At 37.8% G+C, this 72,089-nt stretch overlaps 3 protein-coding genes across 3 annotated transcripts; 2 read left to right on the top strand and 1 right to left on the bottom strand.

Moving 5' to 3' along the window:
- Positions 1 to 37,561: 37,561 nt before the first annotated feature.
- Positions 37,562 to 39,534, top strand: LOC131604802 (uncharacterized). Its single transcript, XM_058877218.1, has 2 exons — positions 37,562 to 39,045; positions 39,438 to 39,534. The coding sequence occupies exons 1-2, from the start codon at positions 37,562 to 37,564 to the stop codon at positions 39,532 to 39,534; spliced, it is 1,581 nt and encodes a 526-aa protein (XP_058733201.1).
- A 2,219-nt stretch (positions 39,535 to 41,753) lies between these two features.
- Positions 41,754 to 46,779, top strand: LOC131604801 (uncharacterized; the record flags this gene model as incomplete). The annotated part of the gene is made up of 6 exons (XM_058877217.1): positions 41,754 to 42,520; positions 42,730 to 42,748; positions 43,591 to 45,067; positions 45,143 to 45,835; positions 45,923 to 46,268; positions 46,377 to 46,779. Coding segments are annotated over exons 1-6 (3,372 nt in total), but the record flags the coding sequence as incomplete, so codon positions are not given.
- Positions 46,780 to 50,610: 3,831 nt separating this feature from the next.
- LOC131604800 (uncharacterized) lies at positions 50,611 to 56,593 on the bottom strand. Its single transcript, XM_058877216.1, has 2 exons — positions 53,494 to 56,593; positions 50,611 to 50,753 (listed from the first exon to the last, which is right to left on the bottom strand). Exons 1-2 carry the CDS (start codon positions 56,591 to 56,593, stop codon positions 50,611 to 50,613), a joined length of 3,243 nt encoding a protein of 1,080 aa, XP_058733199.1.
- Between the last annotated feature and the right edge of the window lie 15,496 nt (positions 56,594 to 72,089).

The raw sequence follows: 72,089 nt of genomic DNA, 5'->3' as shown, positions 1-72,089 counted from the left end.
ATTTATCCTAGAGCTACTAAGATGTATCAAGATTTGAGGAAATTATTTTTGTGGCCAGGTATGAAGAAAAAGATTGTGCAATTTGTGTATTCCTGTTTGATTTTTCAAAAGTTGAAGATTGAACATCAGAAACCATCTGGTTTGATGTAACTATTATCTATTCCTAAGTGGAAATGGGATAGTATTTCTATGGATTTTGTGTCTGGTCTGAAGGTGGAGAAAAACACAAGAAAGGGGGGATTGAATTGTGTTCTTCATCAAATTAAAATTCCCTTTCTCTAAATTCTTTTCTTTCTCTTAGTATCTCATCTTCTGGATATGCTTTAATGTTGCGGAAGCATGCTTGGAATGGAGTTGCATAACCAATGAGATATTCATTTTAACTTCTTTATATCATCAGAACTTCTGACTTGTCTCAGTACAGTTCTGAAGACATTCTGTGTGAATGTTCTGAGTTAAATGAATCGTATAGAAAGTAAAAGACACGTTCATTTTTATCCTGGTTCACCTTCTGAATAAGGCTACCTCCAGTCTATCCTCCTCACGTGATTTGCCTCTCAACAGAGGACTTAATCCACTATAACCAAACTTGATTACACCTGTACAATCATCCGTCGTGACTAACAACCTGCACAGCCAACTACTGTGACTAACCATGCACAAGCTACCCGCGAGTGACTAACCCCTAGATGAGTGATCTGCTCAGTGATCTCAGTGAGATATAACGTTCAACAATATAGTAACCTTTCACAAGCCAACTGCCCGTGACTAACTGCAATGGACTGTTCAGTGATATGATCCACAGATATAACATCCATTGTCTTTTGGACTTTTGACCTTCACTTGGTCTCTAAGAGAATTTCCACAATGACCACCATCATTGTCTTCTCAAGCTTCTGATCTTTACTTGGTCGCTCAAGGGATCATCACCGAATTAAATTGGTTTAAATACAGTGCTTCTTAATAAACAGATATTCTAAGTACAACCTATATGATACAATGACAAGTAATCACTATTAAGTGAATAATCGTTGGATTATTCTTGTCTGCATCTTCTGACGAGATCCTTGCTTGGTATGAGTAGGCAGAGTAAGAACATTAGCTTCGGTAGTTGAGAGCATCTTCAAGCTAATATTCATCTTTAATTCTTCTTTAAAGGCATATTATAGACATAGTATCTATTCGGAGTTGCTTCTTGTTTTGATCTTCTAGTATTATCTTCAAGCAGATTAAGAACAACACTTCTTATTCAAGGTTGCTTCTTGTTTTGATCTTCTATTCTTCTCTTCAAGCAGATTAAGAACAACATTTCTTATTCAAGGTTGCTTCTTGGTTTGATCTTCTATTCTGCTCTTCAAGCAGATTAAGAACAACATTTCTTATTCAAGGTTGCTTCTTGTTTTGATCTTCTATTCTTCTCTTCAAGCAGATTAAGAACAACAGTTCTTATTCAAGGTTGCTTCTTGTTTTGATCTTATATTCCTCTCTTCAAGCAGATTAAGAACAACAGTTCTTATTCAAGGTTGCTTCTTGTTTTGATCTTATATTCCTCTCTTCAAGCAGATTAAGAGAATTGTTTGATAGTCTCTACAAAGATGGTGTTTCAGATTGCTTCTGTTTAAACTTTTAATCACTTTAGTGCTTTTTTAGTTTTGAGCACTACATATTTTTATAAAACCCACACTTTCCATGATGAATCTTTCTCCTATTTGTACCCCTTTAGATTGTATCCGTTATCTTGATCTTTGGAGAGCACATTAAATGCTTGCGTGTTGATTTTTACTTTTGTTTTCTCCAATAAGTTGCATGTGGGTTGCTTTTTCAATAAACCTCGAGAGTTGTTCCATTGAAATGTTGTAGTTGTTTGGCTAATGATTATGTTTTTAACGTCTTTTTCCCTTGACTCTAAATGCTTTTGGCTTTTCTTTGTTTTGTAGACTAAAGTTGTATCTTCTTTCAAGGTTCTCATGTAACTTTGTTGTTTGTTGCTTTTATCTGTCTTCTGCGTGCACCTTTAGAACTTATGATGATCTTCTATGGAAAACTCATGTATCTGATATTATTTTCTAATAATGTCATTGTGAATATTGTATAAGGCTTTCAACATAATATCTGCACACGCAAAGAAATCATTAGTAATAAAAATTTTACTCACAAAACATATGCTTGTTATCATCAAAACCCAATTCTGAACATAGATTCTCAATCTTGTTCTAACAATCTCCCCCTTTTTGATGATGACAGAAAACCATGTATTTTGATGGAACAATTTTATGAGGTGATAATAATTAAGCAAGTATATTTCATCCTCTTTTATATGTTCAATCAAGCAACTTATTTTTCAACAACTTATTCATCAAGATCTATTTTTCTTTCTCCCCCTTTTTGTCATAATCAAAAAGCTTTTAAGAGGGTTGAATGAGATTAATCAGACTTAGGAATAATTTTCTCCCCCTGAATTAGTTAACCCTATGAATTAATTTCTGATTTATGGCTCCCCCTGAAATAATTTCTTCAGTTTGTTTCTTCAGAAGATTGATAGATGTAGTTATGTATGTACTCTTCTTCTAGAGGTTCTGAAGATTCAGATTTTCCTGCACACTTTCAAAGCAGATACTACTTGTCTAGGAATATCATGTCAATTTTCAAGTTTCTTCTCCTTTTTGAAGTATAACTTTTAACAAGAGAACTTGCTTCACAATTTCTAATATTTCACCTATACGGTTACTTATAAGATTATTATTGCAGTAATTGATTGCAAACAATAATCAAGGAGCATAAAACGAAGCACACACATATGTTCATAAAGTAGTGATCAAAACAATCCACAAAATAAGGAAAGTATTAATATACACAAAACTAGGACTATATCAGAAATTCAGACAGAAACATGATCTAAGGTTGCTTAGGAACAAGTGATAGCAGAAGATTTTTGATTTCGTTTGTAGACTCCTCTAGCCTCATCATCCAGGATTTGAATTCCCTTTTGGTTGTGTCCTGCCTGGCTAGTCATTTTCTAACTTCGGCATTTTCCTTCTTGAGTTCATTTAGCGTTTCAAGCATCTTATCAGATTTGTCACTGGAAACACTTGCAAGCACAGAGGAAACCGTGAGAACTTTGGGAGACAACTGATTTGCATTTACTTTCCAGGTTGGTATTCTTCCTTCACAAATGTCTTCAGGCACTTCAATCGGAATTTGCTTTATCAAGGCCAAGGAATTTGTTTGATCATTATCAATATCCATATGCTCAGAAGATGTTGAATATGGAGTGTTGTTGATTACTAGAGGAGGTTTTAGCGCCCAGAGATCCATCACAAGAGTGATGACAGCATTCAGATATTCAGAAAATTTCTCATTAGCATGAGTGTGGCATACTTCTTTGACTTTAAGAGACTCAGAGTTGAATCTCCTTCTGAATGCATCCCAAAGGGCTTCTGAGGCCACTGGACTTCCTTTTGTTGCACAGTCGGCTTTTGATATTGCAATCCAACCCTACATCTCTGTTTCAAAATTCTTGAATAATATGTCAACATCTGTTAGGAAGGGTTCAGGATGATGAGGTTCATGTTGTGGTGTCGTTTTTTTTACCTCCCCGTTTCACTTGGGAGGACGGCACGCTAGACCCTTCACGCGAAATTTGGAAGGAGAATGCGCCCGGAATGGGATGAATTTTGTTTCAGTTCTTCCTACGATATCACACGAACTTTCTTATTGTCCTACGAATAGGAAAGGGAAAAAAAGATCTCAACTAAACCCTAGGAGTTTGCTAAGTGTGGGGATTTCACCTAGACTAGAAATTCTGGAGTTCGGGGGGTCGGTTATACATAGGGAAGAGTTTAAGCACCCTACATATCCGTAGTACTCTACGGGAACCTTCTATGTGTCATTGTGATTGTGTTTATTGCTAATGATTGGGAAAGTTTCTCCTTTGTGTTAGGAGAAGGAATTGAATTGATTAAAAAAAGACAGGCAGACAGACAAACTAACTATTTTTAGTATTTTATTAGCTCGCTGAGATTCCTTGTGAACCTCATGCCTACATATCCCTAGTGGAAGTCATAGCTTAATGTAGTTCGGGGAACTAACTAAGGAAATTAATTATTTTTGGTGCCTTGCTTGAAGCTCAAGGTTGAAGCTTTGAATAAAATCTCTGTTTACAGTAAAGAGACATGAAGTCATCTTTATAGAGAGGTATTTCTACTATTCCACCACAAACATTAAAAGAGTGACAGAATAACTGAATTCATTTCATTCAAGAGAGGGAGCCTACTTGGTTGATCAAGTATGACAGCCAACATGCTTCTTGAATGAAAGAAAGATGCTCGTCCAAATTAGGGAAAGTTAATCACATGTCTGGTTACACTGCCAGCTCATGCCTTTCAAAATCCTAAATGGGAGACTTGGTTAAAAAATTAAAATGAAATGTAATGTTTGTTTGTTTGAATGTGGTGAGATAGAAGAAAGATCTCTCTATAGAGATAAGCTATGTCTATCTACTGTATAAAAGATTTGACTTTTTAGCTGGCTTGAATGAGGCCCAAGCTTGAGGCTTTTGATTGATTTATTTGACTCTGGGAGATAACCTTACTGGGGAGAATTTAAACTAAGGAGTTTTTGTGTTCTGTAAAAAGCCCAGAATTGAGGCTGACTCTAGTTGGAGAGTGTTTATTTGATGGATTTTTATTTGGTGTTCTATACAAACCCCAGAATTGTGGCTGACTCTACTTAGGGAGACTCTATTTGTGTGCCTTGTATGAAGCCCAAGGTTGTGGCTAACTGCTGAGGATAACTGAGTTTTTAAGACTATGAATGACTCTGTTTTGTGTGCCTTGTACAAAGCCCAAGGTTGTGGCTGACTCTTACTGAGGATGGTTATTAATTTGTGCCTTATATGAAGCCCAAGGTTGTGGCTACTCTAGCTAGGGGGAATATTATTTTCTGCCTTGTACAAAGCCCAAGGTTGTGGCGGACTTTTAAAGAAACTGAGTATGGAAGACTCTATGGGGAAAAGATCCTAGAGATTAGGAATCTTTGACACAGGGAAATATGGTTTATCTGCCTTGTACAAAACCCAAGGTTGTGGCTAAAAAAAGAAAGACTCACTGGGGGAGTTTTATTCTGCTAGAGGTTTTAACAAACTAATTTATTATTTTTATGTTTTTGGAAGCTAACCCTTTCCAGGGATTTTGACTCAGCTGGAGAAATTGACTATTAAAAGACTGAATTTTTATCATGTTTTTTTGGAGGCTGATCCTTTCCAGGGGTTTTGACTCTTTTGGGGAATTTATCCCTTAAAGGAATAAATCTTTGGATTTGAAGGAGTGATTTTGGAGGCTGACCCTTTCCAGGGGTTTTTGTTAAAATGAAAGAATGATTTGGAGGCTAACCCTTTCCAGGGATTTTTGTTAAAATGAAAGAACGATTTGGAGGCTAACCCTTTCCAGGGATTTTTGTCAAAATGAAAGAATGATTGGAGGCTAACCCTTTCCAGGGATTTTGATTAAAATGAATGGCAGAAAGATTATCTAGTGGAGACTTCTTGTTTTAAAGCCCAAGATTAAGGCTGACTCTTGCTGGTGATAAGCAAATATGGATCCTAGACTCTGCTAAGGAAGATTGATGAAGATAAGGGTGAAAGAGACTGTCCATGTCTCTCATTCCAAAAAGTGTACTCAATATGAAATTGAGACAATCTTAGCTTATTTAAAGTCTGGTTTAAAGAATAGAAGAAACTCACCAGGATAGGCTAAAAGGTAACTAAAGACCTGTTCCTATGTTTATAAGAAACTTGATGGGTCCTTGTATACAAGCTCAAGAGGAAGCTGGAAATGCTTGTAAGAAGCCTGTGGGTCCTTGTACAAAGCCCAAGAGGAGGCTAATCGAGGGTCATCGAGGGTCCTTGTTATAGCACAAGAGAAAGCTATGTAGTTTTGAACTTATTTTGGCTCTAAGCAGATGGGTAAGAGGTTTCACCGGGAATAATTCCTCTTTGGGTGGATGTGTCCTATTTTGAGTTCTAAGGTTTTTACCAAGATGTTTTACCGGGAATAATTCATCTTGGGGGTTTGAACTACAGATCTCTAATTAGGAAAGAGCCTTCACCGGGAAGACATTCTCAATCCTAGGCCATATTCCTATAATATATATATATATATATATATATATATATATATATATATATATATATATATATAGTTTAACTGTCCTAGGGTTTACACTCAAACGTAGTTCTAAACAATATATAAACAGTTCTATATTTGACAGTAATTTAAATAAAGACTGTAAATTGAAAGCTTGTAAAGCCTAACCTGGATGGAGTGGAGGCCTTTGAAGATGTATGTACAAAGCCTCAACAACAATTTTTGTTGTTTTGTTGATAACAATTGTATATTTATTATAAACAGTTAAAGGTTTTTGAAAATAGAAGAAGTGAAGATGGACAAAGGTCACATAGGTATCTGAAGAGTTTCACCGGGAATAATGCCCTTCAAATACCAGAAGAATGTTTTGAAAACAGAAAGGAGATTTTGTAAATACAGTTTTTGAAAACAAACTATGAAAATAAAAAGGTGCTGGGACTTACACTCTATTAGAGGCCCAATGAAAATGATTTACTGTTTATGAAAACAGTTGAAAAAAGATTGAAATGATATAAGGTTTTGTTGTTTGAAAACCTTAATCATCTGTTTAATCGGAGACTGAAAACAGTTTTGAACATTGACAAAAGTCAACTTAATTAAGGCAAAGATGAAATCTATACCTAATTAAGACCTAAATAATTAGGGTTTTATCATAAAATTATTCACAAAATAATTAGGTTAAAACAAAATGAAAATATATATTTTCAAAGTATTTAAGAAAACACTTAAAACATACTATTTTAAACCTAATAAAAATATATGAAATAAATAATATTTTTTATGATTTTTTGATTATTCACAAAATAGATATATTAAATAACAAGTGTGTGAAAAATGAGGTGGAAATGGATTTATTTGATAGGTTAAATAATTGTGTGAAGTTTGTGAATAAAACAAAGAAAAATAGTGGTAAAAATTGGGTTTGTCTCCTCCAAGGTTTGAACACACGCCCTCTAAGTCACCAGCTCAAAATAACACCACTGAGCCAACGCGCGCTTGGTGATTATAACACACACCCATTTGGTTATGTTTCAAAACAAGTGACAAATCATTGAAAAATAAAAGAATCAAAAAGTCTGGGGCGAGGGGGATTCGAACCCCAGACTTGAGGCATGAGGAGACTAAGGGCGTATGTGAGGCCACTAGGGCAAACGATGAATTTGTTTATAAAACGCATACCATTGAAAATAAAATAAACCTAGCCCATGGATTTGAATTTCGCGCGCAACCATAGTCATCTTCTTCCTCGAGCTCAAAGATTTTCAAATTTTTTAACTCTCTGGTTTCTCAACTAAATGGCATGATGTAAACATCAATCTTGCTCTAAATTTCCTCACGAATCCAGATATGTAACTAACATTTATTTATATTAACTATAGCTACCTAATTTCTCAGAAAATATGAAGAATATATGAACCCTAAATTTAAAATTAAATGACAAGCAAGATGAATAAATGAATGATGATAGAGGGTTTTCAATCCTCTGATGATGCTGAACAAGATAGTGTCGAGCTTTATCACAAAGAGTACTTAAATTAAAGAGGTGGAGTTCAAAAACTTACCTCTGAAAATGGAGGTCGTGAGGATGATGAGGAGCACCTGGGCTTGTATGAGTGATCCTAAAAGCTTCCTTGGGACTCAGTGATGCTAACTGAATGCTTATTGTGACTTCAATCCTTCTGAATTGCTCTACCCGACACCTTCGATTTGAGCTTCAAGTGGACATGAAGGGTGATGAATCTTGAGTTACAGATGAGCTGCAGCCATCTGAACAACTTCACTTTGACCTAAGGAATGTGTCTGGATGCTTGGCTTCGTTGGAAACCTTCTGAATTGCTCTATGGACCTTCAACTGCAACAGCTCCAAAGTGAGAGCAACAATGGTGTTCTTCCACCTACAGAAGTGATCCAGGTGCTTTGATCACCTCAAATGAGCCCCCTTGAGATGTTAGAATGCTTACTTTCCAAAGAGAAGCTCTGGTTTGAAGAAAACGATTCTTCTTGCCAAAGAACTTTGAAAAACTATAAGCATGAGAAGAGAAAGAGAAATCAAGGAATATGGTTGCTTTGGTGTGTTTTCTGAATGAGAAAGAGCCCTCTATTTATAGGCAAATGGTTCAGTACTGATTGAGAGAGTGAGCTTGCTTAATGAGGTTGATTTGGTTTCTTGGCTATGAAGGAATTTCAAAAATATCCAAAATGCAATGATGAGAATTTTGATTCCATTTGATCAATCCCCTAGCCCTCGATTTTGCTTGATCTTAGGGGACAATTCTGAGACAGAAATGAGCTCTAATTGGTTGGTGAGAAGATTCCTTGGGTGATTCATCAATTTGCCATAAATTCCCAAATGTAATCATTACATAATCACATGTTCTTGTTTTGGGAATCTTCCTCAATTCTTATGCTATGGTGAAAATGAATGCATGGCATGTTTTCAGATGTGTTATGGGTCGTGTAGCATCCATAAGTGAGGTCATGTGCACAAAATTTCAAAGTTCAAAAAATGAGGCATGACCTATAATTTCACTTCATGAGGCCAACTTTGAACAAGCATAACTCTTAGCTCAAAATGAATTTGGAGAAGGTTGAACACAATTTGGAAAGCCCTAAACATCTACTTCAAATCATTAGTTTATGGTTTCTTCAGAATCCTTTGGCAAATTTGTGAAAAATGAGGCCAAAGTTGGAAGAAAACTAGGTTAAAACACTTAGAAAATTTTCTAAGTCTTTATGACCTAAAACTTCAAAATTTCCAAATCTCTTAAATGGTTGATCTTTTGAAAAAAGTTGCTATGTAAGATGTTGTTTTATTTTGCAAGATCTACAACTTTTATGTTGGAAGTTTTTTGAGTTGTGTAGGTGAAATTTTGAGTTCCCACAATGCCCTCAAAAACCCTAATTCCCGACTTTTTGCTCCTTGGTGATTCTCTTTGAATTTCTTTGGTGAAATGACTTTAATAACCATATATTGATGATATTGATCTTTAAAAGTAATGGTTTGACCAAAAACCTTAAAAGTCAAGGGTGATCCTATACAGTTGACTTTTTTCTAATAAAGTGAGATTTTGGACTTTTGTGTGGGATCAAGCTCTTCTCCTCAAATGGGTGATGTAAATGGATTATATTGAGGTAGTAGAAGTCCTTGAACCATGTCTTGAGTTTTGGATCCATGTCCTGATTAAAAGTCAACCATCCAGGTGAATTAGGTAAAAAACCCTAATTGTCGACCAGATCAAATTAATGACTGTGGATCTTGGATTGGAGTGTAATGCCCAATGGATGTTGTCATATGAGCTATTTGAAGATGATTGATTCCTTTGAGTGATGCCCTGGAGTTTTCTAGGGTTTCCCAAATGTGATCCCTGATTTTAGTCCTTGATGGGGGCTCAAAACCCTAGACTGGGTGTCAGATGAATAAGTGACTGCTCCGAGTATCTATTTTGTCTTTGATGAAAAAGTCTAAAAGATATGACATCTCAGGGGGTCATAAATTAGGGTATGACACATGTGAAGGTTCTGGTTCTTCTTCAGAGGTTTGTTCAGGTTCAGGTTCCATGGATTGTTCTTGTTGTTGGTTGGGGAATTGCTCTTGTTCTTGTTGTTCTGTTTCCGGTTCAGTAGTTTGTTCAGTTTGAGGTTCAGTAGCTGGAGTTGAAACTTCTAAGATTATTTTGGGTGAGTTTGATATGTGAATTGGTGAATTTTGTGGTGAAGGTGAAGCTGAGATGATTTGAACTTCTGGTGAGGATGGACAGACAAAGTCTTTTGGGGATGAGTGAGGTGAAGTAGTTTTAGTTAAGTGTGGTGGTGTTTGTGTGATGGAGTCAGCAAAGGTGTTATATGTCAGAAGATTGGGTAATACTGTTGCTAAGGGGCTAGTAATCCCAGGAATGTTCCATGATCCTTTATACCACTTATAAGATTTTGCAATTTGGTTTATAGGTTGAGGTCTGATTTCAGATGATTCTGAACAAACATTTTCAACACGGAATGGTGGATCATTTCCTGATAAAGGTGAAGCTTCTGGTTTAGAAAGAGTGATTGATACCATTTCTTTTGGTAGTGGAATTTCAGGTGGGTTTAGATTTGTTGGTATGGGAGTAATGACAGGATTTTCTTGTTGGATTTCTGGTGAATTGATTTTTGTTTGGGTTTCAACAGAAGGTATGGGTGAGGATTCCTTTTGGTTGGAAGTTTAAATATCTGTTTCTTTTGGGTTTTCTAAAGTACTGGAAATGGCTAGAGGAGTAGGGGTCTGAGTTTCTTGTTGTTGGGTGACATCAATGGTTTCTTTTGGTTTGGATGATTCAGTTGATTTTGGATCAAAATTGTCAATGTCTGACAACAACTGTACTAAGTTTTGATTTTCTGGAAGACTTGTGGGATTGAGTTCTAACATTGGGATATTAGGAGATTTGGAGGATTGGTGGACAGGGGATTCAATGGTTTGAGGCTTAGGTAAGACAGTTGTTTCAACATTATCATACTTAATAGCAGAGATGAAAGTAGAAAGATTACCTGAGTACTTTTTTTTCTTTCTCTTCTGATCTTTGGAAGTTTTGGTAGAGGTTCCTTCTTCTGCCACCTTTCTTTTCTTGGATTTCTTCTTCATCTGAACTTCTAGAATGGGGTCATTTCTGCCCTGAAGCCAGGATGGATCAATTGGTATGCCTGCCTGCTTGTTTCGTTCGATGAAATTAAGAATGATATTTGGAATATCTCCAGCATTGAACATAGGGAAATCATTGATCTGGACTCTCCTTTGACTAATGAAGTTTTCTGTATAGGAAGTGGGTGGACAGACAATCTCATTGATGATCTTCATCTTCTTAAGGTTCTTTCCACTTAGAGTTTTTCCACATATTGGTTCTAATTCTTCCACCAGGTTTGCCTCTGCTAAATGAGCTACTAGGCCATTTTCAGTCAGAATATCTGAAATCAATCTTGAAAGAGGAATCCAGTTTCTCTGAACCTTAACCTTCTGATTTTCTCTGGACTCGTTGACATGAGCCCACAAATGTTTGAAGAGAATATATGATAGATCAATCTTGATGTCTTTACCTAGACAGTAAAGTAGAAATTATTGATCGGTATTAACATAATCTGAGGAGCTTGTTGCTTTCCGATGGAAGATACAGCCCATGAAGCTTTTTGCCCAAACTTGGTAATATTCCTTCATCTTTTTGAATTTTGGGGAAGGTTTCCTATTCTTAAAGATTTCAGTATAAACTGCTTCCATATTTGGTCTTCCGTCAGCAACTCTAACTACTCCTTCTCCTTTAAAATCGAGTAACTGTCCAATTAGGTTTTCTGTAATAACAATTTGTTTACCCATAACCATTGACAGAATTGCCTTGGGTGTAGTAACTGCATGAATCCAAAATTCTATGACAAAAAGAGGGAAGAATGGTCCGATTAATCTGTCAAAGAAACTTTCCCAACCTTGAAGTCTAATTGTTGGTAGCAAATCAATCCCGTTTTCTTTGATGTTTTCCAGGTCAACCATGTATTCGCAGATAACTTCTATTTCATCCACAGGAAGAAGCATTGTCCTTTGTGGTTCAATATAACCTTTGGGTAGAGGGCGGTTTTGATGGATGATGATACATATGCCATTGATGAGCGGTTGAGATAGTTGAGGGAGAGAGAGACTAAGAAGCGTATAGGGTTTTTTTAAAGATGAGGGAGCGAAAGAAAAGATGGATGGTTTTACTGACTATTTATAGAGAACACCCAAATAGTTAAAGAAAAAGAAAATTTTAAATGGTAAATAAAAGAATTAAAAAATACAATCATGGTAAACATTTAATGGATTTGACACACATGAGAAGGGACGAGACTGTTGAATTGATTGGAACAGTTTCCTAGAGTTTCATCACCATACCTTGCACGTGTGATGTTTCAGAGACTTACCCACGTGTTAAGCATCTTGGAGTTAGTGTGACACCACACTAAAATGGATCTTCTGACCTATGATCTTCTGAACCTGGAGTTCATATGTGTTTCTTAGCAAGGATTTGTTCTTTTCTTCTGAAACCTCAGAAGTTTATTGTTTATCCTTTCAGAGTTCATAGATTTTCTAAGAATAAACAATTTACTTTCTTTTCTTTTATCTGGTTTGGCTTAAATAATAATTCAAAGTTATAGTATATGCATGGAGAATATGACAGACAATAGAGTAGGTGACAACTAATACTAGGCATGCAAGAGAGATTTATATAAATTATTAATAAACTTATTTTAAAGTCAGCAGAATTATAAAAGAGAGAGTTTTAGAAATATCTAACCGTATTGGATGATAAACTTTTCTTCTTGTCTTTCATGAGAGAGAGAGAGAGAGAGCATCTTCTCGGACAGAAGTTCTGCATGTTTGTGCTTCAGTCTTGTTATGTTGTGTCTCCACTCTATTAATCTGATCCTGATGAGTTGGCTTTGGTTTAGACCAACTGACTTGAGTCCACTATACTTGTTTGTCTTTGGATATTTCTATTAAGGACATATTCTTCTTTCTGATGTCTTGAGCTTCTTATGGAATTTTGATGTTGATCCACAAAACTCTTTTAGATATGTAGATAATGTTCTCAGAGTATTGAGGTCTTTGCCTTGACATCTTTTGATAATAATGAGTGTTGGAATATGAAGTTTTTTTTCAACTCAGTGTGGTTTTTCTCCTTCTGGATCTCTCTACACTGTTAAGTGTTTGATCTTGAGATCAATAACAGAGCCATGCTCTGATACCAGTTGAAGGTGGAGAAAAACACAAGAAAAGGGGGATTGAATTGTGTTCTTTATCAAATTAAAATTCCCTTACTCTAAATTCTTTTCTTTCTCTTAGTATCACATCTTCGAGATATTCTTTAATATCGCGGAAGCATGCTTGGAATGGAGTTGCATAACCATTGAGATATTCATTTTAACTTCTTTATATCATCAGAACTTCTGACTGGTCTCAATACAGTTCTGAAGATATTCTGCGTGAATGATCTGAGTTAAATGAATTATACAGAAAGTAAAAGACACATTCATTTTTATCCTAGTTCACCTGATGATTAAGGCTACCTCCAGTCCACCCTCCTCAAGTGATTTTCCTCTCAACAGAGGACTTAATCCACTATAACCAAACTTGATTACACCTGCACGATCATCCGTCGTGACTCACAACCTGCACAGCCAACTGTTATGACTAACCCTGCACAAGCTACCCGCGAGTGACTAACCCCTAGATGACTGATCCGTTCAGTGATCTCGGCGAGATAAAACATTCATCGATCTAGTAACCTTGTACAATCCAAATTCTCGTGACTAACTGCAATGGACTGTTCACTGATCTGATCCACAGATATAACATACATTGACTCCTGGACTTCTGACCTTCACTTGGCCTCCAAGAGAATTTCCACAATGACCACCATCATTGTCTTCTCAAGCTTCTGACCTTTACTTGGTCGCGCAAGGCATCATCACCAAATTAAATTGGTTTCAATAGAGTGCTTCTTAATGAGCAGGTATTCTTAGTAAAACCTATATGATACAATGACAACTAATTACTTTTAAGTGAATAATTGTTAGAGTCTTCTTGTCTGCATCTTCTAACGAGATCCTTGCTTGGTATGAGTAGGCAGAGTAAGAACATTAGCTTCAGTAGTTGAGAGCTTCTTCAAGTTGATCTTCATCTTTAATTTTTCTCTAAAGGCAGATGATGAACATAATATCTATTCGGAGTTGCTTCTTGTTTTGATATTCTATTCTTCTCTTTAAGCAGATTAAGAACAATAGTTCTTATTCAATGTTGCTTCTTGTTTTGATCTTCTATTCTTCTCTTCAAGCAGATTAAGAGCAACATTTCTTATTCAAGGATACTTTTTGTTTTGATCTTCTATTCTTCTCTTCAAGCAAATTAAGAACAACAGTTCTTATTCAAGGTTGCTTCTTGTTTTGATCTTCTATTCTTCTCTTCAAGCAGATTAAGAAAACTGTTTGATAGTCTCTACAAAGATGGTGTTTCAGATTGCTTCTGTATAAGCTTTTAATCATTTTAGCGATTTTTCAGTTTTGAGCACAACATCTTTTTTTAATACCCACACTTTCCATGATGAATCTTTCTCCTATTAGTACCCCTTTAGATAATATCCGTTATCTTGACCTTTGGAGAGCACATTAACTTCTTGTGTGTTGCTTTTTACTTTTGTTTTCTCCAACAAGCTGCATGTGGGTTGCTTCTTCAATCAACCTCAGGAGTTGTCCCATTGAAGTGTTGTAGTTGTTTGGCTAATGGTTATGTTTTTAACGGCTTTTTCCCTTAACTCTGAATGCTTTTGTCTTTTATTTGTTTTTTAGACTGAAGTTGTATCTTCTTTCAAGGTTCTCATGTAACTTTGTTGTTTATTGCTTTTATCTGTCTTCTACGTGCACCTTTAGAACTTCTGATGATCTTCTACCAAAAACTCATGTATCTGATATTACTTTCTGATACTGTCATTGTAATATTGTATAAGGCTTTCAACATAATATCTGCACACCCAAAGAAATCATTAGTAATAAAATTGTTACTCACAAAAGATATGCTTGTTATCATCAAAACCAGATTCTGAACATAGATTCTCAATCTTGTTCTAACATTGTCTACCCAAGACACCGAGTAACTGTGATGCTATTTGGGTTATTGTGGATATATTGACGAAATCTGCTTGCTTTATTCAGATGAGGATGGATTATCCTATGAAGAAGTTTGCAAAAATGTACATTGAAAGGATTGTCAATTTGCACGGTATTCCGTCTAGCATTGTGTTAGATAGAGATCCGAGGTTTACTTCGATATTTTGGGAAGGTTTGCAAAGTGCTTTGGGTACTAAGTTGCGTTTGAGTTTGACGTATCATCCGCAAACAAGTGATTAAACTGAGAGGACGATTCCGTCACTTGAGGATATTTTAAGGGCTTGTGTATTGATACAAGAAGGTGCTTGGAATAGTTACTTGCCTTTAATTGAGTTTACTTATAACAACAATTTCCATTCAAAAATGGAATGACACCTTTTGAGGCTTTGTATGGTAGAAGGTGTAGGATGCCTTTGTGTTTGTATGAGTCGGGAGAAAGTACTATGGTTGGAACTGAGATTGTTCAACAGACTAGGGACAAGATTAAGATAATTCAAGAAAAGATGAAGGCTTCTCAGAGTCGTCAGAAGAGTTATCATTATAAGAGGAGGAAAGAACTTAAGTTTGAGGTGGGAGATCATGTGTTTCTTAGAGTTACTCTGGTAACGTGTGTTGGTCGAGCGTTGAAGTCGCGTAAGTTGACGTCGCATTTTATTGGTCCTTATCAGATTTTGAAGAGAGTAGGTGAAGTGGCTTATCAGATTGCTTTGCCACCATCGCTTGTTAATCTCCATGATGAGTTTCATGTATCTCAGTTGAGGAGGTACATTGTGGATCCTTCTAATTTGGTCCAATTAGATGATGTGCAGGTGAGTGATAACCTAAATATGGAGACATCACCTATGCGGATAGAGGATTGGGAGTTGATGCAACTTCGTGGTAAAGAGATTGCCATCGTGAAGGTAGCTTGGGGAAGACCGGTGAAGAAAATCAAGAGGAAAGGAAAAAAGGAGAAAGAAGAGAAAAGGGAAGAGAAGAAGAGGAAACCCTAGAAGAGGATCTACATCCAAGGTAAGTGTGGGTTTTCATTGGATTATGGGAGTATGTAATGTATGTAATGGGTAGCAACATGAACTAGGATTTGGGATTTCAATTTCTAGGTTTTGATATTGTAATACGGTGAACTGACTTTTTATCGATCGAAATGTCGCGGTTAAGCAAGAGTCGCCACCGACTTTTATTTTATCCAAACAAATTCAGAAAGGCAAAAAGAAACAGAAAAAAACCTTTTAAAGAAAATCTGAGTTCGGGGGGTAATTTATGCAAAGGGAAGGTGTAAGGCACCCTTTGCATCCATGGTTTTCCATGGGCTCTTAATTGCTTTGCTTGCTCGTTTGTTTAGAAAATGTAGATGAAAGAGATAGGGACTTTAGCTCGTAAATGAGCGTTGCCCTTTTTGAAAAATTATGAGAAAGAATATAATGAAAGTTTGAGCATTGCAAGGCAATTAGGGGCAATTACCTTAAACTCAGGTGATAGGTCTCTTTTTAGCCTTTCAGAATGAAAGGGTCTATCCTTGCCATAAGAGGGCAAGAAGCCTTTCGTTTGGAGGTTGAAGGGTCATCGAAGCATCCTTTGCCATAAGACTGTCCCATGCCATAGAGGGGCAGGTAGTCTAAGGCAAGGATCAGAATAAGCCATTTTTCTTTAGGCAACCAGAAGATACCTCAGCCTTTCTTCGTAGGCAACTTCCGAGGGTCGAGGTCATTTTTGTGTATCGAAGGCAGCATCATTTAGGGTCGTATGACCTTTTAATTATCGAGGCAACAGGCTGAGGTATCCTCGTATTCGAGGGACATGGCTTATTCTGCAAAAAAAACACGAAGGCAACAGGCAACAGGCAACAGAGCGGTTACCCCAAAAGCGTGCGTGGGTGCAACAATCATGTGATTATATTCAGTTATATTATCTTATAAATTAGTGATTCTAAGTTAATTACAATCTTGCACTCCCTATAATTACTAACCACAATAATTAATATTAACAATAATAATGGGGAAGGGAAATTGTAACCAGCGGAGGAGAGGGGAATTGAAACCAGCGGGATATAATTAAAAATTAAAACAGAAAATATTAGAGTTAGGGTTTAGGGTTACCGATACTCGTAGCTTTGGCAATTGACGAACCCTGAAGATTGGAGAAGAATGAATGAACAAAAGAAGGGTGAGTGCATTATCGGTTCGGAGGCGAATGAAGCTAACCCTAATCAATAAAAAGTAAAAAATACAAGAAAAGGGTAAAGACACTTAGCTTCGATTGATGAAGGTTTGTAGTCGGAGGCAAAATCCTGTTGCTAACCCTGAAAACGTTTGACAAAGGCAAAGACAAAAGCAGGAAAGAAGGTGAGTGTAGGAAGAGTCCATTGACTTTTGAGGCTTTATCCCTAATAACAATTTTATAATGCAAATAAAAATTTATATAATAAAATGGAGTCGGGACTTAGCTTCGTAAAAGGCGTGGCGCACAATCAGAAGGCAGCTGAAAATCAACCCTGAAAAGGACAAGAAAATATGTATTTTCAGTGTAGGGCAAATTCTTGTAAACACTGATCAGGGTATAAGTTAACCCTGGTTAATAGAATAAATAAACTCAATTTAATTAATTATTGGTTTTTCAACCTAATTAATTAAATCGGTGAAAATAAGGTTTCGATTAAAAGTTTAATTCCAAGGTATTTTAATCGAAAGTTAATTAACAAATTAAGCAAATGATTTAAACAAGCTAAATTAATTTAAAACAAAAAAAACGAATTATTCAATTAAAATAAAACAAGTATTTTTTATTATGTTTCTAAAAAAATAGAGAAGTAAAAAAAAGAATTTGTTTTGTTTCTTTAAAAGAAGTTTAACAAATAATATATAATTAAAACTAGTTCATGTAAAAAAAAAAGGTTTTCTTAGCTTTTGATTCGGTGTTATGCGCCTCTGATGGTTTATGGTAGAGCAGCACATCCTTGGGCGTTTGATTTGCTAATCGCTGGATCCGGTGGATATGAGTTGATGGCGTACGATGGAGCTGCGTCTGCGGAGAGTACTGGATCGCTGTAAGACACAAATTAAACAAAAACATTGAAGGCCCCCAGGGATCGAACCTGCGTCATGGGGGACAAGATACTTCAATGAAAACGCGCTGCCACTGGGTCAAGAGTCACTTGCAGTTAGTGTAATCAAACAAATTTAATATATCAAAATATAGATTTTGAAAAAAACCAAACGCGCGCGGTCCCATCTTCTTCCTAGTTGGAGTGTTCTAAAAACACAGAACCCTTAGCCCACGGTTTCATATCGTGGTTGTAGGTCTCACTTCTTATAACCTGCAAATCGTTAATGATAAACACAGAAATTTGGCCCAGATCGATCCTAAAGCCTCTCCCGAACTTAATGAACCCAACAATTCGTCCAGAAATCGGGTTAAACCGAAATCCCCCTTTTGAGGATTACAAACCCTAACAATGGCACTTTTCCATCTCTGCATTAGAACTCAAATTAAACAATATACACACATTCTAAACGTCCATGAAAGCACGGTTATACAACAAAATTGAATTTAAAACGCATGAATGGAGTGAATCGGGTTTAAAGAGAAAACTGCAAACCGTGAGTATGGCAAGAGATGTTCCGCACTTTTGGATCGAGGGTGACGATATGATTATGTCCAGAAAGCTTCAGAGAATTGATTGGGATGCTTTATTGGGCTTGAATTGCGCTAGAGCTTGACTGGAACTTTTCTTTTTTTCACGGTTTCTTGAAGCAAGAATAGGATTCATCAGTAGCCAAAAAAAAAAATCCCTTATGCCTTGGACGTGTTATCATTATATAGGAGCACCAATTAGGTTAACTATTTTGATTCAAATCCTTTTATTTGTGGAGATTGGAGTGTGATTGAAAGATATTTGAAAATCATATGAAAACCTTCTATTTTGCATCCAATTTTACCAATCATTTTCCAATTATTTCCCTTGGCATTTAAGATCCATATTTGATTGACTTTGATCAAATCAAATAAAAATCCAAAATAAATAATAGAGACTTTACCTGATTTATTCTTAATTTAATTTGAATTTTAACAAATAAAATCCAAAATAAATAAAAATAAATAATGGAAAAATTCAAGGATGGGCTTTATAACATTAGTAAGAAAATAATACAACTAAAGAATGCAAAAAGGATTTTAATAATTTTAATTAAGAATTCAACTTAATTGAATTAAAAATTAAATTTAATAAAATCATGCAAGATTTAATAAAATTGTAAAATGACATATGAAGTGAATATATATTATTATTTTTTTTATTTTTTGGAATGAATGCAAAGATATGCATATTCAGTAGAAGTAAACTCAGGAGGGCAAATTTTGGGGTATGACAGCTGCCCCTGTTCAATTATCTTAAACCTGAAGATGTAGAGTGGTTTGTGTGCCAGTCGGTATCTGAAGGTGGAAGATGATTGAACACTAGAATACCAAGAAATTTGCCCTATTTGCAGTAGGGACTTTTTGTCGGAGATGGGCTTGTAGATGCCATCTGGTAGTTGTTGGAGTTTGGATTGTTGCGAAATTTCTGCTTTTGCCGTCTTCTCTCTTTTGAATGTTGAGGAACCGTCAAAGGTATCGACTCAAATCTGTATTGGGTTATTTAAGGAACCGTCAAAGGTATCGACTTAAATTCGAAGCATATTATTGAGGCACCGTCAAAGGTATCGACTCAGATATGCGGATAGATTGTATAAGGAACCGTCAAAGGTGTCGACTTATATCTGAAGTATGTCGTTAAGGAACCGTCAAAGGTGTCGACTTAACTCTGAAGCATATCATTGAGGCACCGTCAAAGGTATCGACTCAGATATGTAGATAGATTGTATAAGGAACCGTCAAAGGTATCGACTTATATCTGAAATGTGTTGTTAAGGAACCGTCAAAGGTGTCGACTTAACTCTTGATGTGGGTTGTTAAGGAACCGTCAAAGGTATCGACTTAACTCTGAAGCATATCATTGAGGCACCGTCAAAGGTATCGACTAAGATATGTAGATAGATTGTATAAGGAACCGTCAAAGGTGTCGACTTATATCTGAAATGTGTTGTTAAGGAACCGTCAAAGGTGTCGACTTAACTCTTGATATATTAAGGAACCGTCAAAGGTATCGACTTAATACTTGAAAATAGATTATTAAGGAACCGTCAAAGGTGTCGACTTAACTCTTGTAAATGGAGATAGTGGTATCCTGAAAAGTAGAGGTTAGTTTTCTTTATGCCATGTCATGATGCATGCAATGTGTTTGTGTGACGGGATTCTCAAAATAAATGAGGACCTCGTATGTTATGTATGCAATTGTCGCGCTGTTTTATGTATTATGTATGAACGTGTATGCAATTGTATGAATATTTTTATGACATGTGATATGTGAATATGATTCATGTTGTCTTGATTGAGAAAATAAATCTCTGTATCTTTGAAGATGTTCAGCTGGGGATTTACGGTTTCTGCTTGGGGATGATCAGTAATTTGATGTACCCTGATTTAGAGATATAAATGGACCATGTTGAAGAAGAGCAACTTGTTGGAGAAATAATAGTGTCGAAGATGTAAACTCTGTTGGGGAGTCATGTCTTTGTCGGGACGAGCACATTTGAAGATATCTTCTTAATGATTACCCTGAGGGGATATGATCTTCTGGCTCTGTAGGGAGATGTGGGTGTCTTGAAAGTTGCCCCCACTATCATAGTTATTTACTACTCGATTCAGGACACGCTACTGAGTATTGATCGAAATGTTGAACTGGACTTGCATAGATTTGCCCCAGTTAACAGGAACTTTGGAAAGATTCGCCTCACGAGGTCTTTGTGAGATGTACACTATGGGCAATATGCCCCCGGTAATCATAGGCTCATGACAATGTCTCGCGTTGATTGGGGAGTAGCTTTAGATATGCTTGGATGCATGCCCCTGATTGTTCGACCATCCATGAGAGAGTCTCGGAATCTCGACTTGATTGCCTCAGATTGATTGGGCCAAACGCGTCATGCCCTTTGTATACGTAAGAGACATGGCTTCTTGGAGTAATTTTGTTTTGTCGGGATAACTTTCAGTCATTAGTTGTACTCTGTGCAAGTTCTTTCTGATGCTAACATTTGAAATTATGTAGCAGGATATGTTTAATAATGTATTCGTGAGATGCAATGCATACGTTTGTCTCGAGTTTTTTGAAAAAACATTAAAACCGAAGATGTATAAGCGTGATATTTGTAAAAACATGCTATTTGTAACAATGTGATGTTTGTAAAAGAGAAATATCAACTCGGCATTTTAGGTAAACCTTAAGGAGTCGGGATACCTTTGTTATGACAGTATGCTTTCGAACTAACCATGCTTCAGTTAGGACTTTCAAGGGTTGTAACGTGGCTTGGTTCACGGTTTAAGAAGCAAGGGATAATGGCTCAAAATTTAATTATACCCATTCCCTTCTTCGTGATGTTCTTCAGTCCTAAGCTCAGTTGATTCGTCTTATGCATTCAGATTCCAAGAGACTTTTGGATTTACACCTTTGGTAATGACGATGGTTCACGAGCAAAGAGAACTTTTGAGACGGCAGTCACTTCCTTCTTTTAGTAGTCACAGCATTGTGTTGTTCAGGAATTTATTGACTTCTCTCTTTTCGTCTTTTTGATATCCCTAACTTTTGCCTGAACTGTTTATTTTGAGTTTACAGTCAGCGGGATACCTTGATTTTTGCCTAAGTCGTCTTTTTGATTTTTGACTTAGCAGGCTTTTCTTTGTATATATGTTTTTCCATTTTTTCTTTTTTTGAAAGATATTGACTGCCTTGTTTGATGATCGATGAACCGTCATTGTCTTTTGATTGACATCTCCAACACTTCTTTGATGTGTGCGGATGAACGCTTGTGATTGAAACCTTTGTTGAAAGGTGTACTGAATGATTCTCTTAAAGTAGAATGCACAACCAAATTAACTGAGAACTACCCTGCCCCAGGTTATGATCAAGGGTTTTATTTAGAAAGAAAACTTCTACTCCTTAGGCTCAAAGGGGTTGACGAGGGATTATCATCCTTATATCTCCACTGTTTAGGAATTGAAACAATGCCTGTACATCGTCAGCATAGTCCGCTCGAAAGCATATTGTATGAGGTTGCGGTATCGTTTTCGTCATCCTCCCTTAAAAGGCTTACAGCTTAGCAGGAGTTGAATATCACAAAACACATGCAAAGTAAAGACATAATTTAAAATGAGTGATAGCGAAATAATTTATTCAAGACAAACATATGCAATGCACTGATGATGATTATTAAAACAGATAATGTCTATCATAATTAGAATGTTTAAACAAACAGAATAGAAATTGCAAATGAAAGTAAATCTAATGATCTAAAGTTCATTCATTCTGACATTAATCAATCTTTTTGTGATTAGGCATGGGAGCAGTGATCACCACAGGGGTCTTGGGATGATTGAATTCAATTTCACCAGCATCGATCATGTCTTGGATCTTATTTTTCAAAGGCCAGCAATCATTAGTGTCATGTCCAGGACTATTGGAGTGATATGCGCACCTCGCATCGAGCTTATAGCTAGGAGCATAAGTGTTGGGCTTTATAGGAGGATTCCTCAAAGTAATTAGCCCTTTCTTCAGAAATTGTTGCAATGCTTCGGCCAGAGTCATGTTGATCTTTGTGAATTGGCGCTTAGGTACATCTGACTTGCGTCTTTGTTGTGGAACTGGTGTAGAGATCAGAATTGTCCCCACAGTTTGGTTGTGTTCATTGCGGCCTTTCTGATTGTGCACAGCATTGTTCGTGATGAGAGGAACGGGTCATACATTTGGACCATATGTGATAGAGGACGTCAGAGCAAACAGACCATATATATTGAGGGACATCAGAACTAGTCGTACATTTAGACCTTGTCTGTTGAAGGATGTCAGAATGAGTTATTCATTAGACCATATCTGCAGAGGAATAGCAGAACGAGTCGTATATTAGACCATATCTGTTGGAATAGAAGAACGAGTCGTACATTAGACCATATCTGTTGGAGGGTGTCAGAACGAGTCATACGTTGGACCATATCTGAGGAAGGATATCAGAACGAGTTATTCATTAAACCATATCTGAAGGAGAATACCAGAACGAGTCATACATTAAACCATATCTGATGAATAATGCCAGAACGAGTCATACATTAGACCATATCTGACTGAAGATATCGGAACGGGTCATACATTAGACCATATCTGATTGAGAAATACCGGAACGGGTCATACATTAGACCATATCTGATTGAGAAATACCGGAACGGGTCATACATTAGACCATATATGATAGAGCATGCTTACTCGTTAGAGTCGATGAGTTATTTGACGAAGTTTTGGAATGTAAAAAGGCTTGTCAGAATGAATCTCCAGTTCGATTATATCTGAGAGGAATGATTGTCGAGGCGGAACCTCAAAACAAAGTTAGAAATATGCAATGTCATGAATGCAAATGAAATGTTTTCAAGGATCTTTAAGGAATTTAGTTAGCAACATTGGAAAGTGATTTGGTCGCATATTTGTTTGAAGAATTATGACTCTTGTCTTTGAACATCCTTCTTTGAGAATCAAGCTCACCATATCGAGTGGGTCATCGCCTCTGATTCGGGATACTTCTGAATTTGAAGATACATGTCCAGAGGTAAGTAAATCCTCTTGCCCCTTGCTAGGTACTGAGTCTTTGAATTGGAAGGTGTGTGACCAGAGGAAAATAAATCCTCTTGCCCCTTGATTAGGAAATCAGTCCTTGATAGGAGTCCCTGAAATTGTGCGCCCTAAATCCCTAAGATCCTTGAAAGGGTTAGTTAAATCATGTTATGCTTATGATGTAATGATGTCATGATGTTATGCGAATGCAGTGCATTAGGCGTAGTGTGAGATAGTAAGGACAAACAAGTCATCTTAACAAAACCTGCAAGGAAACGGAGGTTAGTAGCAAACACAGGCAAGTCACGCAAGTCACACAACTTTTGGCTTAAGGCTTGCATGGGGTCTGATCAGGTGTCCTTCCCAAGGGTATTTCTATGGATAAGGAGATTTCATCAACGGGTTCTACAAGTTATCCAGAATTGTCAGCCCTTCTAAAGCACCCTCGGACATGATACATTCGCATCATGCAATGATACTTTGAGAGAGAACCTATCTGAATTGTAGCATCGGGTAGCGACTAGTTCTTAACATTTGTCAAGAGTAGTCCCCCCACTACGTTCCTAAAGGCCAGGATGGGTTAAGGGTAACTAAAGGTCCTTGAGCTCCGGCGCACCCACAGACACATACATAGACCCCCCTCATTTGAGAAAGGTGTGCATATGCTATGGAGTCCTAACTCAAGCGTGAACTTCATATTGACTCATCTCCCACATATGTGAAAGAGGTCGCCATGACTATGCCACTCCTAATCTTAAGTGTTCTTGAATCCGGGAATAGGATTCGTCCTTCAATTTTCCCAAAACTCCCCTGAAAGATAAAACAAACAAAGCAAACAATAGGAAACATTTAAGTGAATCCTAAACTTTTAAGGTAACCCCTCTTTTATCGAATAATTATCCCCGGCAGAGTCGCCAGTTCTGTAATACGGTGAACTGACTTTTTATCGATCGAAATGTCGCGGTTAAGCAAGAGTCGCCACCGACTTTTATTTTATCCAAACAAATTCAGAAAGGCAAAAAGAAACAGAAAAAAACCTTTTAAAGAAAATCTGAGTTCGGGGGGTAATTTATGCAAAGGGAAGGTGTAAGGCACCCTTTGCATCCATGGTTTTCCATGGGCTCTTAATTGCTTTGCTTGCTCGTTTGTTTAGAAAATGTAGATGAAAGAGATAGGGACTTTAGCTCGTAAATGAGCGTTGCCCTTTTTGAAAAATTATGAGAAAGAATATAATGAAAGTTTGAGCATTGCAAGGCAATTAGGGGCAATTACCTTAAACTCAGGTGATAGGTCTCTTTTTAGCCTTTCAGAATGAAAGGGTCTATCCTTGCCATAAGAGGGCAAGAAGCCTTTCGTTTGGAGGTTGAAGGGTCATCGAAGCATCCTTTGCCATAAGACTGTCCCATGCCATAGAGGGGCAGGTAGTCTAAGGCAAGGATCAGAATAAGCCATTTTTCGTTAGGCAACCAGAAGATACCTCAGCCTTTCTTCGTAGGCAACTTCCGAGGGTCGAGGTCATTTTTGTGTATCGAAGGCAGCATCATTTAGGGTCGTATGACCTTTTAATTATCGAGGCAACAGGCTGAGGTATCCTCGTATTCGAGGGACATGGCTTATTCTGCAAAAAAAACACGAAGGCAACAGGCAACAGGCAACAGAGCGGTTACCCCAAAAGCGTGCGTGGGTGCAACAATCATGTGATTATATTCAGTTATATTATCTTATAAATTAGTGATTCTAAGTTAATTACAATCTTGCACTCCCTATAATTACTAACCACAATAATTAATATTAACAATAATAATGGGGAAGGGAAATTGTAACCAGCGGAGGAGAGGGGAATTGAAACCAGCGGGATATAATTAAAAATTAAAACAGAAAATATTAGAGTTAGGGTTTAGGGTTACCGATACTCGTAGCTTTGGCATTTGACGAACCCTGAAGATTGGAGAAGAATGAATGAACAAAAGAAGGGTGAGTGCATTATCGGTTCGGAGGCGAATGAAGCTAACCCTAATCAATAAAAAGTAAAAATACAAGAAAAGGGTAAAGACACTTAGCTTCGATTGATGAAGGTTTGTAGTCGGAGGCAAAATCCTGTTGCTAACCCTGAAAAAGTTTGACAAAGGCAAAGACAAAAGCAGGAAAGAAGGTGAGTGTAGGAAGAGTCCATTGACTTTTGAGGCTTTATCCCTAATAACAATTTTATAATGCAAATAAAAATTTATATAATAAAATGGAGTCGGGACTTAGCTTCGTAAAAGGCGTGGCGCACAATCAGAAGGCAGCTGAAAATCAACCCTGAAAAGGACAAGAAAATATGTATTTTCAGTGTAGGGCAAATTCTTGTAAACACTGATCAGGGTATAAGTTAACCCTGGTTAATAGAATAAATAAACTCAATTTAATTAATTATTGGTTTTTCAACCTAATTAATTAAATCGGTGAAAATAAGGTTTCGATTAAAAGTTTAATTCCAAGGTATTTTAATCGAAAGTTAATTAACAAATTAAGCAAATGATTTAAACAAGCTAAATTAATTTAAAACAAAAAAAAAACGAATTATTCAATTAAAATAAAACAAGTATTTTTTATTATGTTTCTAAAAAAATAGAGAAGTAAAAAAAAAGAATTTGTTTTGTTTCTTTAAAAGAAGTTTAACAAATAATATATAATTAAAACTAGTTCATGTAAAAAAAAAAGGTTTTCTTAGCTTTTGATTCGATGTTATGCGCCTCTGATGGTTTATGGTAGAGCAGCACATCCTTGGGCGTTTGATTTGCTAATCGCTGGATCCGGTGGATATGAGTTGATGGCGTACGATGGAGCTGCGTCTGCGGAGAGTACTGGATCGCTGTAAGACACAAATTAAACAAAAACATTGAAGGCCCCCAGGGATCGAACCTGCGTCATGGGGGACAAGATACTTCAATGAAAACGCGCTGCCACTGGGTCAAGAGTCACTTGCTGTTAGTGTAATCAAACAAATTTAATATATCAAAATATAGATTTTGAAAAAAACCAAACGCGCGCGGTCCCATCTTCTTCCTCGTTGGAGTGTTCTAAAAACACAGAACCCTTAGCCCACGGTTTCATATCGTGGTTGTAGGTCTCACTTCTTATAACCTGCAAATCGTTAATGATAAACACAGAAATTTGGCCCAGATCAATCCTAAAGCCTCTCCCGAACTTAATGAACCCAACAATTCGTCCAGAAATCGGGTTAAACCGAAATCCCCCTTTTGAGGATTACAAACCCTAACAATGGCACTTTTCCATCTCTGCATTAGAACTCAAATTAAACAATATACACACATTCTAAACGTCCATGAAAGCACGGTTATACAACAAAATTGAATTTAAAACGCATGAATGGAGTGAATCGGGTTTAAAGAGAAAACTGCAAACCGTGAGTATGGCAAGAGATGTTCCGCACTTTTGGATCGAGGGTGACGATATGATTATGTCCAGAAAGCTTCAGAGAATTGATTGGGATGCTTTATTGGGCTTGAATTGCGCTAGAGCTTGACTGGAACTTTTCTTTTTTTCACGGTTTCTTGAAGCAAGAATAGGATTCATCAGTAGCCAAAAAAAAAAAAAATCCCTTATGCCTTGGACGTGTTATCATTATATTGGAGCACCAATTAGGTTAACTATTTTGATTCAAATCCTTTTATTTGTGGAGATTGGAGTGTGATTGAAAGATATTTGAAAATCATATGAAAACCTTCTATTTTGCATCCAATTTTACCAATCATTTTCCAATTATTTCCCTTGGCATTTAAGATCCATATTTGATTGACTTTGATCAAATCAAATAAAAATCCAAAATAAATAATAGAGACTTTACCCGATTTATTCTTAATTTAATTTGAATTTTAACAAATAAAATCCAAAATAAATAAAAATAAATAATGGAAAAATTCAAGGATGGGCTTTATAACATTAGTAAGAAAATAATACAACTAAAGAATGCAAAAAGGATTTTAATAATTTTAATTAAGAATTCAACTTAATTGAATTAAAAATTAAATTTAATAAAATCATGCAAGATTTAATAAAATTGTAAAATGACATATGAAGTGAATATATATTATTATTTTTTTTATTTTTTGGAATGAATGCAAAGATATGCATATTCAGTAGAAGTAAACTCAGGAGGGCAAATTTTGGGGTATGACAGATATGCTTAGGTTTTGATTGAGAATCCATGAAATTGATGTTTGAATCATATTTTTATGTTGGTAATTGATAATACATGATGGGTATATGTTATAATTCTTTTAATTCATGAAATATGGTTGTTTGGATGAGTTTTACGGATGGAAATCGTGGGAAACCGAGACTGTTCCGAAACAGTATTTTTCTGGTTTTTCGTGAGGGAGCTTAACGTGCTTCATCACGTTTAGAGGGGTCTGGAATAAAATGTTTTATATTTTTATGAGCTAAACTAGATCTTGTATGCTATTGATTTATCATAAATTGTCATAAAATTTCTGGGATTTTTGGAATACACTTAGATGGTTTTTGAGGTGATTCTTTGTATGAAAATAACACTTGATTTTTATGTATATGCATGTTGTGAATTGCAATTGATTGAGAATAACATTGCTGAGCACTGTTTGCTATATGTTAATTGTGATGTGTTGAATTGTTGAATGATATGAAGGTGTTTCATATGTGAATGATGACATACTATATGTATGTTTGTGAAAAATGTGAGATAATTCATATGTGATGAATTATGTGATATATGCTTTATAATTAAGATTTTGAGATGGTCTTAATTGCATATAATTGTTGATGATTGCACATGCATCATTTGTTGTCAATAGGAAATTTTCGTTAGTTCTGTGGAAGATAGTGACCTGTCCCAAACCCTGGAGATGGGTTTGAAGCTTAAGGGACGGGCTTATTTTTTTGTGTATTTGTGTTGGTTTTGAAATACATGTGACACCCTCTTTTGATATGCATGCTAATTTACTCTGATTATGCAATATATTTTCCGGTAGCATAGAATTTGTGTTGTTGTGTATTTTAGGTGTGATGATATGTTTGTTAGGGAATGATGATGTTTGAGTTTATTTGGGAGATTTCTTGATGAAAGGGAGGTGGGGCTATTTATTGTGTTGAGGAAAATGAGGCATAATGCATTAATGAAATATCAACATCGATTTCATAGGCTTCCAAGAACGCTCTACTCCATTAGGGTTTTTTTTACCGTAACTTGCCTATCAATTCTCCAGATATTTTCACCGTCCAAAATGTCTCCCTCTAACCAGCGGATTAATGACCTCTGAAATTGCTCAAAGGTGTGCGTGTTCCATAGCTTAATCTTCATTAGAGGCTTTGTTTGCGGAAAAAATAGTAGAGCATCTCTTTTGATAAGTGAAAATGTTGGAAGGGAAATAGAAGACATTTTTAAGAACGACCAAAGAATTTCGACAGTAACTGATGCAACTACCAAAATGACCATGCACAATCCTATTTATATCAAAATAAATATTAATAAAATATTACTCTGCTGGTGCAACGGATGACCGAACCTGCTCTAAAAATGTGACTATATGAATCACGTTTTTCATCGTGTGATATTTTGATATACTGGTTTCATCTGTTCGTTCATTAAAGTACCGAACATATTCTATTATATTATATTATACTATATTAATTCCTTAACTAAAATATAATATTAAATAAATAATAAAACAATTATTCGGTAAAATTTTATATAAAATTATTATCTTATATTATATTAAAAAAGTATTATATTATATTATATTAAATTAATTAATTAATATTATTAATAAACTAAAAATATTATAAATTAACTTAAAAGAATTAAAAAAAACTCTAGATTCAACTAACTATTGGCCGACCCCAACATAAAAAAAAAATTTATGCAAAGTTCAACTAACTAGACCGAACCATAACTAAAAAAATGGTAGATTAAAAACAATTCTGTTTGTGGCATATTGGTATATTTATTTTATTTGTGTGGCATATGGATAAAAAAATCAGTTTTTTTAAAGATGAAAAACATACTCTTCAAATAATCTAAAATGCAATAATTTGTTTCGAATTTTAATTTAAGTTATAATACCCGGTATATCTTAAAATCATGTAAACTGTAGAGAATGATTGAAGCTAATGTACGGTAGCTATTGTCTCAAAGTGTGATAATCTTCTGCACAAGAAGCCAAAAGAGATTATGCAAAGCTGGCGTAATGAGAAACTAGTGATAACTAGGTGTTAGATTGCAGTAAATGTGATAGATTTGTGTTAGAAAACCCTAGATCTAAGAATGCATTAAAGGACAATAAAATAAAACAACTTTTCTTCTTGTCTTAACCAAGAGCAACATTACATAATATATAGTAGGGTTATAATCCACTACTTGGGCCATGGGCCAGCATAACTAAAACTGAACTAATAAATAATAATAATACTAATAATTGCACCCCTTTAGTCTAATATGAAATCATTAAGCAAGGCTGGCTTCTTTTTAATTCTCTTGGGTCGAGACATCTTCATAACACTACTCTCTGGCCCATAAGGAACCTTGTCCTCAAGGTTCATGGGAGAAGACTTGCAAGACTTGGGCCGATTGGATAAAAGACCCGGTGGTTGATAGTGAGGCCCAATAGCATCCTTCTGCAGAGGGATTTGGGAATCCAAAATAGTGGGGCCCGTAGAAGGTTGTGGAAACGGTGCAGCCACGTGATGGATAGGCTTGGGCGGTGGGAAATCGATGAAGGGATAAGGGGAAATCCGGATAACAGCCTGTGATTGGTTGGCACGAGATATGGACTTTCCTTGGGCAGTGGGAAGTGGACTACAGCTGTTAACTAGCTGTATTGGAACGTTGGAACATTCAAGACCATCAGTACCCTTCACGTGGGTTGTACTTCTTTTCACAAGTACATTATCACAACCATACTCATTAGATTTATTCAGACTTCCTCTCTCAGACAATCTTACTCTCTCTTCTTTCTCAACTTCCTCTGCATTAGGTTCCTTTGTAAAAAATATCTCCTTCGTCGCTGACTGTGGACGATGAAACTTGTGGTCGCGCAGAGCTTCTCGATCAGCAATGGTGGAAGCCGATAGTTTCTCAGCGACAGACTCTTGAGGTAAAGGATCCGAACCTTGACTATGCTTGATCTGAAACTGATTTGGACATAAATTTGTTGTTTGTTTTGACATCTGACCGTGTGTTGCATTTTTTGTGTGCAGAGAACCTTCACTCTGAGAGAATGGAACGGAAACCGAAGGGGGTACGGGTTGTAAAACCGTGCTGGTGTCCTCACCATGAAACGGTTTAAGCAATGAAACGTGGACCACAGGGTGTATTCGTGATGACGATGGCAGATCAAGCATGTAATCGACTTGGCCGACTCTTTTGATTATCCGGTATGGACCAAAAAATCGTTTTGCGAGTTTCTGAGAAACCCGACGCTCCACCGTAGACTGTCGGTATGGTTGCAGCTTCAAGAGAACCAGATCTCCCTCTTGAAAGGTAAACGGTCGTCGTTTTAAGTTGGCTTGCTTCTCCATGATGGACTTACTCTGTTTTAGGTGAACTTTTAATTCATTCAGAATTTCTTGTTGTTGCTGCAAGGTGTTGTTCAAGGACTCTTCCTCTGCGGCTCCAGTGACATAATCTAACAACCTCGGGGGTTCACGTCCATACAGAGCCTTAAAGGGAGACATCTGAATCGCGGTATGGAAGGATGTATTATACCAATACTCAGCCAAATGTAAAAACTTGTGCCATTTTCGTGGGTGATCACCAGCCAAACATCTCAGGTAAGTTTCTAAGGACCGATTTACCACTTCTGTTTGGCCATCTTTCTCTGGGTGATAAGATGTGGAATATTTCAGGTGAGTGCCGTGGAGTTTAAAGAAATGTTTCCAGAACTTACTGAGGAAGAGAGGATCGCGGTCAGACACAATAGATCTGGGTATGCCGTGCAGACGGAAGATGTCAACAGTAAAACGAGCTGCCAAGTCCTTAGCCGTGAAGTGTGAAGGAAGAGGAATGAAGTGCACGAACTTAGTCAAGCGATCGCAGAGGACCCAAATCACCGTGTGACCTTCAGAATTCGGTAAGTTTGTGATAAAATCCATTGTTATATCCTCCCACACTCTTTCTGGAACTGGCAAAGGCTGTAGTAAACCTTTTTTCTTTTGTGTGTCGTACTTGTTATATTGACATACAACACAATGCTTAACCAATTCTTTAACTGTAAGGTACATCCCTGGCCAGCAGAAGGAAGCTCGAACTCGTGCCAATGTTGCCTTGACCCCAGAATGACCACCTGCCGGTGTATGGTGATACTCTCTCAAGATACTCATTCGAAGGTTCTGCAGATCTGGTATGAAAACTCTGTTTTTGTAATACAGCAAGTCCTGTGATATTGAGTAATCTGTCTGGTTTTGGGATGCTAGGGTAAGAAGTTGCTGACCCACAGTGTCGTGCTTGTAAAACTTTTTCAGGGTGGAGAAGAGATATGGAAAGGGAGAAGACAAAGCCAGCAACACCGGTCCATCTTTTTCATACTTTCTGCTAAGGGCATCGGCAACCAGATTCGTCCTTCCAGGTTTGTAAGAGATCTCAAAATCGAAACCTTGTAATTTTGCTGTCCATCGCTGCTGTTCTGGTGTTTGAATATGTTGTAATAGCAAATCACGTAGGCTTTTCTGATCTGTATATATGTGAAATTTCTGGCCTATGAGGTACTGACGCCATTTCTTTACAGATTCCGTGATCGCAAACATCTCGCGGACGTATACCGACGCTGCTTGCATTCGTGGGCACATTTTTTTACTGAAGAAAGCTATGGGGTGTGTCATACCCTAAATTTGTCCTACCCTTTAACTCCTAACTGGCTTAGGCTTTACATTCATGTACATACATCACCTAGGTCATAACTCACACGCATGCATTCACACCATTGGTACTATTCAAAGATTAACAAGGAGGAGCTTTATTGCAAAGAATTGTTGATCAGAAAATAAGAAGACTGAGGTACAATCATGTGGTGCTATGTTCATGGAAGCTCCTGGATTGGGGTGTCTCTCTGCTTCAAATCAGGGCATCGATTAGAGGGTACAAGCTTGCAAATCATCTGGTTCTTTAAATCAGGGTTTCGTTGACCAAAGTCAACTAGTTGACTTTCTGGTCAACATTTAATCAGAAGTGGCTTCTATGTGTGGAAAACTTCTCATACTGACGGTGGATGTGTTTGTTTGACTGGATGTAAGTGGAAGAGATTTAATCGGGAATTTCATCAATAGTCGGAAAAATCGGAACGGTTGACTTTTGGGTCAAAATCGGGAAAATTATCCAAATATTGACTTTTGGTGGAAAATTAATCAAGAAAAGTCGAAAAATGGATAAAATCGGGAGTTTGATAAAAAGTTTCCAAAAATGGAAAAAAGACAAAAATGGAAACTTTTCAACACTTAGAAAAATTTTTGATCCTTTGAATCAGGATGGGCAGTCCACTTCAGCACTGGATTACACGTGGCAGATGACACGTTTTGAAGAAAATTCCAACATCAAAGTTGCTCCTCTCATGGAGGAGAATAACTTTGTAGTTGGACACTTTTTCATTTGAAGCTTGTATGAAGAGTTAAGGTGGTGTGAAGTTGCTGGAAACTCATTTGAATCAAGTCACATTCCAGGTCACAGGTCAGGTCATGACCTGGCATTCTCACAAACACATGGCATGCCAAATCTCCAGCCATTTTTAGAGCTCTACAAAAGTGCCATAAATGCAAACTTGGTATGTATCTCTTCCTTGCCATCCCCTCTATCCATTGAAACAAGAATTGGGACAATTGAGCAAATATTGAGTCAAGGGCAAGTCTTCAAAGTTGTACCCTCACCAAGTCACGATGGCATGTCTGGCTGGGCAGATTTTTAGGGCACGCGCGTGGCCTTTTGTCAAACACATGGTGTGCCCATTTTAAATGTACTTTTCTTCTCCCACAAGCCACCATCTTGAACAAGCTTGATGTTGAATTGTTCCTTGACATGCCCCCTATCTATTGAGCCCGGTGTAACTAGTTTTGGACATGCATTGATCCAGATATAAGCCCTTAAAGTCGTGCTCCTACCAAACTACATGCTGAAGGTCACGGGCTAGAGCAAGGTTGTCTGCGCGCAAAGGCTGGGGCAGTGGGGATTACATGTGTTCATGATCATTTTTCTCACACTTCTAGGCCTCATTTTGAGATACCTCCAACACCAACCTTGCTTCCCTCCATGCCCTCTTTGCCATGATACCAACCTTGCATCATTTGATCACACATGGAGAGAGATATCAACCCTCAAAGTGAGGTGCATGAAGTATTATGATCATGGGCATGCATGTACATTCTTGCTGCAGCATAAATTCCACAACACCAACACATTGCCACACATAGCCATGCAAAGATCCAGCTTACAAAAGCATGCATAAGACTTACTCCATGAGGTATACTTGTTCACTAAGCATTGCACTACAATACACATCAAACCAAGTCCCACACTAAAGAAAAACCAAAAGAATCATGCTGCAAGCTAAGTGTCCCACATTGAGAAAAGAAATAAAGTTTCTGTAATTGCATAGCCCAAGCTCCACATTCAGAAAAAGCATCTCATTCACCTCACACTTGCACTATATAAACAACCACACACACACTATTCATTCTCTCCTACACACACGATCCACAAAAAACTCACACACTCTCCTCTCTCTCACTCACATTTCACACTCTTTCTCTCCTCATTCTTACCCACCCTCTCACTCTTTCCTCACTCCGGCAACCCTTTCCACCACCGCAACCAACCCCACAACTAACTCCGGCCACCGTAACTGACAATCTCAACCAACTCCGGCCGCTACACATCATCCACACTTTCACACCTCGTTCCCAACCCTTGCTCTGCAGTCATGGCGTCATCTTGAAGCTTTGCTCCTCTACGATATGCATACTACACTTTGAAGCTACCTCTCAAAGTTGAAGCTAAAGATTCGAAGACCTACTCCAAGATTTTCGATAGCAACGTGGAGCGCGCGACTTGAGGCATACATCTGCGTTCAAAGCTTGATCAGGTAAGCTCCTTGAGTCTCTTTCGTCACTATAAGCCGTAAACGAAACATCATGCATCTTGTGATTATGTGACTTCATTTTCGGATAAAATGCTTGCTGATACATGTGTTTAATCTAATGTGTGAACTCAACTCGTGAACATGTGCACGCTGTTAGGCTTAGATATGCGTTTGGTGAAGTTCTTATAGGTTAGGGCTTTGAGAAGCGTTTCGGTTAGGGAGTTAGAGGAGAAATTAGTAGAATCCGAGGCCGGATCTGTGATTAGCGGCGAAAACCGAGCCGGAATACGTGATTTGTTTTCATTTCTGAGAGCTTTGACGGCGAACCGACGGTGGCGCCAAAGGAAGAAGGTGACCGGAGCATCTCCGGCTCCGGCGAGGTTTCATGCAGAGTACGTTTTGTCCACATTAGGTGGAGAATCACGATTGGTTCTTTCTTAAGCCTTTGATTGATCTTTGTTTTATTATAATCATTGAGACTCTACAAGGCATGTTCTGATTGGTCAGGGACTCATGTTTGTCTTATTCATTTAAAGGACACCATGACCAATTGATGCCTATTTCCTTGCATGTGTATGTCACGTTATATAATAGTCCTCACCAATATGACATGCTGATAAAATCTGAGTAATGATAAAAATAAATGCACATGCTGGAAATGGAGATAGAATAAATATAGGTGAATAAAATAGGAGTGTTGGGCCGCATATGACTGGGCCTGGAAACTTTTCTGAATCACACCCCTTCGTTTCTAATGCACCACCATTCTGGATTGGGCCTCTGAGCGCTACTGCTCTTCGCATACCCCTATCCTGGGCCCAGCTCTGCTTATACATAATATTAGTTCATTTAGTTTTTACTACTTCACCCCCAGGCTGTTAATAAAAACAAATAAATTGATTTTCTTTGTGTCCTTTGTTGCACATTAATTGTTTTCCTCCCTAAATAAAATTGATAAAAAATGGTTTTTGACTAATTAGAATGTTAGGAACATTGTTTCATTAGAATTTTAATTGGTGATTCCTTGAATTTTGATTGGTTGATAAACCATAATAAATAAATAGTTGTTTCTTTGATGATTCAAAATTGGTTTCTCACATGAATAAAAAATATAATTGCTTGTGAATATTTTCATAAATAGTTCAAATTTTGTTCCTTTTATTTTTGTGAATATTTTCCTTTATTGTGGAATGCTTGAATAGATTTTTTAGAATAATTCACAACTTAGATTAGAAAATAGGCTAGTTCCCTTTCATTCTTTTTCTTTTCAACTTTTAAAATACTTAATAAAAACCGATGAAGATCATACCGTTGCTATATTTCATGGTAGGAAAAAAATGATTGAGGCGTAGGCCTCGATGTATGTTCTTTCCTACTTAACGGAGAAGAAATGATTGAGGTGTGAAGCCTCGATGTATTTCTTAACCGTTATTTAGAGAAACGATTGTGGCGTAGGCCTCGATGTGCGTTCTCTAAATATTCAAAAACAAACAAAACTCTTTTTGGTATGATCTAAGTCACAAATTAAAATCCCCATAAAAAACACCAACCCAAAAACACTTCAAAAAACCTAATAAATGGTCAGATTTAAAACAAAAGTGAGGAAGTGATGCGAGACCTTGTAGTGGGTTCTCGTCATCATGGAATTACCCTTAAAAGATACAAACCAATCTCTTTTTCTCCTTTCTAAGGGCAAGTTATCTCCGCTCCATTGCATCCTAGGCTGTCCCCTTATGCAAGAGCGTGAGCGTTAACGCCGCCCAACTAAAAAACACAAAACCAAACAGAAAATCGTGAGCCGAGCTACGGTAACTCTGATTCCTGAAAAGGATACGTAGGCAGCGGGGTAGGGCCCGTGCGAGTGCAATTCTTTGTTTTCCCTACATTTTGCATTCATTTCGCATTTAGACATAGACATAGATACACACCCTTTAGATAGAAACAAACATAGGTGGATACCATCGAGTACGATGGGCGTGAGGGGTGCTAATACCTTCCCCTCGCGTAACCGACTCCCGTACCTTGATTCTCTGGTCGCAAGACCCTGTTCTTTCCTTTGTTAGGTTTTCTGATATTCCTTTCCCTTATGGGATAAATATATTGGTGGCGACTCTGTTCATTTTTTCGCGAGCGTGCGACAGCTGGCGACTCTGCTGGGGAAGTTGCTAGACCTGTTGCTGGTCCATCCTTAGCGAGTCGATCCTAGCCTGCGTTTGTTTGTTTATTTACTGGGTGTTTATTTGTTTTTATGTCTATACCTTGTATATATGTTTGCATGTTTTTCTGCTTGCATATCATGTTTATTTCTGTTTGCACATCATGCATATGGATTATATTCTGTGTTCCTTGGGGTCTTCTGTTCTGTTTTGCAGGTGGGGTGGGATTGTTTCTATGAGGTAAAAGGCCCAATACCCAGGCCAGAGTGACACATAGGATACCTAGGATAGAGTGGATAGTCATGACGCCGATGAGATGTCAGGTCTTGTCTAGTGCGATCATGAGACCCACGCCCAGTCGAGGTCCAAATGGGGTATCATTGTTGGCATGTAGATGCAACAACATTGGTGCCTCAGGAGGACTGATAACGCTGGTTGCCATTTTGACCTACCCTGACCTAGACTACACCCGTGAGTGGGGAGGGATATACATGACAGGTACCGTTGGTGACTATTTGGTTCTGTGGGTGACTATTTGGTTCTATTGATGATTATGGTTCTTCTGGTTCTCTGACCTATGCCGGACCTTTGATCCTATGACATCTTCTTGCTCGGAATTATTGCCTTGATCCCTCTATGTCGTGAGGACCCAATCTGCATCATTTTCATCATAGCATGTTTACATTTCAAAAAAAAAAAGAAAGAAAAAGAAAGAAAGAAGAAAAAAGAAAGAAAAGAAAGAAAAGAAAAAGTTAATTCTCATTTGCATGTCATTTTTTCAGGGTATCCAGAAAATATCAATTTCCGTCAAGAATGGATAACAACGTGACCACCAACCGAGAAACTACGAGGAGCACACACACTTATACTTTCCATCGCGAGGGTATGGTTCAATTGGGACAATTGGGTGAATTGGTCACTGGTCATAATGAAACAGTGTTCAGTGACAATTATGGCAACATATTATCCCTTCTGTATTCGCGTGTCGACGAATGGGCCTTATCTACTCTTCTTCAGTTCTACGACCCAGATATCCGTTGTTTCACATTTTCAGATTATCAGCTAGCTCCCACTCTCGAAGAGTACTCTTACCTCCTCAACATCAAGATTCAACACAGAGTGCCTTTTGTTTGTGTCCCAGAGAAACCTAGGTTGGATTACATTGCCAACGCTCTTTATTTGAGCTTGGGGGATGTTCATGATAACTGGAAGAAGAAGGGTGATACTCATGGCTTCTACATGAGTTTCCTGGTTGAAAAAGCTCAAGAATTTGCCGACAAAGGAATTTGGGAGGCTTTCAATGCTATTTTGGCCGCTCTGATCTATGGAATTGTGATGTTTCCCAACATTCACAAGTTCGTTGATTTGGCTGCTATATGTCTTTTTATGGACAAGAATCCAATACCCACCCTATTGGCTGACACATATTATTCCATTCACTCTCGGCATGGTAAAAGAGGGGCTATTCGAGGTTGCTTGCCGCTGTTATATAAATGGTTCAAATCTCACTTGCCTGCTAGTGGTCCGTTTGTTACCTCTACTCAGAAATGGTCTCAGAGAATCATGGGACTTACTGCAAACGACATCGTATGGTATCAATTCCGAACAGGCATATCTGAAGTCATTATCAGGTGCGGAAACTTTGGTAACGTCCCGCTCATTGGGACAAGAGGATGTATTAACTACAACCCAGTTCTAGCTCTTCGTCAGTTGGGCTATACCATGAAGAGTGGGCCTTCGGATAGGGAGATTTACCAATCCGTATACTTTGAGAAAGGAGCTGACCCTATAGCGCTTGAGGAAATCAGGAAGGCCTGGAATAACATTCATATAGGTGAGAGATCCACTCTGGGAGCCAAGAATGCCATTGCTATGGAGCCCTATACCGATTGGGTTAAGGAGAGAGTCAAGACGCTTCTGTTACCATTCCCGAGGGTCCCTCTCTTGTATGCACAACCTCCGAAGATATCGGAAACTATGGTATCAAGGGAACGTTTTGACCAGGTCCGCGTCGCCAATTTGAGACTGAAAGAGAAAGATAGGGATATGGATTTGAAGCGCTATTTCCTTAAACAGACAAAGAATGAACTGGCCCGTGAACTTAAAATTCTCAAAGGAGAGTCTTCTCAAGCCAGGAAGAGGGTTAGAACTGAAAAGGACGGAAAAGCTGTTGTCGCTCCTGCTGAAGATCCTCAAAAGGTTATAGAAAAGGCTATAAAGGAAGAAAAAGAGAAGCTCAGACGAGAGTATCAAGAAGACCTGAAAGCCCACAAGCTCCGACTGGAGAAAGAAACCAAGTATGAGTTGAGGGCCATGAAAAAGAAACTGGAAGAAGAGACCACTCAGAGAATAGCAGTTGAGACCCAACTAAAAGGAAGTCACCTCCGCACCGCCCGACTAGCTGAAGAGAATGTCAAGCTCAGAGATCGAATGATGAGTGAAGCAAATGCACTTGAGAAGACCTATATCCCAGAATGCAAAGGGTGTGAAGAACTTAGGGATTGCTGCAAGAATCTAGACACACAGTTATTCCGAAAAGATGAAGTGATCCAAAGCCTTGTCAAAGGAAGAGATCGGGAGACGACTAAGAAGCTATTTGACGAAACAAAGAAGTGGAGTGACGCCCATTTCAGACAAGGAGGGCCTTTGTTCTACATTGAGATGAATTGATAACTGAATTTGTTTGTAGATCACCACCAGATTTGTTGGATGGGGTCTCTATTGCTCTTTGTATTGAAACATTGTTGTGTATGTTTGAACCTACTCGCCTTAGGGGGCTATTATGAATGAAATGAATTGCTTTCCGTTTTCACTTGATATCTCTCTCGTCACGTTGTTATTTGTTCTTGACTATCAATCTTACTTTGGATACCCTGAAAATGACACGACACATCATATGCACACATGCACTCATACATTCACATTGTCACATTGCATTTTTCAGGTTGTTATACAAGAAACTAATTGGGGTCCTTTTCAGCAACAGATTTCTTTCCCGACGACGAAGCTGACTTTCTTACATCCTTACCGCACCAGGAGTAACGAGAGAATCATGGAACAATTTGAACAGAATCAAGCTGCCCTCCGTAGGGATATGGATGTTATGGGGGAAAGAATGGCCCAACTTATGGAGACTCTCCATGCCGTTGTTCAAGGACAGGATGAACTCAGAAAGAGTGTCGCTAGTTTGGTCAAAGATACTCCTACCAATTCTGCTGACGGAGGGGTGAAAACTAAAGAGACTCCTATTAATGAGACACTTAAAGTGGTGGACGACCACCATGAGGTTATTGATCTTGAACACGATCTCACTGCTGAGTTGACCGAGACTGCTAAGATGTACCAAGCCCTTGAAGAACGTCTTAAGGCCGTCGAGGTTGCTAAAACTTCAAGCTTCGACACCGCCGCTATGTGCTTGGTACCTGGGATTGTTATTCCCCCGAAGTTCAAGGTGCCAGATTTTGATAAGTACAAGGGAGTTACCTGCCCAGAGACTCACATTCGTTCTTACTGCCGTAAGATGGCCGCCCATGCTGAGAACGAACCTCTGCTTATGCATTTCTTCCAGGATAGTCTCACTGGAGCTCCGTTGGAGTGGTATATGAAACTCGAGAGGTCTAATGTTAGTACTTGGGGAGAACTTGTTGATGCCTTCTTGAAACAATACCACTACAATACTGCTATGGCTCCTAGCCGTGCCCAGCTGCAGAATATGTCACAGAAATCTGAAGAGTCCTTTAAGGAATACGCCCAGAGATGGCGTGAACTTGCTGCTCGAGTTCAACCCCCCTTATTGGACCGAGAATTGATTGATCTGTTTATGGGAACTCTGAAAGGGCCGTATCTTCAGCACATGGTTAGTAATACTTCTCCTTCCTTTTCGGATGTGGTCATCATTGGTGAGAGGGTTGAGAACTGTGTCAAAGCTGGTACCATTCAAGGAGTTACTAATCCTAGCAACTCAAGTGGTAATGGTAAGAAGCCGTATTCTGGGTTTGTGAAGAAGAAGGAAGGTGAGACTAGCACCGCTTCTGTTGACCAAAGCCGAGCTCCTGCATATTCTGCTGTTCCGCCTCCTTATTATCCGATGCCTTATGCTGTTCCTGGTCCATATGTCCCTCAGGCATATGCTGCTGCTCTTCCACAACCATGGATGGCACCACAACAGCCTTTCGTACCACAACAACAAGCCGCCGCTCCTCAGAATCGTCAACAGAACCCTAGGCCTCAAGGTCAGAGGGGCCCACAAAGAACAAGATTCCAAGATAGGCGTATCGATCCGGTTCCGATGTCATATGCTCAGCTCCTCCCTCAGTTGCTTGCTGGTCAGTTGGTACAACTCCGTGAACTTGGACCTCCACCTAGTCCTCTCCCTCCCGGTTATGATGTTAATGCTCGATGTGAATTTCATTCAGGGGCCCCAGGCCATACTATTGAAAAGTGTAGAGCGTTCAAGTTGAAGGTTCAGGATCTCCTTGACGACAAACTTATCTCGTTCGCTCCTACTGGTCCTAATGTGCAGAATAATCCCATGCCTCCTCATGCTGGTACGACCAATGCTATTGAGTTATGTGAGGATCAGATCCTGGTTAATGATGTTAATGAGGTTAGGATGCCGCTAGCAGTTGTCAGAGAGTATCTTATGCAACAAAAGGTTTTGTGTGAACTACATGACTACTGTTTGCAATGTTCTTCTAATCCTGAGGAATGCACTAGGTTGAGAGAGGAAATCCAGAAACTAATGGATGAAGGTGTTCTTAGAGTGGAAAGGGTCGTTCCTGTCGAAAGTGTGGCTACTTTAGAGATCCCTTACTACCCTGCTGAGATATCAAAGACTCAGGGCACTTCTTTGGTCATTCATGCTCCGAGTACTCCTTTGGTCGTTCAAGCTCCGAGGACTCCATTGGTTATTCAGGTTCCAAATGTTCCTTCGATTCCTTCAACCTCGTCTATTGTTCCCTCTCCTGTGAATGATTCTAAGGCTGTCCCTTGGAGTTATAATGCCGTGTATATTCGAGGGAAGAAATATGATTGTCCTCCAGTGGGTAATTCGAGCATCACTAATATTACTGGCACTAGTGGCATTACCCGTAGTGGTCGGATCTTTGCTGCCCCTCCTCCGCTTCCTAAAGAGACCAATAAAGAGGCTAGTACACAAGCAAAAGGAAAGCAAGTTGCTGTTGATCCTCCTGTGACACGTAATGCACAAGATGCCGAGCAACTCTTGAAAATCATTAAGAAAAGTGATTACAAAGTGATTGACCAACTTGATCAGACTCAAGCCAAGATCTCCATCTTGTCTCTCTTGGTACATTCTGAAGCTCATCGTGATGCTCTGATGAAAGTTCTGGCTTCCGCTCACGTAACTCAAGACATTACCGTGCCTCAGTTTGAAGGGGTTGTGACCAACATTGCTGCTGGTAATTGTTTGGGTTTTTCTGATGATGAGCTTCCACCTGAGGGTAGAGCACACAACAAAGCGTTGCATATCTCCGTCAAGTGTCTGGATGCTGTGTTGTCTCGAGTTCTGATTGATACTGGTTCTTCTCTTAATGTGATGCCCAAGACTACTTTGTTTAAGCTGAGTATGGATGGGATTATGATGAGACCATGCACCATGAGTGTCAGAGCGTTTGATGGCTCCAGAAGGTCCGTAGAAGGGGAAATTGATCTGCCTGTTTTGATTGGCCCTCACATGTTCTATATTGCCTTCTATGTCATGGATATAAGTCCTTCATACACTTGCCTCTTGGGTCGTCCTTGGATCCATGCTGCTGGGGCTGTGACATCTACCCTCCATCAGTGTTTGAAATTTGTTGTGAGTGACAAGATTGTTGTGATCACTGGTGAAGAGGATTTGATCGTCAATAATCTGGCGTCATACCGTTATGTTGAAGTGGAGGGAGAGATACAAGAGACACCTTTTCAGGCCTTAGAGATTGTGTCGGTTGATAAGCTCCCCGTGGTTGAAAATAAGAAAGAACTCGGAGCACCCCTCTCGTCTCTGAATGATGCTAAGGCCTTCTTAGAAGCTGGTACTCCCCATGGCGCCTGGGGCAAGCTGATTGATGTTCATGAGAAGCGAGACAAATATGGCCTTGGGTATCAACCACCTTCCTCTACTCAGCTCAGCATAATTCCTGGAAAGAAGGTGATTCCCCCCATTTCTCAAGTGTTCGTCAGTGCAAGCACCAATTCTGGAAGTCAGGTTCTCGCCGTGGATGATGATGATGAAAAAGATCTCTCCAGATTCATTTGCCATACTGCGCCTGGACAGGAGCTCAACAATTGGACTATCTTGGACGTCCCCAGAGTCACTTTTATGGAGATGTAATTTTCTTGTTTCGATAAGTCATATGCTTCGCCCTAAGCATTTTGACCGCCTGTATAAAGAAGGGCCCCCATGTTGTTTCAATTTGTTTAATATTGAATGAAAATCATATCTTCGCATGCAATTACTGTTCCATTTCTTTCATTTTGTTTTTACTTTAAAAACTTTTTCAAAAATGGCAAAGCTTTTCTTTTCCCTTTTCTTTTTATGTGTTGCATTCTAAGGCATAAATCATCCATCGTGCAGATCTGGCTCGAATTCCATCAAAAATGATAATGTTACAGTTCCACGTCTTAGTATCCTTGAGAATCCAATTGACCAAGCTGATGAGGATAGTGGGGAAGATTGTGAAGTCCCTGAGGAATTGGCAAGACTTTTGAGACAAGAGGAGAAATCTATTCAGCCACATCAAGAAGCCATAGAAATCGTCAACCTCGGTTCAGAAGAAGCAAAGAGAGAAGTCAAGATAGGTGCCGCTTTGGAAAGTGATGTAAAGAGAAGGTTGATTGAGTTGCTTCGAGAGTATGTTGACATCTTCGCCTGGTCATACGAAGACATGCCTGGTTTAGACACGGACATAGTCATGCACAGGTTACCGCTCAAACCAGAATGTCCGCCTGTAAAGCAAAAACCACGAAGAACTCGACCTGATATGGCTTTGAAAATCAAGGAAGAAGTTGAAAAACAGTTGAAGGCTGGTTTCTTATCTGTGTGTGAGTATCCTCCTTGGATTGCAAACATAGTACCCGTTCCTAAGAAGGACGGAAAGGTACGCATGTGTGTTGACTACCGAGATTTGAATAGGGCAAGTCCGAAGGATGATTTCCCTCTGCCTCATATTGATGTGCTAGTCGACAACACTGCTCAGTATTCGGTGTTCTCCTTCATGGATGGTTTTTCTGGCTATAATCAAATAAAAATGGCTCCTGAAGATATGACCAAGACTACTTTTACCACTCCGTGGGGTACGTATTGTTATAAGGTGATGCCTTTTGGTCTTAAGAATGCTGGTGCAACATATCAACGAGCTATGGTGACCCTTTTCCATGATATGATCCATAAGGAGATTGAGGTGTATGTCGACGATATGATTGCAAAATCCCAAACTGAGGAGGAACATTTGATATATCTTGAGAAACTGTTTGCTCGTTTGCGTAAATTCAAGTTGAGGCTTAATCCAAACAAGTGCACTTTCGGAGTGCGATCTGGGAAATTACTTGGATTCATTGTGAGCCAGCAAGGGATTGAGGTCGACCCTGACAAAGTAAGAGCAATACAGAATATGCCAGCACCAAAGAATGAAAAAGAAGTTCGAGGGTTCCTTGGAAGATTGAATTACATAGCCAGGTTCATTTCTCATCTCACTGATACTTGTGAACCCATCTTCAAACTGCTGCGCAAGAATCAGGATATCAGTTGGGATGATCATTGTCAAGAAGCTTTTGAGAAGATTAAACAGTATCTCCAAGAGCCGCCAATTCTCATGCCTCCGGTTCCTGGGAGGCCTCTTCTTATGTACTTAACTGTGCTTGAAGGATCTATGGGGTGTGTGCTGGGCCAACATGACGAGTCTGGTCGAAAAGAGTGCGCCATTTATTACCTGAGCAAAAAGTTTACCGATTGTGAATCCCGCTACTCACTACTCGAGAAAACTTGCTGTGCTTTGGTATGGGCTGCTCGCCGACTGAGGCAGTATATGTTGACTCACACCACTCTATTGATCTCCAAAATGGACCCGATAAAGTACATCTTTGAAAAGCCGGCTCTTACAGGGAGACTAGCCCGATGGCAAATGCTTTTATCAGAATACGACATCCAGTATGTCACACGGAAGGCCATCAAAGGAAGTGTCCTTGCAGATCATCTTGCTCATCAGCCATTAGAAGAGTATCAGTCAATGAAGTTTGACTTTCCTGATGAAGATATCATGAGACTGGATGATAACGAAGGACCCGAACCAGGAGAGCGATGGACTCTCACGTTCGATGGTGCATCAAATGCTATGGGCCATGGTATTGGGGCAGTTTTGACTTCTCCTCGTCAAACTCACATCCCTTTCACAGCTAGAGTATGCTTTGATTGCACAAACAATGTCGCAGAATACGAAGCTTGCATAATGGGTCTCGAAGCGGCCATTGATATGAGGATCAAGATCCTTGAGGTGTATGGGGATTCTGCCTTGGTTATACATCAAGTGAGAGGTGATTGGGAAACACGACATCCCAATTTAGTTCCTTATAGGGACTATATCTTGGAGTTGTTGCCCGCTTTCGAGGAAATCACTTTCAATCACATCCCCCGAGAGGAAAATCAATTGGCAGATGCTTTGGCTACTTTGGCGGCTATGTTCAGAGTTAGTTCCCCTAAAGAAGTACCAGACATAACGATCCTCCGTTACAAGGAACCTGCCCATGTATTCCCTGCTCATTGTCTCACTACTGAAGATGTGTATGATGAAAAGCCATGGTATTACGACATCAAGAGGTATGTTGAGAAGCAAGAGTATCCCGAAGATGCTACGATTGGTGATAAGCGAACGCTTCGAAGGTTAGCATCCAAGTTCTTCTTGTCAGGAGACGTCCTGTACAAAAGAAACTATGATTCAGTTTTGCTCAGATGCGTGGATAGACACGAAGCGGAATTGATCATGCGGGAAATTCATGAAGGATCTTTTGGCACTCACTCCAATGGACATTCTATGGCAAAAAAGATCTTACGAGCAGGGTATTATTGGATGACAATTGAAAGTGATTGTTATGTGTATGTGAAGAAATGTCACAAATGTCAAGTGTATGCTGACAGAATCCATGTTCCTCCAACTCCTTTGAATGTTCTGACATCACCTTGGCCCTTTGCTATGTGGGGCATAGACATGATCGGACGGATAGAGCCGCAAGCTTCGAATGGACACAGATTTATTCTTGTTGCTATCGACTACTTCACCAAATGGGTTGAAGCTGCTTCTTACAAGAATGTAACCAAGCAAGTCGTTACTCGCTTCATCAAGAAAGAGATCATGTGCCGATATGGGGTTCCAAACAAGATCATCACTGATAATGGGTCCAATCTTAATAACAAGATGATGGCGGAGTTGTGTGAAGAGTTCAAGATTGAACATCACAATTCATCACCCTATCGGCCAAAGATGAATGGCGCAGTTGAAGCTGCTAACAAGAATATAAAGAAGATTGTCCAGAAAATGGTTAGAACATACAAAGACTGGCATGAAATGTTACCGTATGCTTTGCATGGCTATAGAACTTCGGTTCGTACTTCGACTGGGGCAACTCCCTTCTCTCTTGTCTACGGTATGGAGGCCGTACTACCTGTCGAAGTGGAAATCCCTTCATTGAGAGTCTTGATGGACGCCAAACTCGATGAAACGGAATGGGTTCAAACGAGGCTTGATCATCTCAATCTAATTGAGGAGAAACGCTTATCTGCTATCTGCCATGGCCAGTTGTACCAAAAGAGGATCAAGAAAGCGTATGACAAGAAGATTCGGCCTCGAGAATTCCACACAGGTGACCTAGTTGTAAGGAAGATCTTGCCAATTCACACAGATCCAAGGGGCAAATGGACTCCCAACTATGAGGGACCATACATTGTGAAGAAATCATTTTCAGGTGGTGCTTTAATCCTGACGAAGATGGATGGGGAAGACGTTCCGCTTCCAGTCAATTCAGACTCAGTCAAAAAATACTACGCATAAAAGACCCGCTAGGTCGACGTACCTAGGCAAAAATAAGGGCATCCCGGCAAACCAAAAGGGTTTGGGCAAAAATTAGGGATAAAACAAAAAAAGAGAATAACCCGCTAAGTTGAAAACCCGAAAGGGCGACTTAGGCAAAAAAAGGGCATCCCGCTGGATTGAAAACCCGAAAGGGCGATCCAGGCAAAAGTTAGGGATCAAAAGCGAGAGGCTGCAGTCTGAATATCTTTCACAAAGACCACTATACGCCCTTGGCAGAACGGATGGATCAATCCAACCATTACCCTTCTGAAGCAAAGCATTGAGAGGATCGAGGATATGGGAACTGTAGCAATATCAGTTTTAATGGAAATCCGAGCATTTCTCTTTGCCATTTCACTCTTTGCATTTTATTTTCTTTTTCGCAACTACCTCATTGAGGAGTTGCTTCCTTGTACAGAAGCCTATTCACAGGCATTCCATCAATAAAATGATCTTTTGAGGCAAAAGCTTTCTCCCTTTCTTTTTCGCATGCGAGATGTGATTTAATTCGTTATTAAACATTGCATTGAAAGCGTGGGGGCAATAATCACAAAAATCAAAACGAAACATGATGTTACATAAACATAAAAGTGCTCTAAGGGGCACCATTTGCATCCAAACGTTGTTTTCTGTGCAGGTTGCAGGTTCTAGCCATCTTCTTGGCTCATGATGTGTCACCAAGGTCATCATCATCCCACGTGAAAATTCCAGAGTATAATTCATCAGTACTGGTGAGCATGGGGCACCTGAAAAAGGTCCATATCCCTCTTCCACATGACAGATGAAGAGCGGTCTCTCAAGACTCGTGATTCCCCAAGCAGCTTAGGATGTAAGGAAAGTCGAGCAAGATCATTTCATCCCCAGCAGGGCTATGTTCCAACCCTCAACGCAGTTACCAATAATCTTTGGTACTGTAGGGTTTCGATATCAACTCTCGATGATGGTTCAAGATCACAAGCAACGGACCCCAGTGATCCCATTCCTCCGCCTCACCGAAGCCTTTATTTGGCACCTTGCATATAGTATTCATTGCATTCATGTTGCATCCTCAAAAGCGTAGCATATCCGTCAAAGCGGATCATTACGCCATAAAAAACTCAAACATGCATACAAAGCATAAGCCAGTCAGTACAAATCATCCCTCAATCAAGACAACCCCATATAAAAGGTGGTCCTTACAAACTCCGATTGGTATCTGCTGCCACATCACAAACATTCCCAAACCACGGTGCCGATACGAGGTTCCCCCGGTTTCTGATGAACGTCCGACACAATGTCTTCTTTTGTCCCCTGATGTCGAGTCGATGTTGAGTCATAGATCGCCACGAGATCTTATCCCCCCTAAAGTGTGGAAGGTCGCACGAGATCTTCCTTCGATGTTGAGTCATAGATCGCCACGAGATCTTATTCCTTTCCAAAGTGTGGAAGGTCGCACGAGATCTTCCTTCGATGTTGAGTCATAGATCGCCACGAGATCTTATTCCTTTCCAAAGTGTGGAAGGTCGCACGAGATCTTCCTTCGATGTTGAGTCATAGATCGCCACGAGATCTTATTCCTTTCCAAAGTGTGGAAGGTCGCACGAGATCTTCCTTCGATGTTGAGTCATAGATCGCCACGAGATCTTATTCCTTTCCAAAGTGTGGAAGGTCGCACGAGATCTTCCTTCGATGTTGAGTCATAGATCGCCACGAGATCTTATTCCTTTCCAAAGTGTGGAAGGTCGCACGAGATCTTCCTTCGATGTTGAGTCATAGATCGCCACGAGATCTTATTCCTTTCCAAAGTGTGGAAAATCGCACGAGATCTTCCTTCGATGTTGAGTCATAGATCGCCACGAGATCTTATTCCTTTCCAAAGTGTAGAAAATCGCACGAGATTTTCTTTCGATGTTGAGTCATAGATCGCCACGAGATCTTGTTCCCTTTTCTTCTGTTGACGAGTTGATCGCCACGAGATCTTCCCGATGTGGAGTCGTAGATCGCCACGAGGTCTATTCCTTTCGGTCATTGTTCCATACAACCATTCTCTTTGAAAACCCCGTGTCGGCACCACTACCACGTTATAAGCTATCTCCATTCAAACTCATTACCCACTATAAATATATCCACCACAAAACAAAAATCTCTTTCCCCAGCAGATATCAAACAAAAATAACACTCACACCACCTTTTCTTCAGGACAAATTTCTGGCACTTGGATATTTAATCTTCTTCTACCTCGAATGTTCGAAAGGCTAGCGCCAATCTCACCTTCAGGTTTAAGACGATTAAATAGGGGCAGCTGTCATACCCTAAATTTGTCCTACCCTTTAACTCCTAACTGGCTTAGGCTTTACATTCATGTACATACATCACCTAGGTCATAACTCACACGCATGCATTCACACCATTGGTACTATTCAAAGATTAACAAGGAGGAGCTTTATTGCAAAGAATTGTTGATCAGAAAATAAGAAGACTGAGGTACAATCATGTGGTGCTATGTTCATGGAAGCTCCTGGATTGGGGTGTCTCTCTGCTTCAAATCAGGGCATCGATTAGAGGGTACAAGCTTGCAAATCATCTGGTTCTTTAAATCAGGGTTTCGTTGACCAAAGTCAACTAGTTGACTTTCTGGTCAACATTTAATCAGAAGTGGCTTCTATGTGTGGAAAACTTCTCATACTGACGGTGGATGTGTTTGTTTGACTGGATGTAAGTGGAAGAGATTTAATCGGGAATTTCATCAATAGTCGGAAAAATCGGAACGGTTGACTTTTGGGTCAAAATCGGGAAAATTATCCAAATATTGACTTTTGGTGGAAAATTAATCAAGAAAAGTCGAAAAATGGATAAAATCGGGAGTTTGATAAAAAGTTTCCAAAAATGGAAAAAAGACAAAAATGGAAACTTTTCAACACTTAGAAAAATTTTTGATCCTTTGAATCAGGATGGGCAGTCCACTTCAGCACTGGATTACACGTGGCAGATGACACGTTTTGAAGAAAATTCCAACATCAAAGTTGCTCCTCTCATGGAGGAGAATAACTTTGTAGTTGGACACTTTTTCATTTGAAGCTTGTATGAAGAGTTAAGGTGGTGTGAAGTTGCTGGAAACTCATTTGAATCAAGTCACATTCCAGGTCACAGGTCAGGTCATGACCTGGCATTCTCACAAACACATGGCATGCCAAATCTCCAGCCATTTTTAGAGCTCTACAAAAGTGCCATAAATGCAAACTTGGTATGTATCTCTTCCTTGCCATCCCCTCTATCCATTGAAACAAGAATTGGGACAATTGAGCAAATATTGAGTCAAGGGCAAGTCTTCAAAGTTGTACCCTCACCAAGTCACGATGGCATGTCTGGCTGGGCAGATTTTTAGGGCACGCGCGTGACCTTTTGTCAAACACATGGTGTGCCCATTTTAAATGTACTTTTCTTCTCCCACAAGCCACCATCTTGAACAAGCTTGATGTTGAATTGTTCCTTGACATGCCCCCTATCTATTGAGCCCGGTGTAACTAGTTTTGGACATGCATTGATCCAGATATAAGCCCTTAAAGTCGTGCTCCTACCAAACTACATGCTGAAGGTCACGGGCTAGAGCAAGGTTGTCTGCGCGCAAAGGCTGGGGCAGTGGGGATTACATGTGTTCATGATCATTTTTCTCACACTTCTAGGCCTCATTTTGAGATACCTCCAACACCAACCTTGCTTCCCTCCATGCCCTCTTTGCCATGATACCAACCTTGCATCATTTGATCACACATGGAGAGAGATATCAACCCTCAAAGTGAGGTGCATGAAGTATTATGATCATGGGCATGCATGTACATTCTTGCTGCAGCATAAATTCCACAACACCAACACATTGCCACACATAGCCATGCAAAGATCCAGCTTACAAAAGCATGCATAAGACTTACTCCATGAGGTATACTTGTTCACTAAGCATTGCACTACAATACACATCAAACCAAGTCCCACACTAAAGAAAAACCAAAAGAATCATGCTGCAAGCTAAGTGTCCCACATTGAGAAAAGAAATAAAGTTTCTGTAATTGCATAGCCCAAGCTCCACATTCAGAAAAAGCATCTCATTCACCTCACACTTGCACTATATAAACAACCACACACACACTATTCATTCTCTCCTACACACACGATCCACAAAAAACTCACACACTCTCCTCTCTCTCACTCACATTTCACACTCTTTCTCTCCTCATTCTTACCCACCCTCTCACTCTTTCCTCACTCCGGCAACCCTTTCCACCACCGCAACCAACCCCACAACTAACTCCGGCCACCGTAACTGACAATCTCAACCAACTCCGGCCGCTACACATCATCCACACTTTCACACCTCGTTCCCAACCCTTGCTCTGCAGTCATGGCGTCATCTTGAAGCTTTGCTCCTCTACGATATGCATACTACACTTTGAAGCTACCTCTCAAAGTTGAAGCTAAAGATTCGAAGACCTACTCCAAGATTTTCGATAGCAACGTGGAGCGCGCGACTTGAGGCATACATCTGCGTTCAAAGCTTGATCAGGTAAGCTCCTTGAGTCTCTTTCGTCACTATAAGCCGTAAACGAAACATCATGCATCTTGTGATTATGTGACTTCATTTTCGGATAAAATGCTTGCTGATACATGTGTTTAATCTAATGTGTGAACTCAACTCGTGAACATGTGCACGCTGTTAGGCTTAGATATGCGTTTGGTGAAGTTCTTATAGGTTAGGGCTTTGAGAAGCGTTTCGGTTAGGGAGTTAGAGGAGAAATTAGTAGAATCCGAGGCCGGATCTGTGATTAGCGGCGAAAACCGAGCCGGAATACGTGATTTGTTTTCATTTCTGAGAGCTTTGACGGCGAACCGACGGTGGCGCCAAAGGAAGAAGGTGACCGGAGCATCTCCGGCTCCGGCGAGGTTTCATGCAGAGTACGTTTTGTCCACATTAGGTGGAGAATCACGATTGGTTCTTTCTTAAGCCTTTGATTGATCTTTGTTTTATTATAATCATTGAGACTCTACAAGGCATGTTCTGATTGGTCAGGGACTCATGTTTGTCTTATTCATTTAAAGGACACCATGACCAATTGATGCCTATTTCCTTGCATGTGTATGTCACGTTATATAATAGTCCTCACCAATATGACATGCTGATAAAATCTGAGTAATGATAAAAATAAATGCACATGCTGGAAATGGAGATAGAATAAATATAGGTGAATAAAATAGGAGTGTTGGGCCGCATATGACTGGGCCTGGAAACTTTTCTGAATCACACCCCTTCGTTTCTAATGCACCACCATTCTGGATTGGGCCTCTGAGCGCTACTGCTCTTCGCATACCCCTATCCTGGGCCCAGCTCTGCTTATACATAATATTAGTTCATTTAGTTTTTACTACTTCACCCCCAGGCTGTTAATAAAAACAAATAAATTGATTTTCTTTGTGTCCTTTGTTGCACATTAATTGTTTTCCTCCCTAAATAAAATTGATAAAAAATGGTTTTTGACTAATTAGAATGTTAGGAACATTGTTTCATTAGAATTTTAATTGGTGATTCCTTGAATTTTGATTGGTTGATAAACCATAATAAATAAATAGTTGTTTCTTTGATGATTCAAAATTGGTTTCTCACATGAATAAAAAATATAATTGCTTGTGAATATTTTCATAAATAGTTCAAATTTTGTTCCTTTTATTTTTGTGAATATTTTCCTTTATTGTGGAATGCTTGAATAGATTTTTTAGAATAATTCACAACTTAGATTAGAAAATAGGCTAGTTCCCTTTCATTCTTTTTCTTTTCAACTTTTAAAATACTTAATAAAAACCGATGAAGATCATACCGTTGCTATATTTCATGGTAGGAAAAAAATGATTGAGGCGTAGGCCTCGATGTATGTTCTTTCCTACTTAACGGAGAAGAAATGATTGAGGTGTGAAGCCTCGATGTATTTCTTAACCGTTATTTAGAGAAACGATTGTGGCGTAGGCCTCGATGTGCGTTCTCTAAATATTCAAAAACAAACAAAACTCTTTTTGGTATGATCTAAGTCACAAATTAAAATCCCCATAAAAAACACCAACCCAAAAACACTTCAAAAAACCTAATAAATGGTCAGATTTAAAACAAAAGTGAGGAAGTGATGCGAGACCTTGTAGTGGGTTCTCGTCATCATGGAATTACCCTTAAAAGATACAAACCAATCTCTTTTTCTCCTTTCTAAGGGCAAGTTATCTCCGCTCCATTGCATCCTAGGCTGTCCCCTTATGCAAGAGCGTGAGCGTTAACGCCGCCCAACTAAAAAACACAAAACCAAACAGAAAATCGTGAGCCGAGCTACGGTAACTCTGATTCCTGAAAAGGATACGTAGGCAGCGGGGTAGGGCCCGTGCGAGTGCAATTCTTTGTTTTCCCTACATTTTGCATTCATTTCGCATTTAGACATAGACATAGATACACACCCTTTAGATAGAAACAAACATAGGTGGATACCATCGAGTACGATGGGCGTGAGGGGTGCTAATACCTTCCCCTCGCGTAACCGACTCCCGTACCTTGATTCTCTGGTCGCAAGACCCTGTTCTTTCCTTTGTTAGGTTTTCTGATATTCCTTTCCCTTATGGGATAAATATATTGGTGGCGACTCTGTTCATTTTTTCGCGAGCGTGCGACAGGGTGACCTTCCTGAGACAGCACGGCGCCAATTGCAACTCCTGAAGCATCTGTATCTATGCTGAAATGCTTTGTAAAGTTAGGTAGAGCTAAGACCGGCATGTCGGTCATTTTCCTTTTCAGATTTGTAAAGGCCGCATCGGCCTCTGTACTCCATGTAAACTTAGTGGAACGCAACAAATCGGTGAGAGGAGCGGCGAGTGTGGCGTAATCTTTAACGAATCGACGATAGAATCCGGTGAGCCCTAGAAAACCACGGAGTGTCGAGAGTGAACGTGGCGTTGGCCAGTCTAGAATAGCTTTTACTTTTTCTGTATCGGGTGCAACACCACTCGCTGAAATGACATGCCCTAGGAAATCAATCTGCTTAGCTGCAAACACACACTTAGATAACTTCACAAAATAGGAGTGATCCTTTAGTAACTTAAAAGCAACCTGCAAATGTTCAACATGTTGAGTGAAATTGGAACTATAAATTAAAATGTCATCAAAGAAAACTAAGACGAAACGCCGTAGGAAAGGCCTTAATAGATCATTCATAGCTGATTGGAATGTAGAAGGAGCATTAGTTAACCCAAAGGGCATAACTAGGAATTCATAATGCCCATCAAAAGTTCGAAAAGCTGTTTTATGTGTATCCCTTGATGCAACCCTGATCTGATGGTATCCTGAACACAAATCTATCTTTGTAAAAATAGTAGCTGATCCTAACTCATCTAAGAGTTCATCAATAGTTGGGATTGGGAATTTATCTTTAATAGTTACAGCATTTAATGCGCGATAATCAACGCAAAAACGCCAAGTGCCATCCTTTTTTTTGACTAGTAAAACGGGGGATGAAAACGGGCTGGTACTAGAAATGATAGTTCCATCTTCAAGCATTTGTTTAATTAAAAGTGTCATGGCATCTTTCTTTGAGTGGGGGTAGCGGTATGGTTTTACATTGATAGGGGGGGTATTGGGCAATAGGTTAATGTGGTGATCATGGGTTCTTGGTGGGGGAAGGCCTTTGGGTTGTTGGAAGATTGACTGAAATTTGGTTAGAAGTTGGGTAATTTGGGACGGAAGCGTAACAGAGTTTGGGGGAGGTGGGTTAGGTGTTGGAATTAGAGGGTTTGTTGGTTCCATAAGTAGCAAGTGAAAGGATGCAACTGCATCTGTGTGGATAAGCTGTTTGAGTTGATGAAAAGAGGTGTGGGTTGGAAAGGGTGTTGGGTCGCCGGTCAGTGTAATGGGTTTTGTAAGGTGTTGAAAAGTAAGGGATGGGATAGAAAAATCAGCTTGAATAGGTCCTAAAGTCCTGAGCCAAGCCATGCCTAGCACAACATCTGCCCCTTCAATAGGCAATAAGTAAAATGGTAAATTAAAAGGTTTGTTTTGAAGCATGATTTCCACATTATCACATATTCCTTCACATTGTAAGTGAGAGCCATTTCCCACCATTACTGAAAATTGATTGATAGGAGTAGTGGTAAGATTCAAGTGATGAGCAATGCGGGGCTGCATAATATTATGGGTACTGCCTGTATCCACCAAAACCATAACAGAAAGACCCGCGATGGACCCTTTGAATTTGAGGGTCTGTGGTGAAAATTGCCCTGTGACCGCTTGAGGCGAGAGTTGAAAGTAGGTATCCACAAAATCTGGTTCAATATTAACTTCTGGTTGTTCTTCCACATTTGGTAAATCTGAATTCATGTCATCATCTGCCACTAGAATGAAAAATCTGCTTGTTGAGCATTTGTGGCCTGTAAAAAATTTTTCATCGCAATTAAAACATAGGCCTTGAGCGCGTCGCTCCTGAAGTTGGGCTTGGGTTAATTTTCGGATAGGGACTTTGGGTTGATGGGGCAAGGGTGGTTTTTGAGGAAAAATGGTGGCTGGTTGGGCATTGTTTGTGGTTTTGCTGGGTTGAGGATTTGAACTAGTGAAGGTGGGTTTTTGATAGGTTGTAGAAAACTGTTTGGGGAATCTGTTTTTGGAGTCCTTAAGCTTAGCTTCGATCAGCTTAGCCAAGCCAATAGCATGTGAAATTGATGTAGGTTTATGTATAGCTAACTCATTTTGAATATCCTGCTGTAGCCCAGAAATAAAACAGTTTAAAATGGCCTCTGCTGGCAGCCCCACAACCTTATTACCAAGCTGCTCAAACTTGGTTTGATATTCCATAACAGAACCATTTTGCTTTAATTTAAATAATTCAGCTTGATGGTTTTCAAATGAAGAAGGACCAAATCTTAATTCTAAAGCCCTAGTAAAAGAATTCCAATCCGTCAACAATCGATTTTGAAACATCCATTTAAACCATCCTAAAGCATCTCCTTTCATATAGAATGAAGTGAGTGATAAACGATTTTCCGGTGGAAGGTTATAAAATCCAAAAAATTGCTCAGCTTGAAATAACCATTCCAAGGGGTTTGAGCCATCAAAAAGTGGTAATTCCAGTTTTGGGGATCTCATAGGGGGTAAGGGTGGGATATTATGGTGGGGTAAATGGAAAGGAGTTTGAGGTGGAAAGGGATAGGGTGTTGTATGTGCAGTAAAAACTGGCTGAGTGTGTAATAATGGGGTATAAGGAGGGAAAGGGGGATTTTGGGGCGGTGCTGTAAGATGCATCGGTATGGGAGTGGTGTGGGGAACAGCTGAGTGTGACGGTGGATTTGTGGTGAGGATGGTGGGGGTGTAGACAGCAGGCTGAGTGGTGACAGGTATGGGTGTGGTAGAGGATCGAGTTGGTGTGTGAGCTGATGTAAAAACATGAGTAAATGGTGGAGATCCAAAAGAAATACTAGATGATAGTGGTTCCTTACCGGAGGAGGTTGCTGTTTGTGCAGAAACAGCAGCAGCAAGTTGAGAAGGGTGTATTGAAATGCTTTTAAGAGCAGCCATGAGAGATTCAAACCTAGAATCTTCCACCTCTTTTTCATTATCAAACCTTGAATGTAGTTCACCCACTTGTTGTGCTATAGTTTCTGAAATTTGTGCAAACCTAACATCCATTTGTTCTTGAGTTTCAGCCATTGCATTGTTGAGATGTTGAGTTGAGATGTTGATAGCTTCTTCCAAAATTTCCTTTGAAGAAGGATTTGGAGGTTTTGGAGGAGCCATGAAAGGAAAGAGTAGGATCAATGGAAGCACCAATGATAGATTTGTGTTAGAAAACCCTAGATCTAAGAATGCATTAAAGGACAATAAAATAAAACAACTTTTCTTCTTGTCTTAACCAAGAGCAACATTACATAATATATAGTAGGGTTATAATCCACTACTTGGGCCATGGGCCAGCATAACTAAAACTGAACTAATAAATAATAATAATACTAATAATTGCACCCCTTTAGTCTAATATGAAATCATTAAGCAAGGCTGGCTTCTTTTTAATTCTCTTGGGTCGAGACATCTTCATAACAAAATGCTGAAAAAGGAAAACAAAACCTATTATCACTAGTAAAAAAAACTAGCCTTCTCATGCCTGTGTCACAAAATATTGCAAATTTAGCATTCATTGTATTGCTTCAATAGGCCCCGTACCCTACTATACTTCTCCTAGGTCCTAGCATTACATCATGTTTATTATTTTATTTCAATTTCTTCCTCCCCACACTTTCAGAAAATCAATATTTCTACCGAATAACATCAATGCTGTATTGAATTGTATTCATGGTGATGCTGTAAATAACCCTCTTTGGTAACTTGAACTCTGAATTCTGAAATTTGAATCTCACTCATACATTTCAAATAAGGATAATGTGAGCTGGAAAACTTGTCAATTTAGAAATTGAAAATGTACTGTGTAGAAGGTGATGTTTGATAAATATCTAGCTAGCGTCAGTATACAGATTTTACAAATCCTTGTACAGTACGGTAATAAATCAAGTGCTTCATAGTGAGAAAAAAAAATTTAAATAACAAGGTTTAAAAAAAAAATTACCAAAAAAACAAGTTTTTCAAAAAATTTACCAAAGTGTCTAGGTTTTGAAGACCCCCTGGAGTATGCGCCAAATGAATTGGCGCATTAATATAAAAATTAGGAGTATGCGCCAAATGGTTTGGCGTAAATGTGAAATTTTTTTTTTTTTTTTTAACTTTTCAACATTTAAGCCAAATGAATTGGCTAACTCAAAAAATTTTATACTAATGCGCCAAATGGTTTGGCGCATACTCTAGGGGGTCCTGCAAAACCTAGACATTTTGGTAAATTTTTTGAAAACGTAATTTTTTTTATAAACATTGCTATTTAAATTTTTTCATCTCATAGTGAACTACTATGAATAAAAACTATTCCTATGGCCCAAAATTCTCATAAATCATGTTTTACATAAATTATATGTTATATAACATATTTCATATATTTTATGTTTAGGGATAAAAACCACAACTTGGATTGTTTATCCACATGCCCAAATATGAAACAATATTTCTTAACTATTTCACTTTAAAAATAAAAATTCCAAAATTTCTTATTTTTAATTTATTTAAATATGTATTGTTGAATAGTGACTATTCTCCTTTGGAACTTTGCCAATGGACACGTTATTATAGCACATGTTCTTATATCTGCGTTTAAAAAAAATCTTGTACTCGACCTCATAACCGTATGAATATCAATATTAGTATTAGTATTTATAGGGCGCAGGCATATATTTCTATCACATTAGTAATAAATTATTGTTCCGTTGATGATCATTTAAAGTATCAAATTTTTCTTTTTGTTAATTAGCTAAAATAAGTAATTAATTTGGTTTGAAGTAATTATTGATTGATTTAAAATTTAATAAAAGAGGTTTAGGAATATGATTTCCGTGTTTTACACATATCAAGTAAAGCAATCCTCTTAACTATGTTTTGAAAAAAAAATTCAAATAAATAATATAAAATGATAGGTCTTATCTTCTTTCAAAACATACACTCATATCTTTAGTTACTAAAACACCTTATTTTATGATATGGTTTAGTGATAGGACCAGTAAAGAACTGCTATTTGCATTTATATGCACTTTTTCGGATAGGCCTAAATTATTTTCATGTGTCGGTCTATTCGTCTAGTATTTTAGTTCGGATATCAACCTTCACCTTTGAGTCCATCGATTGATATATGAAGTTGGCTCTATTTTCATAGAGTCGTTGGTTAAGCGCGAAAATAATCAAATTATAAAATAGAGTTTTGTAAACAAATTTTCGAGACATTTGGCTTTACACGACTCGCTCGTATAAACTCTAATTTATTATTCGATTATGAAAACTCATGTTCCTGCAAAAAAACTAGATAAGTGATCATACCTCCTTTCGGTATCAAATGATCTTGTTCTGAACCTATGAAGTACCTACTTTAATAGCGTAGATCTTTCATTCAAGATCTTTTAAGGCTTTCTATTTTTTTTAAAGATTTTTTTTGTTAAATCAAAGATATACCCTTTTTAATAGCCTCGGTTTAATTAAGTGGTCTTTTAACTCGGAGATCAATCATACCCTTTTAGTATACGATTGATATCTAAGACTAACTCAACTTTCATAAAGATGTATACATTAAGCCTTAAAGGACCAAAGCAAGCACAAATTTCTTGTTAACAAATATATAATTGAGAACATACATAAGGTCTTTCGTTTAGACAGCCCTTATGATCTTAAATTTAAATAAAACTACGCACACATGTTAAAGATAAACACGTATATATTTTTAAACACAGACATAATCATAAGATAAAAATAGATGAAGGATAAAATAATAAGTAAATAGTACCTGAATTATGAAATTGGATTACAAAATAGTATCAATGGTGGTTGTTTGCAAGAACTAAAAATTGTAGGAAAACTAAAAGTGTTGTAAACTAGTGAGTATAAAAAATTGGAAATTCTAAAAGAGTGTATTGTTAGTTTTACAAGGCACTATATAGGCATAAACCCATTAAAACTAGCCATAACTCGCAATTAGTAGGCTTAAAATTGAGTGAAACAACCTGGCAAGTGGAAGAACCAAGAGCATAACAACAAAACACATAAAATCCAAACGTCGTTTGGGTGATTACGCCTATAAAGGTCGTTACGGCCAGGCCACAATGCCCTCATCTTCTTGGGTCCAAAATGCCAATTTTTAATGTTCTTGACTAGGGTCCATTACGTCGTAATACCCTCAAATTTCTGTAGTTCAACAGCTTTCTTGTCAAGTCTTCAGTATCTTCAATTTCTTTCTAGCCCTAAAATTATAGTAAATATCATATTTTATTTTGATATTCTATTTAAATTTGATCTGTGTATTTTGATTTATTACTATTTGAAATTTGTGTGTAATTTTGTTATTTCAGTAAATTAGTAAATTAGTTTTGGGCCCATGGCAGTTGTTAGAACAAGATTGAGAGTCTATGTTCATAATCTGGTTTTGATGATAACAAGCATATAATTTGTGAGTAACAATTTTATTACTAATGATTTCATTAAGTGTGCAGATACTATGCTATAAAGCCTTATACGACAGCATCAGAAAGTAAATCAGACAAGCTTCAAGGAATTAAACAGAAACATTCAGATACATGAAGAACTCATTACAACAAGAAGACCACATGAGTAAATGATCGGAAGTTTTGCACAAAGAGCAAGAATTCAACAATCAGTAACAGAAGATCATAAATCAGTTTAAAAACAAAGGCTTGAAAATACAAAGAATATTAAGCTTCCTCGAAAGTATAAGCTACATCAGCATTCACAGCAACAGAAGTTTTTAAATCTGTGTTCAGAAGATTCAAAGAACAGGATATGCTGCTTCAATTAAAACACATGCAAGAAAGCACGTTACTCAATGTAAAGACAAAATTATGACATCTATTTTGGTCTATATTTTGGTAAAAGAAGATACTCCACAAATAAACAACCATCTTGGAAGAAGCAAATTGAAGAGGACACGCTACCAACGCCAAAGATAAGATTCGCCTCGGTAATTGTTATTTTCCTGATCCATAGCATATTCAAATAATGAGACACTAAAAGAAATAAAAGAATTTTAAAGAAAGAGAAATATGTTTTTGGAAGAATATAATTCAATCCCCCCTTCCTTGTGTTTTTCTCCACCTTCAATTGGTATCAGAGCATGGCTCTGCTATTGATCTCAGAATCAAACACTTAACAGTGTAGAGAGATCCAGAAGGAGAAAAACTAACACTGAGTTGAAGACAAAGACTTATTCATACACTCAGTATAATCAGAAGATGTCTCAACAAGACCTCAAGACTCTGTACATATTATATACACATCATAAGGAGTTTGTGGATCAACATCAAATCTTAAAGAGGCTCAAGACATCAAAAAGAAGGAATTATGCTTAAATGAAGACATTTAACATCAAAGATAAACAAGTGTAGCTGATTCAAGCCAAGATGATCAAAGTCAATCTATCGGATCAGATCAAAGATTGAAGACACAATAAAACAAGACCTGAAGCAGAAACATACTGAACTTCTACTCAAGAAGACGCTCTCTCTCTCTCTCTCTCAGAAAAGGCAGGAAGAAAGGTTTATCTTCAAAACGGTCAGATCTTTCTAAACTATTTTCTTATAATTCTGCTTATTAAAATATGTGAAGTACTTTTGCATGTCTCGTGTTCTTCACCACCTACTCTAACATTTGTACTATTTCTATATGCATGTACTATAATTCTAATGTAGCCTTAACTTCATATTTATTAACTAAACAACCACCTCGTGAATAAATCTAGGTCAAAAAACTGACACCTCATTATCTTCTACATGTACTAACACTAGATCAAATACAACCCTCATCAAAACCTCTTCACTCAACTCCTAATATCCTTCCCATATCTCTTCAAGATCCTTTTCATCCTTCATACATAACCCGTCCTTTCTCTCTCTCTCTCTCTCTCTCACTAAAACTTGTCAAAATCTCCTCTTTAAACCCTCCTATCTGTTTTTAGATCCACATAAACTTAAATCTATGGCAGTTCTCATCTCCCACATTCTCACTAAATTTATGTTGGAATTATAAAATATTGGAATTATAAATTTGTATTTAGGAGTCAATACATGTACCTAGGAGTCTATGCCTAGAAAATTACATACATGTATCTAGGAACTAGCAACATCCTTGAAAATCTTATCTTGTATTTACTCTCTAGTGTGTATATAATCAAATTACTTGAGTGCATTAGGAACTCAAGCATTTTACCAAATATTCAATTCTCTACATGGTATCAAGAGCTCTCGATCTTGAGAGACTTGCTTCCGCATAAACCCTAGCCGTCTTCATTTCGGTAAATCCTAAGTCACCTTCATCGTGACAATTTTTCCGCCTTCATTGCAGCCTTGTTACCCTTCATTGCAATTTTTTTTCTGCCTTCATTGCAGCCTTGTTACCCTTCATTGCAGCCTTGTTACACTGTCCGAAACACCTCACTCAAACCCCTCTTTATTTCTTTCATCTGTCAACCCTTCATTGCTGTCTTGTAGGCCCCTCTTGAGGAATATTTCATCTTCTTGTTATTTTTATTTTTAGCTTGCTTCTAATGGCTAAAAAAAATTATGCTGATTACTCTTTATCATTCACCGAGGATGAGGTGAATCATTTAAAGGTTATACTTGACTTTGTCAGTAAGCCTTTTGGTAGTTGTTCTCGACCGACGACCGGCTTGAGCGTATGCTCTCAATCCTTTAGTGTTTGCGATAAAATCCCTAAGAATGCTTGGATTTTGGACTCTGGTGCCACCGACCATATGACATTCAATCCCAGTTGGATTTCATCTTACACCTCCTCTGAGAAGAACAGTTATGTTACGGTTGCTAATGGTTCTTATGCTCGTATTGATGGCTCTGGGAGTGTTAACTTGCAACCTTCACTTCAATTACAGGATGTGCTACATGTTCCCACACTCTCTCACAACCTAATATCTGTTCGTAAACTCACCCGTGATCAGAACTGCAAAGTAATATTTTTCACTTCTTATTGTGTTTTTCAGGATCTTACCACGGGGAAGACAATTGGAGTTGCTAAGGAAAAGGGAGGGTTGTACTACCTATCTAATGAACCAAATTGTTCGAAGGTGTTGGCTTCCTACTTGCAGACTGAGTCTTCGGTGTCCTCTTCTCATTCCTCCGCACAAATTTGGCTTCAGCACAAACGTCTTGGTCATCCACCATTCTCTTTAGTTAAGTCTATGTTTCCTTTTTTATTTTTACATCATTCAGTTGAGTTTTTTAAATGTGACGTTTGTGAGTTAGCTAAACATCATCGTGTCTCTTTTACTCCTAGTTCCAATAGAAGTGTTGAACCTTTTGATCTCATACATTCTGATGTATGGGGACCAGCACCTATTTCTAATATTTCAGGGCGCTAAATGGTTTGTATCATTTATTGATGATTGTACTCGAGCAACTTGGATTTTCTTGATGAAAGATAAATCAGAAACACCGGAATTGTTTATTAGTTTTTTAAATATGGTACAAACACAATTTGGCAAGGGGATTAAAAGAATCCGCTCTGACAATGGCAAAGAGTATGCCAATCACATCCTTTCAAATTTTACCAGTCAACGGGGAATAGTTCATGAATTTACATGTGTCGACACCCCACAACAAAATGGTGTTGCAGAAAGAAAGAATCGTCATTTACTTGAAGTTGCTCGAGCCATTCTCTTCCAAATGGCAGTTCCCAATTCATATTGGGGAGAAGCCGTTTTGACAGCTGCCTACTTGATTAATCGAGTTCCATCTCGCATGTTAGGTAATATCAGTCATGTTCAGTTTATGACTTCACGGTTTCCTTCTGTTTCTATTTTGTAGAGTCTCGAGTCTCGAGTATTTGGTTGTGTTTCCTTTGTCCATATCCATAAACAACACCAAAGTAAGTTGGACCCCCGTGCAGCCAGATGCATCTTTGTTGGCTATCCCCCAAATAAGAGAGGATACAAATGCTATCATGCTCCTAGTCGTAAGTACTTTGTCTCTAAAGATGTCACGTTTCATGAGAATTTAGCCTACTTCTCTCGTCCTCAGCTTCAGGCGGAGAGCATTCAGAATGTAGAATCTGATTCCAAATTTTTAGTCCTACCAGAGTTGCCCATGACTCCTCTCATAAGTCCTATTACCGGTCCTACAATTGAGTCTCCCGAGTCGGCTGTGAATCTCGTGTCAAGTCCTATTACTGATCCTCCTATTATTGATCCTGCTTCTCCAAATACAGAATCTGAGTCACCTAGTCGGCTGTGAATCCCGTGTCAAGTCCTATTACTGATCCTCCTATTATTGATCCTGCTTCTCCAAATACAGAATCTGAGTCACCTGCTTCTATTTTTGTCCCTCCTTTGTCGTCTGTTTTGCAGGAACCATCATCTTCCATACCAATAAAAACTAAGGCTGGTGAGCCAACCTTGGTGTATCAAAGAAGAAGTAAGCCCGACCTGCTCCAAACACAACTCCAATTGCCAGAACCGGAGGTAAGTGTTGAAACTCATAATCCTATTAGTGATTCCCATAGCTCTGACACTTGCGACACTAATACAGATGATTTGCCTATTGCTTTAAGGAAAGGGAAAAGGTCATGTGCCAAATACCCTATATCTCAATTTGTCTCCACTAAAAATCTTTCCTTGCAGCATCAAAGTTTTATTTCTGCAGTTGACTCTGTGGTCATCCCATCATCTGTTCAAGAGGCATTGAAAGATAGAAATTGGGTCCAAGCCATGGATGAGGAAATGAAAGCTCTTGAAAAAAATGGAACTTGGGAGATTGTTGATAGACAGGAAGGCAAGAAACCCGTTGGTTGCAGGTGGATCTATACAGTCAAACACAAATCAGATGGTACTCTTGATCGTTACAAAGCCAGACTAGTAGCAAAAGGATACACACAAACATATGGCATAGATTATGAGGAAACCTTTGCTCCAGTTGCGAAAATGAACACTGTTCGAATCTTATTATCTCTTGCTGCTCACTATGGATGGGAATTACAACAATTTGATGTCAAAAATGCATTCTTGTATGGAAACTTAGAAGAAGAGGTGTACATGGAAATCCCGCCGGGATTTGGCCCTTCATGTGGATCCAACAAGGTGTGTCGATTGAGGAAAGCCTTATATGGGCTAAAACAATCTCCTAGAGCATGGTTTGGAAGATTCACAAAAGCAATGGTGTACTTAGGCTACAAGCAGAGTCAAGGAGATCACACTCTTTTCTTTAAGCACTCGCATGAAGGAAAACTGACTATCCTTCTTGTTTATGTTGATGATATTATTATTACAGGAGATGATCAGGTAGAGAAACAATTGCTAAAGGAAAAACTATCGGCAGAATTCGAGATGAAGGACCTTGGACAACTCAAGTATTTTTTGGGAATTGAGGTTGCTTACTCAAACCAAGGCATTTTCATATCTCAAAGGAAGTATATACTCGATCTCTTGCAGGAAACTGGGAAACTAGGATGCAAACCTTCAAGTGTTCCCATAGAGCAAAACCACAAGTTGAGCCTTGAAGAAGAAAGTGCCAAAGTTGACAGAGTCCAATATCAGAGGTTGGTAGGGAAGTTGATTTACCTGGCACACACTAGGCCTGACTTGGCTTATGCAGTCAGTGTAGTGAGTTAATTTATGCATGACCCGAGAATGCGACACTTACAATCTGTTGATCGCATCTTGCAATACCTCAAGGCTACTCCAGGAAGAGGACTATTGTTCAAAAGAGGTGGAAGTTTAACTATAGAAGCCTACACCGATGCTGACTATGCAGGATCAATTAGTGATAGAAGATCCACTTCGGGTTTTTGCACCCTCTTGTGTGGGAACCTTGTCACATGGAGAAGTAAGAAACAAAATGTAGTGGCTCGATCAAGCGCTGAGGCAGAATTTCGAGCTTTGGCTCAAGGAATTTGTGAGTTACTTTGGATGAGGATCATTCTAAATGATCTGAAAATACAATGTGAAGGGCCTATGAAGTTGTTCTGTGACAACAAGTCAACAATCAGTATTGCTCATAATCCTGTTCAGCATGATAGGACCAAACACATTGAGATTGACCGCCATTTCATCAAGGAAAAACTAAGTCACGAAGTTAGTTAAACTTGCAAAGTTTTGTATTTTGGTTGATTTTCGTGTGATATACTACATAAAAGTCACAAAGTTCGTTAAACTTGCATACATTAGTATTTTGGAAGATTTTGATGTGCTAGATTTCCGTGTGGTATACTACATTAAAGTCACGACGTTCGTTAAACTTGGAAATTTTAGTCTTTTGGAAGATTTTTCGTGTTCTATACTGCATAAAAGTCACGAAGTTCGTTAAACTTACAAACTTTTGTATTTTGGAAGATTTTCGTGTGTTATACTATGGAAAAGTCACGAAGTTCGTTAAACATGATTATATTGGTATTTTAGAAGTTTTTCGTGTGATATACTACATCAAAGTCATTAATTTCGTTAAACTTACAAAATTTGGTCTTTTTGAAGATTTTCATGTGCTATACTACATCAAAGTCACGAATATTCCTTAAACTTGCAAAGTTTGGTATTTTGCACGATTTCCGTGTTATATACTACTTAAAAGTCACGAAGTTAGGTAAGCTTGCATACATTGGTATTTTGGAAGATTTTCTTATGGTATACTACATAAAATTCACGAAGATTGTTAAAGTGGCAAAATTTGATCTTTTCAAAGATTTTCGTGTTCAATACTACATAAAAGTCACGAAGTTCATTAAACTTGCAAAATTTGGTATTTTGGAAGATTTCCGTGGGCTATACTACATAAAATACAAGAAGTTCGTTAAACTTGTATACATTTGTATTTTGGAAGATTTTCCTGTGCTATACTACATAAAAGTCACGAAGTTCATTAAACTTTCAAATTTTGGTCTTTTTGAAGATTTCCGTGTGCTAAACTACATAAAAATCGTGAAGTTCGCTACACTTGCATACATTAGTATTTTGAAAGATTTTCGTATGCTAAACTACGTAAAAGTCACGAAGTTCGTTAAACCTGGAAAATTTGGTCTTTTTGAAGATTTCCGTGTGTTATACTACATAAAAGTCATGATGTTCGTTAAATTTACAAACTTTGGTATGTTGGAATATTTACATGTGCTATAATACATAACATTCACAAAGTTCGTTAAACTTGAATACATTGGTATTTTGGAAGATTTTGCTGTGCTATACTTACACAAAAGTCACGAAGTTCGTTAATCATGCAAAGTTTGGTATTTTGGAAGATTTTTTTTGTGCTATACTATATAAAAGTCACGAAATTTGTTAAATTTGAAAACATTGGAATTTTTGAAGATTTTCGTGTGCTATACTACATCAAACTCACGAAGTTCCTTAAACTTGCAAAGTTTTTGTATTTTGTTTGATTTTCGTGTGATATACTACATAAAAGTCACGAAGTTAGTTAAACTTGCAAAGTTTTGTATTTTGGTTGATTTTCGTGTGATATACTACATAAAAGTCACAAAGTTCGTTAAACTTGCATACATTAGTATTTTGGAAGATTTTGATGTGCTATACTTACACAAAAGTCACGAAGATCGTTAAACTGGCATATTTTGTTCTTTTTAAAGATTTTCGTGTGCTATATACTACATAAAAGTCACGAAGTTTGTTAAACTTGAAAACTATGGTATTTTGGAAGATTTCCGTGTGGTATACTACATTAAAGTCACGACGTTCGTTAAACTTGGAAATTTTAGTCTTTTGGAAGATTTTTCGTGTTCTATACTGCATAAAAGTCACGAAGTTCGTTAAACTTACAAACTTTTGTATTTTGGAAGATTTTCGTGTGTTATACTATGGAAAAGTCACGAAGTTCGTTAAACATGATTATATTGGTATTTTAGAAGTTTTTCGTGTGATATACTACATCAAAGTCATTAATTTCGTTAAACTTACAAAATTTGGTCTTTTTGAAGATTTTCATGTGCTATACTACATCAAAGTCACGAATATTCCTTAAACTTGCAAAGTTTGGTATTTTGCACGATTTCCGTGTTATATACTACTTAAAAGTCACGAAGTTAGGTAAGCTTGCATACATTGGTATTTTGGAAGATTTTCTTATGGTATACTACATAAAATTCACGAAGATTGTTAAAGTGGCAAAATTTGATCTTTTCAAAGATTTTCGTGTTCAATACTACATAAAAGTCACGAAGTTCATTAAACTTGCAAAATTTGGTATTTTGGAAGATTTCCGTGGGCTATACTACATAAAATACAAGAAGTTCGTTAAACTTGTATACATTTGTATTTTGGAAGATTTTCCTGTGCTATACTACATAAAAGTCACGAAGTTCATTAAACTTTCAAATTTTGGTCTTTTTGAAGATTTCCGTGTGCTAAACTACATAAAAATCGTGAAGTTCGCTACACTTGCATACATTAGTATTTTGAAAGATTTTCGTATGCTAAACTACGTAAAAGTCACGAAGTTCGTTAAACCTGGAAAATTTGGTCTTTTTGAAGATTTCCGTGTGTTATACTACATAAAAGTCATGATGTTCGTTAAATTTACAAACTTTGGTATGTTGGAATATTTACATGTGCTATAATACATAACATTCACAAAGTTCGTTAAACTTGAATACATTGGTATTTTGGAAGATTTTGCTGTGCTATACTTACACAAAAGTCACGAAGTTCGTTAATCATGCAAAGTTTGGTATTTTGGAAGATTTTTTTTGTGCTATACTATATAAAAGTCACGAAATTTGTTAAATTTGAAAACATTGGAATTTTTGAAGATTTTCGTGTGCTATACTACATCAAACTCACGAAGTTCCTTAAACTTGCAAAGTTTTTGTATTTTGTTTGATTTTCGTGTGATATACTACATAAAAGTCACGAAGTTAGTTAAACTTGCAAAGTTTTGTATTTTGGTTGATTTTCGTGTGATATACTACATAAAAGTCACAAAGTTCGTTAAACTTGCATACATTAGTATTTTGGAAGATTTTGATGTGCTATACTTACACAAAAGTCACGAAGATCGTTAAACTGGCATATTTTGTTCTTTTTAAAGATTTTCGTGTGCTATATACTACATAAAAGTCACGAAGTTTGTTAAACTTGAAAACTATGGTATTTTGGAAGATTTCCGTGTGGTATACTACATTAAAGTCACGACGTTCGTTAAACTTGGAAATTTTAGTCTTTTGGAAGATTTTTCGTGTTCTATACTGCATAAAAGTCACGAAGTTCGTTAAACTTACAAACTTTTGTATTTTGGAAGATTTTCGTGTGTTATACTATGGAAAAGTCACGAAGTTCGTTAAACATGATTATATTGGTATTTTAGAAGTTTTTCGTGTGATATACTACATCAAAGTCATTAATTTCGTTAAACTTACAAAATTTGGTCTTTTTGAAGATTTTCATGTGCTATACTACATCAAAGTCACGAATATTCCTTAAACTTGCAAAGTTTGGTATTTTGCACGATTTCCGTGTTATATACTACTTAAAAGTCACGAAGTTAGGTAAGCTTGCATACATTGGTATTTTGGAAGATTTTCTTATGGTATACTACATAAAATTCACGAAGATTGTTAAAGTGGCAAAATTTGATCTTTTCAAAGATTTTCGTGTTCAATACTACATAAAAGTCACGAAGTTCATTAAACTTGCAAAATTTGGTATTTTGGAAGATTTCCGTGGGCTATACTACATAAAATACAAGAAGTTCGTTAAACTTGTATACATTTGTATTTTGGAAGATTTTCCTGTGCTATACTACATAAAAGTCACGAAGTTCATTAAACTTTCAAATTTTGGTCTTTTTGAAGATTTCCGTGTGCTAAACTACATAAAAATCGTGAAGTTCGCTACACTTGCATACATTAGTATTTTGAAAGATTTTCGTATGCTAAACTACGTAAAAGTCACGAAGTTCGTTAAACCTGGAAAATTTGGTCTTTTTGAAGATTTCCGTGTGTTATACTACATAAAAGTCATGATGTTCGTTAAATTTACAAACTTTGGTATGTTGGAATATTTACATGTGCTATAATACATAACATTCACAAAGTTCGTTAAACTTGAATACATTGGTATTTTGGAAGATTTTGCTGTGCTATACTTACACAAAAGTCACGAAGTTCGTTAATCATGCAAAGTTTGGTATTTTGGAAGATTTTTTTTGTGCTATACTATATAAAAGTCACGAAATTTGTTAAATTTGAAAACATTGGAATTTTTGAAGATTTTCGTGTGCTATACTACATCAAACTCACGAAGTTCCTTAAACTTGCAAAGTTTTTGTATTTTGTTTGATTTTCGTGTGATATACTACATAAAAGTCACGAAGTTAGTTAAACTTGCAAAGTTTTGTATTTTGGTTGATTTTCGTGTGATATACTACATAAAAGTCACAAAGTTCGTTAAACTTGCATACATTAGTATTTTGGAAGATTTTGATGTGCTATACTTACACAAAAGTCACGAAGATCGTTAAACTGGCATATTTTGTTCTTTTTAAAGATTTTCGTGTGCTATATACTACATAAAAGTCACGAAGTTTGTTAAACTTGAAAACTATGGTATTTTGGAAGATTTCCGTGTGGTATACTACATTAAAGTCACGACGTTCGTTAAACTTGGAAATTTTAGTCTTTTGGAAGATTTTTCGTGTTCTATACTGCATAAAAGTCACGAAGTTCGTTAAACTTACAAACTTTTGTATTTTGGAAGATTTTCGTGTGTTATACTATGGAAAAGTCACGAAGTTCGTTAAACATGATTATATTGGTATTTTAGAAGTTTTTCGTGTGATATACTACATCAAAGTCATTAATTTCGTTAAACTTACAAAATTTGGTCTTTTTGAAGATTTTCATGTGCTATACTACATCAAAGTCACGAATATTCCTTAAACTTGCAAAGTTTGGTATTTTGCACGATTTCCGTGTTATATACTACTTAAAAGTCACGAAGTTAGGTAAGCTTGCATACATTGGTATTTTGGAAGATTTTCTTATGGTATACTACATAAAATTCACGAAGATTGTTAAAGTGGCAAAATTTGATCTTTTCAAAGATTTTCGTGTTCAATACTACATAAAAGTCACGAAGTTCATTAAACTTGCAAAATTTGGTATTTTGGAAGATTTCCGTGGGCTATACTACATAAAATACAAGAAGTTCGTTAAACTTGTATACATTTGTATTTTGGAAGATTTTCCTGTGCTATACTACATAAAAGTCACGAAGTTCATTAAACTTTCAAATTTTGGTCTTTTTGAAGATTTCCGTGTGCTAAACTACATAAAAATCGTGAAGTTCGCTACACTTGCATACATTAGTATTTTGAAAGATTTTCGTATGCTAAACTACGTAAAAGTCACGAAGTTCGTTAAACCTGGAAAATTTGGTCTTTTTGAAGATTTCCGTGTGTTATACTACATAAAAGTCATGATGTTCGTTAAATTTACAAACTTTGGTATGTTGGAATATTTACATGTGCTATAATACATAACATTCACAAAGTTCGTTAAACTTGAATACATTGGTATTTTGGAAGATTTTGCTGTGCTATACTTACACAAAAGTCACGAAGTTCGTTAATCATGCAAAGTTTGGTATTTTGGAAGATTTTTTTTGTGCTATACTATATAAAAGTCACGAAATTTGTTAAATTTGAAAACATTGGAATTTTTGAAGATTTTCGTGTGCTATACTACATCAAACTCACGAAGTTCCTTAAACTTGCAAAGTTTTTGTATTTTGTTTGATTTTCGTGTGATATACTACATAAAAGTCACGAAGTTAGTTAAACTTGCAAAGTTTTGTATTTTGGTTGATTTTCGTGTGATATACTACATAAAAGTCACAAAGTTCGTTAAACTTGCATACATTAGTATTTTGGAAGATTTTGATGTGCTATACTTACACAAAAGTCACGAAGATCGTTAAACTGGCATATTTTGTTCTTTTTAAAGATTTTCGTGTGCTATATACTACATAAAAGTCACGAAGTTTGTTAAACTTGAAAACTATGGTATTTTGGAAGATTTCCGTGTGGTATACTACATTAAAGTCACGACGTTCGTTAAACTTGGAAATTTTAGTCTTTTGGAAGATTTTTCGTGTTCTATACTGCATAAAAGTCACGAAGTTCGTTAAACTTACAAACTTTTGTATTTTGGAAGATTTTCGTGTGTTATACTATGGAAAAGTCACGAAGTTCGTTAAACATGATTATATTGGTATTTTAGAAGTTTTTCGTGTGATATACTACATCAAAGTCATTAATTTCGTTAAACTTACAAAATTTGGTCTTTTTGAAGATTTTCATGTGCTATACTACATCAAAGTCACGAATATTCCTTAAACTTGCAAAGTTTGGTATTTTGCACGATTTCCGTGTTATATACTACTTAAAAGTCACGAAGTTAGGTAAGCTTGCATACATTGGTATTTTGGAAGATTTTCTTATGGTATACTACATAAAATTCACGAAGATTGTTAAAGTGGCAAAATTTGATCTTTTCAAAGATTTTCGTGTTCAATACTACATAAAAGTCACGAAGTTCATTAAACTTGCAAAATTTGGTATTTTGGAAGATTTCCGTGGGCTATACTACATAAAATACAAGAAGTTCGTTAAACTTGTATACATTTGTA

Source organism: Vicia villosa, linkage group LG5, assembly GCF_029867415.1.
Source record: "Vicia villosa cultivar HV-30 ecotype Madison, WI linkage group LG5, Vvil1.0, whole genome shotgun sequence".
NCBI classification, from domain to species: domain Eukaryota; kingdom Viridiplantae; phylum Streptophyta; class Magnoliopsida; order Fabales; family Fabaceae; genus Vicia; species Vicia villosa.
The sequence above is the reverse complement of the archived record's forward strand: the minus strand, read 5'-3'. Positions and strand labels throughout refer to the sequence as shown.

Bases quoted from the DNA above. Each gene is read 5' to 3' on its own strand.
- LOC131604802 (XM_058877218.1), top strand. From the start codon at position 37,562: ATGGATAACAACGTGACCACCAACCGAGAAACTACGAGGAGCACACAC. The intron at 39,046-39,437 runs GTATGAGTTGAG...ATTTGTTTGTAG, and splicing joins CGACTGGAGAAAGAAACCAA to ATCACCACCAGATTTGTTGG.
- LOC131604800 (XM_058877216.1), bottom strand. From the start codon at position 56,593: ATGGCTCCTCCAAAACCTCCAAATCCTTCTTCAAAGGAAATTTTGGAA. The intron at 50,754-53,493 runs GTCACCCTGTCG...TGTGTATTGTAG, and splicing joins CGCCGTGCTGTCTCAGGAAG to TGCAATGCTTAGTGAACAAG.